Here is a 72,089-nt window from a genome sequence, read left to right as displayed (position 1 = left end):
TATTGAAATTATGACATGGGAAATTTTGTATTTGTGATTTTTGCGATTTTTTTTGAAAGTTGAACAAACATTTGATTTTTTTTAAAATTTTAAATGTAACTAATTTAAGTCCCAAGATATACTTCCACTTCAAAATGAATTGTATTTATTGCATGTTTAGCTCTAATTTTCATGAAGTATTCTCACAATTATAATCAAATACATGTACAATAAATAGTGTTGCATCTTAATGAAACATAGGTTGTGAAGTAGTATGTCTACCACATGGCAACAATTGAAAATAATGTACTGCATCTCCTTTACTATCCCAAATAAACTCTTTGGAAACCAACTTCAACTTTGTAATAATGGAGCTAATATGGGATCTAGTTTCAATTACTTTATTTCACCTTCACCTTAGTTGATTGTGAAGATGCTCAAATTGGGAATCCCACACAAAGAGGGGCAATTTGGAACAAAAAAGTGTAGAGGATGGCGGAGAGAATCCAAACTTGGAAGCTTTTGAAGGGGCATTTTAATTAGCCTAGAACTTCCTCAAACTTGTCAAGCCATTGAAGGCAAGATCTCCTTGACGCACGAGCAATCTTTAATGTGAAGTGATTGGAGATTACGAAGAGAATCCTCAAAGAATCTAAACCTTGAATGTGCTCCAAGGGCAATCCCTTAACATACAACCATCTCAAGTGGGTGAGGGTATTATCATGGACCTCCTTAAGGCTTGGGTAGTCTTCAAGGCAAAGTTCATGGAGACTTTGAAGAGTTACATTGAAACATCGAATTCTCTCTGGGGGCATTCTCATAATGTTCAAGCACCCCAAGTGGGTGAGGGCACTTGACAAGGTGTAAGGACACTGAAGTGAGGATCTTGTTGGAATATCCCATAGGGGCACTCTCTCAATCTTCAGCCATGCCAACTTAGTGGGTAAGGGCATCCGTTTGAGATTCGAGTAGTCTTCTAGGTGGAGTAGGCTAAGGGTTTGGAGGGAATCCAAACCTCGAACATGCTGGAGAGGCATTCCCTTAATATATAACCATCGCAATTGAGTGAGGGGAGTGAGGTCAGGGATGTGTTGGAGGTGGGGGCAATCTATGAGGTAAAGGATATTGAGGTTCCCAAGAGAAGCCAAATCCTGAATATGCTCTAGGGGAATGCTCTCAAGATACAACTCGATCAAGAGGGTCAAGGCACTAGGGATGTTTTCCTCGAGGCTAGCACATTTCTTAAGCTGGAGCAATCGTAAGTTGGTGAGGCCATCGAGACCTTCAATCTTTTGGAGAGAATGACACCAGCTGAGGCTCAATCTCTCTAAACCGCCCAAAATATTTAAATTCGGCAACTCCTTCAAGGCCCGGCAATCCTTGAGCTTGAGCGTCTGCAGATTCGTGAGAGCTTTCACACCCGAAATATGTTGCAAAGATCCGCAATGAAACAAATTCAGATGCTGCATCTGAGCGAATCTACTCAAACCTTGGATTTCCTCTACCTTGTGTACGTCCTCGAGTATGAGTGATTGGAGGTTGGAGAGATCATCGAGACCACGAAGCTCACACCGGCCTATACGCAATTCAACTAATTCGGATAAGCCGCTCAAATCGACCACCCTCCTTGCCAAAGAAGAAGCAATGCAATCGCCCAGCACACCTAGCATGCTGCCCATGGCCACATCACAGCTGCGAGACCACTCACGCCTCCACCCATCTTGCTCCACAACCACCAGCTTCTTCCACATTCGCGACACCTTTCCACACATTGTTGCACCTTTCCACCTTCAATGTCCTCAACTCCTTCCACATTGGAAAGTTCTCTTCCCAGGGCGCCTCTTCACATTTCACTCTTTCCAATCGCACTATGGCCAGCTTCTGTGCAGCGCTCCATCCCCTCAGCTTTCCAATCCTCACGTTACGCATCTCTAATACGCGCAACGAACTCATACTCTGCAGTTGTAGTCCTTCGGGCAACGCCTGATCTCGTATCGTCACCAGCTGAACCTTTGGACACTCCCGCAGCCCCAGCTCCTCCGCAATTAGTGCAGTTCCTTGCTCTGATCCTAGAACAACTCTCTCTACCTCTGCGTATTGGATAGGCCCCTCCTTTGTCACTCCTGCCACCAGAAAACGGGAGCTCGCAGCAACTTCACGCTCGGCCAAGGCCACCAACAATTCATGCACCGTAACTCTTTTTTGCACTCCTTCAAATTGCAGCAGACCGTCCAACGTGAGGAGCTGCAACTGCGATTGAAAAATTCACCATCAACAAAGAGCTACCACTCACTAGTCGCACTGCTCAAGTCTCTTGAGTTTTAGACCAACATGTTGTAAAACGCCAATATAATTACTTACATGCTCAGCAACATCGTCATTCGAAAGCTCCTCCTCGTACAAAATACTTAACAATTCGTGCACTTCCTCCACCAAATACATGCCAGCGTTCTAGCATGCCCTAATGCTCTTATGCTCTTCAACTTATGCTCTTCAACTTCAGACCAAGAGCCTTCAATGCTAGCGGATGATAGCAGTTGTTGAACAGACATAAGCTCAGCACAGCATCGACCCACTCTTTAGAAGGGAATGAGAGTTCTTGGTGGCCGTAATATTTCTTGAACATTTGCAATGCTTCTTGCTCATTCAAGCTAGGTATAGATCCCACGCACGTCTTATCACAACCTTTTAAAAGTTCCTTAAGGAGCTGCTCACTCCTCCTTGTCACCAGCACTTTACTTCTGGGCCCAAACCCAGCCTCAAGAATTTAACTTGCTTCTTCTAAAGAATGGTTCCAAACATTGTCAATGGCAATAAAGACATCATACACTTTCATCTGCTCTTTCATAAGCCGGATCACCTGCGCAAATATAATAAAAGCAAATGCGAAATATTCTTATATTTTAAAAGTTGAATCTTGTAAACAGGGATCAAAAAATTTGAGACAAAACTTAAAGCTCAATTCACTAGATAGTGCTACTTGCTTCCAATGGCTACACCGAGCTAAAAACACATTTTCATAAATAAAAGAAATAACTATACATTAAGACTTTCTCTGCTAACTCACATAGACAAGAGTTGTGCTTGAGAGAGAGTGTGTGTGTGTGTGTACCCACACGATGCACATCCACAAACATGTGCTCCTCCCCCCCCCCCCTCCCCAACCACAAGCCACAAAGGATTTGGAGGGGGGCGGGGGTAGGGGCAGGAGGGGGAGCCCTCAAATTAGCAAAAGGATAAACAAGAAGGTGAAACAGAGGCAAGGGGAGGAAGAATGGAGATGGGGAAGTGAGCAGAGTGGAAAGCGCATGAGTAATAGAGCTTTTCTAGTAGATTCTACTACTTAGTACCTATTAACTTCAATTCAATTCAGTTCAGTTTAGTTCAGTTCAATTCAATTCAGGTCACTCTAGACCTTATTAGAAGTTAGTTCAGTTAGAAATATCTTACTCTTTTTGGCCTGCCCTCAATGGGTAGGCCTTAGTAATTGTTTGGCCTCCAGAGAGAAAAATAAGTATTTAGATCTTTTTATGTTCACTTTTCTTTGGCATCCATTGATTGGAGGAGCATGTGAGAATCCCATGAAATTCTCCACCTTTTTCTCTCTCTCTCTTCTTAGTCCCTTCAATCCTCCACTTTTTTCTCCCACCCCCCCCCTCTCTCTCTCTCTCTCTCTCTCTCTCTCTCTTAGTATTCTTCGCCTTCTTTCTCTCCCCTATCTTCTTTTCCTTCTCTCTCTTCCCCTCTCACCTTCCAATTCATCCCCTTTTCTGCTCACCATTGGGTATGAAAGGACCTAACAAAAGAGAGTATATAAAAAAATCTACTCCACTATTACATATGGATAGGATGGAGTGCAAGAGCTGGCCACAACCATTCAAATACAAATATAAAAGTTAACAACATTGCATACTGAGAGCCTCAAATTGAATTAAAAGAGATTACATAAATGCCTTAGTCTCTTAGAGACCAAAACATTCCATCCAATGAGGCAAAAGATCACTGAGCACACCCAAAAGATTACATCCAGCCATTGCTGAGAGCCTCGTCTAAGCAAGAGGGAATTTGTACAACTTTATTTTTAGCCAGTCTAGCTTGTTGCATTAAAAATTTTTCGAGAGCCAAATGAGGATACGATGGAGAGGCCGAAGACCATGCACATTGCCAAGACTCGGTTAACCACCCCCCAGCAAGTCGAGAGTACTCTGCTCTAAAAATATTGAGGGCTTCATCGACATCTAGGGGGAACCCATACAACACAACCATAAAGAGGCCCTCTGTGAGCATGTTATCCAAGGTGATGACATTCAGACATGTGGGGAGTCGCCTGTGGGCACGAAGAGTCTCCACTAGTGTGAGCATTTCTATTCCATGTGAGTGCAACGCAATCACCTTATATGAGAAGGCAGATATTATTGGGATCACAGAGCATCGAGGGGGGGACCAACTAGGCATGCTGAAGATGAGTGGGTGCACAGAAGATGAGCAGGGGAGCAGAAGCAGTGATGAGAGTTAGAGGAGGGAGCATGGAGAAAAGTAGAGTAGCGATGGAAAAGAGATAGAGGATAGACGAGGGGTGTGGAGCAAAGTAGCAGAGCAAGGGTGGATCAGAGCAACGTAGTAAAATGCCAAATGCCACGAATCTTATATATATATAAAGTTCGAGCCACCATGGTGGCTGGAGCTCAGGGTTCCATCCATATTAATTGTAGGCCATCGCAATAAAATCCCCCAGACGTCAGGCTGGTAATCATGAAGAAGATGCCATGTGGTGCCACTCCGGTGGCTGGTAATTAACTTAGCCGTGACAGACATGGGTTGATGAGAGCCACAACCAACGGGCAGTAATTCTCATTACCATGTCGAATCACTCATTATCATGCACTCTAGTTCTCTACTAAGCATGCGATCCTGGTGACTAGTAATTTTTACTGCACTCATAGTGATTATGCATGCTAAAGCATGGTGGTGGGTGAGCGGTGGCATGGTGGAATGTAGCCATGGCAGACATGGCTAATGACAACCACCACCATTAGGCACTAATTCCCACAAAAGTAAAACATGAAGCGTAATCACCTCTAATCCCTCATTATCATAATTTATTGCACTCATAGTAATCATGCATGCAAGCCCAGTGGTGGTAACTAAAAGCTGAGTACTTGAGGGCCACTGTAGTGGTTGGTAATTAACTAACAGCCTGGTCACACTTTGCTGTGGTATTTTTATTTTTCCTTCTACCTCATATCCCATGCGCTTCTTTGATTTCTTTGCCCTTGAATGCCAAGACACTATGATTGTCTCCGTCAAAACTTGTGAGACCGCTTCATCATTTGGGACCCACTCCTTCATTATACAATTGATATACAATGTGTTGTTATCCATATTATCCTTCCTACCCTTTGGCTTATACCATACCGTTGTAAATGTTGTAGCTCTCCCTTAATCGTCTCTTTGCACATCAACTACTTTTGCAACCCAAAACTTCACATTCTCATATTCATCGTCCGCCGATGGCTGAACCACAACAAAACAATCGACCTCTATATCTACTTGTGGCATAAACTCTTTCTTCTTCGGTCCACAATATGGATGTGGGAGTAATGATACAAATTCATTTTCAAAGACTAGAGCTGGGCGCAAATCGTTATGAACATTTGGCCAAAACATATTGCATTCTTCCTTGACATCCTTTGAGCCTCACATTCTCTCAAGGTCCTTTATTAATTTTCGTGTCTTGTTAATTACAGTGGTAGTGTGTTCTCTCCAAGTAGTCTTCAAATCAGGATATCTCCAGAGCATTTCCTCTGTATGTAATAAATGCTTTTAATCCTTCTATTTCACAGTTAGACCTCTCATTGAATTCTTGTATAGGAGCCCATGTTGGATACCTTTCCTTACTGGGAATTGAAGTTAAGAGACTGTAAGGTTCTTGTGTGTTATTCAAACAAGTACTTATCAGATGGGGGCTCCACTTTGTATGCAAGTTAGATATGCTTTGCATGGTCGATCATGCATTATACACCGTTTTCCCCCTAATGATATGCACATCTGTAAAAAAACACGCCCTTACGTGTGTTATCTAACCAAGTACTTATCAGATGGGTGTGCCTCTTTTAAAACAAGTCAATACCACTGAGGTTGAGGTGTAGGAAAAGTATTGTGCCCATCAAATATGCTTTGTGTGGTCGATCTACCATTAAATACCATTTTTGCATGTGTCATGCTCATCCGTAAAAAAACACTCTGCTAGTTATGTTATCTGATCAAGTACTTATGGGATGGGCATGCCACTTTGGATGTAAGTTAATTCCACCTACTTTAAGGTGTTTGCAAAGTATTTTACCCATCGGATATGGTTTGCATTGTCGATCAAGCATAAAACACCGTTTTTGCCTTAGTATCATGCACAACCGTAAAAAACACGGTCCTAGGTGTGTTATTAAAACAAGTACTTCTCAGATGGGGGCTCCACTTTGCATGCGAGTCTGTTTCAACTAGGTTGAGGTGTGTGCAAAGTATTGGGACCATCGGATATGCTTTGCATGGTCGATCGTGGATTATACACCGTTTTTCCCCTAGTGATATGCACATCCATAAAAAAACACACCCTTAGGTGTGTTATCCAACCAAGTACTTATCTGATGGGTGTGCCTCTTTGAGAACATGTCAATACCACCTAGGTTGAGGCATAGGAAAAGTATTGTGCCCATCGGATATCCTTTGCATTGTCAATCGAGCATTAAATACCATTTTTGCTCTAGTGTCACGCACATCCGTAAAAAAACACGCTGCTAGGTATGTTATCCGATCAAGTACTTATGGGATGGGCGTGCCACTTTGCATGTAAGTGAACTCCACCTATTTGAAGGTGTGTGCAAAGTATTATGCCCATCAGATATGCTTTGCATTGTCAATCAAAAACACCGTTTTTGCCTTAGTGTCATGCACATTCGTAAAAAAACACGCTGCTAGGTATGTTATTCCATCAAGTACTTATGGGATGGGTGCTCCACTTTGCACACAAGTCTGTTTCAACTAGGTTGAGGTGCGTGCAAAGTATTGTGACCATCATATATGCTTTGCATGGTCAATCATGCATTATCCACCATTTTTCCCGTAGTGATATGCACATCCGTAAAACAACACGCCCTTAGGTATGTTATCTGACCAAGTACTTATCGGATGGGTGTGCCTCTTTGAGAACATTTCAATACCACCTAGGTTGAGGTGTAGGAAAAGTATTGTGCCCATTGGATATCCTTTGCATGGTCGATCGAGCATTAAATACTATTTTTGCTCGTGTCATGCACATCCGTAAAAAAACACGCTGCTAGGTATGTTACCCGATCAAGTACTTATGGGATGGGCGCTCCACTTTGCATGTAAGTCAATTCCACCTAATTGAAGGTGTGTGCAAAGTATTGTGCCCATCGGATATGGTTTGCATTGTCGATCAAGCATAAAACACCGTTTTTGCCTTAGTGTCATGCACAACCATAAAAAATATGTCCTAGGTGTGTTATTTAAACAAGTACTTCTCAGATAGGGCCTACACTTTGCATGCGAGTCGGTTTCAACTAAGTTGAGGTTCGTGCAAAGTATTGTGACCATCCGATATGCTTTGCATGGCCGATCATGCATTATACACCATTTTTTCCCTAGTGATATGCAAGGTGTGTTATTTAAACAAGTACTTCTCAGATAGGGCCTACACTTTGCATGCGAGTCGGTTTCAACTAAGTTGAGGTTCGTGCAAAGTATTTTGACCATCCGATATGCTTTGCATGGCCGATCATGCATTATACACCATTTTTCCCCTAGTGATATGCACATCCGCAAAAAAACATGCACTTAGGTGTGTTATCTGACCAAGTACTTATCGGATGGGTGTGCTTGTTTGAAAACATGTCAATGCTACCTAGGTTGAGGTGTAGGAATAGTATTGTGTCCATCGGATATGCTTTGCATGGTCGATCGAGTATTAAATACCATTTTTGCCTTGGTGTCATGCACATCCGTAAAAAAACACGCTACTAGGCATGTTATCTGATCAAGTACTTATGGGATGGGCATGCCACTTTGCAAGTAAGTCAATTCCACCTAGCTTAAGGTATGTGCAAAGTATTGTACCCATCGGATATGCTTTGCATTGTCGATCAAGCATAAAACCCCATTTTTGCCTTAGTGTTATGCACAACCATAAAAAAACACGGTCCTAGGTGTGTTATTCAATTAATTACTTCTTAGATGGGCGCTCCACTTTGCATGCAAGTCCATTTCAACTAGGTTGAGGTGCGTGAAAAGTATTGTGACCATCGGATATGCTTTACATGGTCGATCATGCATTATACACCGTTTTTCCCCTAGTGATATGCACATCCCTAAAAAAACAGGCCTTTAGGTGTGTTATCCAACCAAGTACTTATCTGATGGGTGTGCCTCTTTGAGAAAATGTCAATACCACCTAGGTTGAGGCATGGGAAAAGTATTGTGCCCATCGGATATCCTTTGCATTAACGATCGAGCATTAAATACCATTTTTGCTCTAGTGTCATGCACATCCGTAAAAAAACACGCTGCTAGGTATGTTATCCGATCAAGTACTTATGGGATGGGTGCGCCACTTTGCATGTAATTCAATTTCACCTATTTGAAGGTGTGTGCAAAGTATTATGACCATCGGATATGCTTTGCATTGTCGATCAAGCATAAAACACTGTTTTTACCTTAGTGTAATGCACAACCATAACAAAACACGGTCCTAGGTGTGTTATTCAAACAAGTACTTATCGGATGGGGCTCCACTTTGCACACAAGTATCTTTCAACTAGGTTGAGGTGTGTGCGAAGTATTATGACCATTGGATATGCTTTGCATGGTCGATCATGCATTATACAGCGTTTTTCCCCTAGTGATATGCACATCCGCAAAAAAACACGCCCTTAGGTGTGTTATCTGACCAAGTACTTATCGGATGGGTGTGACTGTTTGAGAACACGTCAATACCACCTAGGTTGAGTGGTAGAAAATGTATTGTGCCCATCAGATATGCTTTGCATGGTCGATCAAGCATTAAATATCATTTTTTCCTTGGTGTCATGCACATCCGTAAAAAAACACGCTGCTAGATATGTTATCCGATCAAGTACTTATGGGATGGGCATGTCACTTTGCATGTAAGTTAATTCTACCTAGTTTAAGGTGTGTGCAAAGTATTATGCCCATCGGATATGCTTTGCATTGTGGATGAAGCATAAAACACCATTTTTGCTCTAGTGTAATGCACAACCATAAAAAAACATGAGCGTCGGTGTGTTATTCAAACAAGTAATTATCGGATGGGGGCTCCACTTTGCACGCAAGTATATTTTAACTACATTGAGGTGCGTGCAAAGTATTGTTACCATTGGATATGCTTTGCATGGTCGATCACGCATTATACATCGTTTTTCCCCTAGTGATATGCACATCCATAAAAAAACACGCCCTTAGGTGTGTTATCTAACCATGTACTTATCGGATGGGTGAGCCTATTTGAAAACATGTCAATACCACCTAGGTTGAGGGGTAGGAAAAGTATTGTGCCCATCGGATATGCTTTGCATGGTCGATCAAACATTAATACCATTTTTGCCTTGGTGTCATGCATGTCCAAAAAAAACACGTTGCTAGGTATGTTATCCGATCAAGTACTTATGGAATGGGCATGCCACTTTGCATATAAGTCCATTCCACCTAGTTTAAGGTGCGTTCAAAGTATTGTAGTCATCGGATATGCTTTGCATTGTCCATCAAGCATAAAACACCGTTTTTGCCTGTGTCATGCACAACCATAAAAAAACACGGTCCTCGGTGTGTTATTCAAACAAGTACTTCTCAGATGGGACATCCACTTTTCATGCAAGTCCCTTTAAACTATTTTGAGGTGCGTTCAAAGTATTGTGACCATCGGATATGCTTTGCATGGTCGATCATGCATTATACACCATTTTTCCCCTAGTGATATGCATATCCATAAAAAACCACGCCCTTAGGAGTGTTATCCAACCAAGTACTTATCTGATCGGTGTGCCTCTTTAAGAACATGTAAACACCACCTAGGTTGAGGCATAGGAAAAGTATTGTGCCCATCGGATATCCTTTGCATTGTCGATCGAGCATTAAATACCATTTTTGCTCTAGTGTCATGCACATCCGTAAAAAAACACGCTGCTAGGTATGTTATCCAATCAAGTACTTATGGGATGGGCGTACCACTTTGCATGTAAGTTAATTTCACCTAGTTGAAGGTGTGTACAAATTATTGTGCCCATCGGATATGATTTTCATTGTCGATCAAGCAAAAAACACCGTTTTTGCCTTAGTGTCATGCACAACCATAAAAAAACACGGTCCTAGGTGTGTTATTCAAACAAGTACTTCTCAGATGGGGGCTCCACTTTGCACACAAGTCTCTTTCAACTAGGTTGAGTGCGTGCAAAGTATTGTGACCATCAGATATGCTTTGCATGGTCGATCACGCATTATCATCCGTTTTTGCCGTAGTGATATGCACATCCACAAAAAAGCACGCCCTTAGGTATGTTATTTGACCAAGTACTTATCGGATGGGTGTGCCTCTTTGAGAAAATTTTAATACCACCTAGTTTGAGGCATAGGAAGAGTGTTGTGCCCATCGGATATCCTTTGCATGGTCGATCGAGCATTAAATACTATTTCTGCTCTAGTGTCATGCACATCCATAAAATAACGCGCTGCTAGGTATGTTGTCCGATCAAGTACTTATGGGATGGACGCGCCACTTTGCATGTAAGTCAATTTAACCTATTTGAAGGTGTATGCAAAGTATTTTGCCCATCAGATATGCTTTGCATTGTCGATCAAGCATAAAATACCGTTTTTGCCTTAGTGTCATGCACAACCATAAAAAAACACAGTCCTAGGCGTGTTATTCAAACAAGTACTTATCCGATGGGGGCTCCACTTTGCACGCAAGTCTGTTTCAACTAGGTTGAGGTGCGTGCAAAGTATTGTCACCATCAGATATGCTTTACATGGTCAATCACGCATTATACAACGTTTTTCCGGTAGTGATATGCACATCCGCAAAAAAACATGCCCTTAGGTATGTTATCTGACCAAGTACTTATCGGATGGGTGTGCCTCTTTGAGAACATTTCAATACCACCTAGGTTAAGGTGTAGGAAAAGTATTGTTCCCATCGGATATGCTTTGCATGGTCGATCGAGCATTAAATACCATTTTTGCCTTAGTGTCATGCACATCCATAAAAAAACACGCTGCTAGGTGTGTTATCCAATCAAGTACTTATGCGATGGGAAGGCCACTTTGCATGTAAGTCAATTCCACCTAGTTGAAGGTATGTGCAAAGTATTGTGCCCATCGGATATGCTTTGCATTGTCGATCAAGCATAAAACACCATTTTTGCCTTAGTGTCATGCACAATCATAAAAAAACACGGTCCTAGGTGTGTTATTCAAACAAGTACTTATCGGATGGGGGCTTCACTTTGCACGCAAGTCTCTTTCAACTAGGTTCAGGTGCGTGAAAAGTATTGTCACCATCACATATGCTTTGCATGGTCGATCACACATTATACAACGTTTTTCCTATAGTAATACGCACATCCCCAAAAAAACACGCCCTTAGGTATGTTATCTGACAAGGTACTTATCGGATGGGTGTGCCTCTTTGAGAACATTTCAATACCACCTAGGGTAAGGTGTAGGAAAATTAATGTTCCCATCGTATATGCTTTGCATGGTCGATCGAGCATTAAATACCATTTTTGCTTGAGTGTCATGCACATCCGTAAATGCCGCTAGGTGTGTTATCCGATCAAGTACTTATGCAATGGGAATGCCACTTTGCATGTAAGTCAATTCCACCTATTTGAAGGTGTGTGCAAAGTATTGTGCCCATCGGATATGCTTTGCATTGTCGATCAAGCATAAAACACCGTTTTTGCCTTAGTGTCATGCACAACCATAAAAAAACACGGTCCTAGGTATGTTATTCAAACAAGTACTTATCGGATGGGGGCTCCACTTTGCACGCAAGTCTATTTCAACTAGATTGAGGTGCGTGCAATGTATTTTCACCATGGGATATGCTTTGCATGGTCGATCATGCCATATACAATGTTTTTCCTGTATTAATATGCACATCCGTAAAAAAACACGCCCTTAGGTATGTTATCTGACCAAGTACTTATCGGATGGGTGTGCCTCTTTGAGAACATTTCAATACCACCTAGATTAAGGTGTAGGAAAAGTATTGTGCCCATCGGATATGCTTTGCGTGGTCGATCAAGCATTAAATACCATTTTTGCCTTAGTGTCATGCACATCCGTAAAAAAACACATTGCTAGGTGTGTTATCCAATCAAGTACTTATGCGATGGGAATGACACTTTGCATGTAAGTCAATTCCACCTAGTTCAAGGTGTGTGCAAAGTGTTATGCCCATCAGAGATGCTTTGCATTGTTGATCAAGCATAAAACACCGTTTTTGCCTTAGTGTCATGCACAACCATAAAAAAACACGGTCCTAGGTGTGTTATTCAAATAAGTACTTCTCAGATGGGGGCTCCACTTTGCACCCAAGTCTGTTTCAAATAGGTTGAAGTTCGTGCAAAGTATTGTGACCATCGAATATGCTTTGCATGGTCGATCACGCATTATCCGCCGTTTTTCCCGTACTGATATGCACATCCGCAAAAAAACATGGCCCTTAGGTATGTTATCTGACCAAGTACTTATCGGATGGGTGTGCCTCTTTGAGAACATTTCAATACCACCTAGATTGAGGCATAGGAAAAGTATTGTGCCCATCAGATATCCTTTGCATGGTGGATCAAGCATTAAATACTATTTTTGCTCTAGTGTCATGCACATCCGTAAAAAAACATGCTGCTAGGTATGTTATCCTATCAAGTACTTATGGGATGGGCACTCCACTTTGCATGTAAGTCAATTTCACCTTGTATAAGGTGTGTGAAAAGTATTATGCCCATTGGATATGCTTTGCATTGTCGATCAAGCATAAAACACCGTTTTTACCTTAGTGTCATGCACATCCATTAAAAAACACGCTGCTAGGTATGTTATTCGATCAAGTACTTATGGGATGGGTTCTCCACTTTGCACACAAGTCCGTTTCAACTAGGTTGAGGTGCATGAAAAGTATTGTGACCATGGGATATGCTTTGTATGGTCGATCACGCATTATCCACTGTTTTTGCCGTAGTGATATGCACATCCACAAAAAAACACACCCTTAGGTATGTTATCTAACCAAGTGCTTATCGGATGGGTATGCCTCTTTGAGAACATTTCAATACCACCTAGGTTGAGGTGTAGGAAAAGTATTGTGCCCATCGGATATCCTTTGCATGGTTGATTGAGCATTAAATGCCTTTTTTGCTCTAGTGTCATGCACATCCGTAAAAAAACACACTGCTAGGTATGTTATTCGATCAAGTACTTATGGGATGGGCGCTCCACTTTGCATGTAAGTCAATTTCACCTAGTTTAAGGTGTGTGCAAAGTATTTTGCCCATCAGATATGCTTTGCATTGTCGATCAAGCATAAAACACTATTTTTGCCTTAGTGTAATGCACAACCATAAAAAAACACGGTCCTAGGTGTGTTATTTAAACAAGTACTTATTAGATGGGGGCTCCACTTTGCACCCAAGTAAAGTTAAACTAGGTTGAGGTGCATGGAAAGTATTGTGACCATTGGATATGCTTTACATGGTCGATCATGCATTATACACCGTTTTTCCCCTAGTGATATGCACATCCGTAAAAAAACATGCCCTTAGGTGTGTTATCCAAGCAAGTACTTATCTGATGGGTGTGCCTTTTTTAAAACAAGTCAATACCACCTAGTTTGACATTCAAGTAAAGTATTGTGCCAATCGGATATGCATTGCATGGTTGATTGAGCACATTTGTAAAAAAACACGGTCCTAGGTGTGTTATCGGATCAAGTACTCATCTAACTGACATGCCACTTTTCATGCAACTCAATAACATATAGGTTGAGGTGGGTGCAAAGTATTGTTCCCATCAGATGTACTTTGCATGGTATATCACGTATTAAACTCTGTTTGTGCCTCAATGTCATGCACAACCATAAAAAAACACGCTTTTAGGTGTGTTATCCGACCAACTGCTTATCAGATGGGTGTACCACTTTGCATGCAATGCAATACCATAATTCTTGAGGCTCATGCAAAGTATTGTGCCCATTGAATATGCTTTGCATTGTCGATCAAGCATTAAACACCATTTTGGCCTTAGTGTCATGCACAACCGTCAAAAAACGCAGTCCTAGATGTGTTATTCGACTAAGTACTTATGGGATGGGCACGCCACTTTGCATGTAAGTCAATAATACCTAGGTTGAGATGTGTGCAAAGTATTGTGACGATAGGATATGCGTTGCATTGTCGATCAAGCATAAAACAACGTTTTTGCCTTAGTGTCATGGACAACCAATAAAAAACATGGTCCTAGGTGTGATATTCAAAAAAATACTTGTCGGATGGGGGAGACACTTTGCAAGAAATTCAATTTCAACTAGGTTGATGTGCGTGCACAGTATTGTCTCTATCAGTTATGCTTTGCATGGGGGATCACACATTATACACCGTTTTCCCCCTAGTGTTATGCACATCTGTCAAAGAACATGCTCTTAGGTGTATTATCATACCAAGTACTTATTGAATGGGCATTCCACTTTGCATGGAACACCATACCACCACTTTTAAGGCATGTGCAAAGTATTGTGCCCATCAGATATGCTTTGCTTGTCCATCACTATTACTCTTTTGGCATGGATAGCACATAAGTTCGCGTCTTCAAAAAGACCTACTGTCATCTGCTCCTCTCACCACCCCCTCTTCCACCCCAACCCCCCTCTTCACTCCCCCTTTCTTCCCCCCTCTACCCCCTCTTTCTCTCTCTACTAAAGGGATCAAGCAAGAGAAGGGTGTGGACTTTGATGAGATATTCTCTCCGGTTGTGAAGATGACCACACTTAGATGCATGCTTGGACTAGTGGCATCAGAGGATATGGAGCTTATGCAGATGGATGTCAAGATAGCTTTCTTGCATGGGGATTTGCATGAGGAAATTTACATGGTGCAACCGGAAGGCTTTGAAGAAAAGGGCAAAGAGCACCCCCCTCTCTCTCTTTCTCTCATTTCTCTCTCCCTCTATTTCTCTCACCTCCACCTCTCTCTCCCTCAGCTCTCTCATCACCTCACCCAACCTCTCACCCTCCATCCCAACCCCCTCACACCTTCCTACCTAAAGCCGCCTACCTATCTCACAGCAGTGCCTACCTAGGACGGATAGCGATGGCACCTGCCCTGCCCTCCCGCCTATCTTGCAATAGCTCTACCGCATGTGCCCCTCTCCGTCGGTGCCCTATCGATTCAATGCCTCTAGCACCCACCCTCCACTACTCCTAGCCCGCACCGACTCTACTCCACCTACAATGCCACTTGCTCGACAAGTCCCTCGCCCGCTAACTCTGCCTCCAATGTTGATGCCGACTCCATCAATTGTCGCCTCCAACTACCACCTAGCTTCGCCTTCGCCTCCCTATCCAACTCCTCTGACCCCCTCACACTGCTCCCCATAGCCCTCCCCCCCCCACTTGGCTAACCGTCTCGACGATGACATCTCCACAAACAAACAAAAAACAAATCCCACCACTAACCCTAAAAAGTAACCCTAATGAGGTTAGGTTATGTTAGTTCAATGAGGTTAGGTTAGGCTAAGTTAAACTGAGAATTAGTTAGTAATGCTAATTGTTAGTTAGGTTAGGCTAACTTCATTAGTATTAGGTTAGATTAACTGGTAAATTGTAGTTAGGTTACATTAACCGAAGTTAAGGTTAGGTTAATCGTAGTTAGGTTAGTTGCAATAACTATTCAATTAGATTAACTAGATAGTTAGGCTAGTTAGGTTAATTGGATAGTTAGACTAACTACTTAGTTAGACTAATTGAATCTAATTTAGTTTTTAAGAGTCTAAGGCCATTTGCAACCAAACGTATAGACCAAAGGACCCCTAATTTCACCATAACTTTAATAGACCATAACTCGCCCATTTTTTGACCCAAATTGAACCCAAAATTCACATACAGAAACACCAAGCTATGGGTATTTTCTAGCCCATTATACACCATTTCAACGTCCCTAGAACTCATTACCCCTAATTTCACCATAACTTTAATAGACCATAACTCGCCCATTTTTGGACCCAAATTGAACCTAGTTTGAACCCCAAATTCACATATAGAAACATCATGCTATGGGGTATTTTTCTAGCCCATTATAAACCATTTCAATGTCCCTAGAACTCGTTAATTTGTGCTCCTGTGTGGGCTAAATTTTGCACTAGTTTGCTCATAACTTTCAATCGTGACCTCCGATTGACGATCCGTTTGTACCGGCACACTCCCATTCTCAAGGAGAACAATCCTAGGCATATTTTATAGCATGACATTCCCCAAATTACTAACACACCTCTAACCCCCATAACACACACAACTCAACTTTCAGACCAAAGGAGGATGCACTCACTCAAACACATGGCAAGTGTGCATGCAATTACAATCTATCTGGTGTCTATGACAACTCTCCTCACTGACTCCACCTCTTCCAATTAATCAAAACTCTCATCCTCATCCCATCCACAACATGGCAGATCATCGTCGTGAGTGGTGATGATGACCTTGAATTGGATGACGATGGCAACTTCTTCTTCAACCCCCCCAACTTAAACAACAATGGAAGAAGACCCCCGGAAAATCTTGAACTTCCAAAGTACAATGGCTAGGTGATACAGAGAGGTTCCTTCAACTCTTTGATGTGGCTTGTAGACCCGTAGGTGATCAATCTAACGAGACCAAAACCACTTGGTTCCCTATGACATTGGTCAACGAAGCCTCCAAATCTTACTTAGATCTTTTGGTCGAGGAACATGCCACATGGGCCCTCCTTCAAGCCAATTCAAGCGACAGTTCCAAATGGACCCTTCAAGATAACCCACCTCTCCAACTAGGCAAGATCAAACATGGGCATCGAGAAGAACTCCGCACATATCTCGACCGAATGAAGTGCTTGATTTCCAAATATGAAGCATGCCCAAATGACAAGTACCTAACAGCCTAGTTCATTGTAGGCCTAAAAAGAAGATTCACAAAGAAACGAAAAAATAAACAGTACGAGAAGTTAGGTGTCGATCATGCGGCAGCAGTGGACATTGAAGATGGCATGATGGATTTTGACTCTGATAGTGATGACAGCAAGGACAGACGCTCCAAAAAAGGCAAATCTAAATCAACTACAAAAACATCTGATGAAATACGCTTGTCAGCCATGACCATGAAGCTAAAAGATGAAATGATGTAAGCAGTGGAGCAAAAGCTTCACATATCTCAATTGCAACCTCCAACATATCCAAGGCACAAAAATGTATGGTGTTTGCATTGCATGGCAATCCATACAGCAAAGGAATGCCACACCTTCGAGGCTGTGGTATTATATTTTTGTAGTCGATGGGCATGATGAGAGCAATTGCCTATTCAACATGCACAAAAACCCACCTCGACCTCAACAATATCAACTGGCACCCATTCCAAGATATAGGAAACCCACATTTGCCCAAGCACTGCTAGCTCCAAGATTGAATTCTATCTGGTTGCAAACCCAAGCTCCACAAGCTACTCAAAAGTCCATAACAATATGCAAGAGCACCAAATCCCCCTCCTTCAGTAGTTCCATTACAACAACTTCAAACCGAGGATGTAGATTCACAATTTGAATATGAGGCTGAATACCCAGCATACTATGTGGAAGGAGTAGAAGGGTTGATATTAGTCTATGCAAATCAAGTTTGACCAAACACATTTTGACCACCAATCAAGTGCTATAGTTGTGGAGAGAATCACAAAGTGTCCCCATCATGGTAGCCCCGCTACTTTCCAGCCACTTTGCACAGATTGTAGAATCAGCCATGCTTGCATGGATTGTCCCCTTAGGTCCAAACCCCTAAAACAAAATGAGGCTAGGCATGATGTTCCAATAGGCATCATTGGGGTTGATCAACATAGTGTAGGGGCCAAGGGCACTTTGTCACCACCATTAAATGTCATCACATGGCAACAAAAAGAGGTAGCCAGAAACACTACGCCAAAAGAAAGCACAAGCACCAATTCCTTCACCAAGCAAAGAAGCACCAAGTACTTCAACCTCTAATTTCGATCCAATTGTCAAAAATGACAGATCAATTTCAAGCACTCTTACAATGGATAGAGAAGGAACAAACCCAATTTTAAGCTGATAAGCAAGCACAACATCCAATCCCTCACTTGGATTTACCACGTCTCGACACCATAATCAAGCCTTTGTTCCATCAACCAGGGCCATAGCACAATGCTCTGCAATGCGAACTAGAAGGTGTAGCCCTCTTGAGCAGCCTAAATTGCCCCGGCTCCATCCCCATTCGAATCCTCTTATAGAATTGTCCCAGCCTATCAGCAAAATTCAAGGGAGGGGTTGATTCAGCAAATCTTCCTCCCCCTAAGGAAGAAATAGAAGACATCCCAGTCCGATTGGGTGGGAGAGATGATGTAAGCAATATCATCATGCCTTTGATCCATAAAGCACATGATGAGGTCCAAGCCATTGTGGATGGTGGCGTAGGGGTGAATGTTTTATCAAAGGATCTTTATGATGTATGGGGTCTCCCACCGATGAAGAAAGCTCATTTTAACATCTGCCTTGGAGATAATTCATGCACAAAACCCTTGGGCATAGTGAATTGGGTACCTGCAAAGATAGCAAGGCTACGATTTTATTTCTTGATAATAGACTTGGATCTCCCCAAGACTTCCTATCAAGTTTTACTTGGATTCCCTTGGCTATGAGAAGCATCAATGCTCTGGATTGACTAACGATACAAAATTGTGATAGGGTGATGAGGATCAATGTGGGGATAGAAGCGATCAAACCCATAGTGCCGAGACCATTGGATGATACCTCCTCTACCATAGCATCTAGCAAATCAGCCCTCCCACAACAAAATGCCTTGGCAGATGACACACAAAGTAATATCAACAATTGGATCCAAGCACTTGCAAAGACAATCAACAATTGCGATGCACTAGATCTAGTCCTCCCAAAAATTGATGCAAAAGTCATGCAAGTAGGATCTCCACCCATGCCTAAAAGTTCAATTGGCCCTAAAATTCCAATATTTATGGCCAACCTTGAATGGGATAATGATCTAGAAAAGACTAACATTGATAGTGATGGCTTTGATGAACCATGGGACATTAACACAGAGACTGAAAATGCTCAATTGGAAGACCATGTATTTGATAATGATTTAGCCATTATGTATGCCCTCATGGTTGTTGAGCTCAAACGTTCAAAATCAAATAATAGCAAGAGATCTCGAAAGAAAGCTGAAGGTGGGAATCGAAGCAAAGCCAAGGTTGAGTATTACAATGAGTTTGAAAGAGTGCAACAAAGGATTGTGGAGTTGTACCTCACCAAGCCAGTACCACCAACAATAAAGTCTCTTAAGCTTGAATGGGACCCAAAAGGTCTTGAAGGAGCAAGCACAACAGATGAACCATTACTTGGGAATACTTTGCCAATGGAAAAGTTACCTCACAATTCCCAACATAAAAAGTTTTGGAAATTCAAACCCCGTGTCAGAATGAAGATTGATCCTAACATTACAGCAAAAGAAATGCGCCAAGGTACTAAAAATATTGATGGTGATAGAAAGGCCCCCCAATAATGATACCACATATTCAACCAGTTCAAAACAATCAAAAGTGAATATCTGTGAGGTACTAGATTACTTCAAGAACTATACAAGAGGTAGTGCCCCCATAGCAATACCAAGACTACTAAGGGATTCTAAAGTACAAGAATTTGATAGCATTGGTGAGACTTCAGTTTATGAGGGCCCGCAAGTCAATCAACCTCGCCCTTGCAAGGGAGGAAGAAGAATTAGTGTTCATTGGGAAACAACTCACCCAAGAACAAGAAACAAAACTCAAGGCCCTTCTAATGGAATACGGAGACTACCTAGCATGGTCATACAAAGAGATGAAAGGAATTTCACCGAAAGTGGCTATACATGCCATAACTATTGGGGAAGGTGCCCGCCCTAAGGTATGTGGACCATATCGAATAAATCCCAAATATGGCACCATGGTGTATGAAGAACTATAGAAGCTCGTAGATGCAGGATTCATTTATGAGATAGAGCATACCAATTGGGTTTCCCTCATCATGATTATTCCTAAACATAACAAGAAGCTATGGGTATGTGTGAGCTTAAAGAATGTGAATGCTACCATCATCAAGTATGATCACTATCCCTTGCCCCTAATAGAAACAATATTGGAAAAGGTGGTGGGCTCAAACATATACAGCTTCTTGGATGGATTTAGTAGCTACAACCAAGTGCAAATAGATCCTAAAGATCAATTTAAAATAGCATTTACTAATAGCATGGGAAAATCCTACATGGTCATGCCATTCAGATTATGCAATGCCCCTGCCACATTTCAAAGAGTCATGTTCACTACTTTCAAATCTTTGCTTAACAAGTCTCTAAGGGTGTTCTTGGATGACTTGTACATCCATTCCAACAAGCAAGCCCACCTACAATGCCTTGGAGTAGTTCTCATCAAATGCAGGGAGTATGGCATCTTCCTAAATCCAACAAAATGCCATTTCATAGTCACCCATAGAGTTGTTTTAGGACACATCATCTCTCAACATGGAATTTTCACTGGCAGGACAAAATCAAAGATTTGGGAGTCCCAAATCCCCCCTAGTTAGAACTAGATTACTCCACTTGCATGCAGTGGCATTTGCACGTTTTTGCACTCAGTAGCATATGCACGTTTTTGCATGCACTCACATGATTTTGAATAGGCACATAGTAAATTGCATCAATAAAAACTTTGTTAACACACTTTCATTTCACACTCTCAATGCATGTAATGAATTCATAAGGAGGACAAGAAATTATGCCAAATCTCAAGAAGATTCGATGGAAGAGTTCACAACCTTAGCAAGCAACGACCCCCCTACCAAACATCACAGTCGTCTTCTTATGCACAAATATCATACTTGCATACAAACTGATCTACATGTCCAATGATCCGGGTATAACCCCATCCAAAATGACTACAAAATGGAAAGAAATGCCAAAGCTCAATAAGATTTGATGAAAAAATCCACAACCTCAACAATGAGACCCTAGCCATACCTCTTCTCAAGAAGATTTGACAAAATAACCCACTATCTCATCAACAACGAGACCCTCATCAAATGGGCACCAAACCTCTTCTCAAGAAGATTTGATGAAAGAGTCTGCAGCCTCAGCAAAAAGACCCCCCTAGATTACACAATCGTCTACCTCTTCTCAAGTGGATACAAGCTTCCTAGTAATAGAGATGGTACAAAGACATAACAACATGATCAAGTGGTGCACCACAAGTTTCACAACCACTGGGTTACATGCATGGCATCCCAATCCTATGATCACAATAGGCCATAACCCTAGGATGGGTAATAAAATGGATCCGAGGGTATGTTAACTCCATGTCAACATGGACTCAAGTAGCAGAGAATCTGTGTGTGGGGAGTAGCAGCAAAGCTCCACTTCTACTTGCATAATGCTAGGAATAATCTCTCTTAGGAATCCAACATGCAAGTCCTGCATGCAACTCCTATGTGCATGTTCTACATACAATTCCTATATGACATGTGTTCTACATGCAGTTCCTAGATGCAACTCCTACATGAAAGCTCTACATAAGATTCCTACATGTAGTTTTTCTACATGTAGTTCTTATATGGAGCTCCTACATGCATGTTCTACATGAAAGTTCTACATGCAGCTCCTATCTTCAACTCCTACATGCAAGTTAGTCTTACCATTCTTACATGTGGAGGAGAAGCTCTCCAACTTGTATAATATCCCACAATGGAATTAGTGCACACTCTTTGGGGCATTGTGTTGAGTTCTATTTTGGTGTTCTATGCAATTGTCTCCAAGAGTCGTCCTTTGCACTCCACATCCAAAAGCATGTCCTAACCTTGCCTCCTTCTCCCCTCTCCTTCAACCTTGTAACTCCTCCCCTCCCTCCCCTCCTCCCTTCTCCTCTCTCTCCCCCACCCCCATGCCCATGCACCTTCCTTCTCTCCCACTCCTATGCTTCCCCTAAACCTTACCCTTTTAGATTAGTTCCTCAACCCTTTACATCCATGATCTATGAGGAAGACAATTTCTCCACCATGTACCCTATTTTGAACCCCGGATCCCCCTTCTAACCTTGAACTCCCTTCTAAACCCTGGAACCTCCTCTTGAACCTTGGAACCTCCTTCTAACCTTGAAGCCCCTTTTGAACCCTAGATCCTCCTTCTAAATCCTGAAACTATTTCTAAACCTTAAAACCCCCAATGGAGGCACAAGCCTTCTTTACCTTGACCATGGTGATAAATATTTCTTTCACACAAGCATGCGTGATGTGATTGTCCCGAACCAGCATGGTTGAACAAACATTAGTTGTTGTCCAGCCCAGTGGCATGGTTTAGCAGAAATTAACAGCAATATATTTTGCAATATATTGTTATTTTACTAAACCAGCCTGGTGGTTGGAACATCATGCAACCGTGGCTGCTTTAGCTTAATCACCAGTTATGTGATTGTCCTAAACCAATGTGGTTGAATATACGTTAGTTATTGACTAGCTCGATGGTTGAAATTATTGGGTTTCTTAGTACTTAAATTCGTTAAATTTAATTTACTGCTATTCGGGTCATATACCACTGTTAAATTGTGGAATTCAGAAATGAAAAGAAATATACTTGTTATTTTCTAATATGTGAACTTGAGATCTCTGTCAGGCTAAACCATCCTCGTGGTTGAAATTGTGACAGTGTCCTTAACCATCCTAGTGGTTGAAATTGTGACTGTCCTAAACGTGTCCTAAACCAGCCCGGTGATTGAAATTGTGACTCTCTTAAACCAACGCAATGGTTGAAAATCGTTTTGCTTCATTATATACTTTAATTATACTATGTTTTGTATTCTTTTAGTAGTAGCAAAAAGGGGGCTCATTGTTCTGTTGTTCCCACATGTTGGGTCAGACATTAGTTATTGACCAATCAGTGGTTGAAATTATTGTGTTTCTTAGTACTTAAATTCATTAAATTTAATTTCCTACTATTCGGGTCATATACCACTGTTAAATTGTGGAATTCAGAAATGAAAAGCAATATATTGTTATTTTCTAATGGCAAAATTCAGAAATGAAAAGAAATATACTTGTTATTGTCTAGTATGTGAAGTTGAGACTGTCAGGCTAAACCATCCCAATGGTTGAAACTGTGACAATGTCCTAAACCATCCTAGTGGTTGAAATTGTGACTGTCCTAAACGTGTCCTAAACCATCTCGATGATTGGAATTGTGACTATCCTAAACCAACACGGTGGTTGAAAATTGTTTTGATTCATTATGTACTTTAATTGGATTGTGTTTTGTATTCTTTTAGTAGTACGAAAAGGGGGCTCATTAATCTATTGTTCCAGGAAACTCAAAGACAGAAATGTTTGTTGTTGCAAAACACACATAGACTTTGACCTGGCTCGGCAAGCTATGAATGACATGAGATTTGGTCGTGTTGGAGCATTGCTCCATGGGGATCGCCTCCCCAATGAATGCGCAGTCTGTAGGCCACCTGGATCCTCATCATGTGTTGCAAGGGAGGGCAGGTTTTGTAGCCTGAGGTCTCTCTTGGAGCGTGTGGTTTGTCCAAAGGGAGACCGTGAGTGGCACAGGATTGAATGCATTCACAGCACATGCAAGCATTGCAGTTTGAAGCTGAAGAAGAAGACATTCAATGTTTGTCCAAATGAAATGAGAGAAGACAACCACGTTCCTCTAAAATGGAGGAGATTTGAAAATGTCAATGTTGAAGGATCCGATAAAAAGAGATGGCTACTATCATATAAGAGCACTTGACAAAATATGAAGAGGGGAGAGGAGAAGTGTGGAGATGAGGAGAGAGGGCACAGCTAGAGAACACACCACAAATGACTAACTGTACACTAGATTTAGTTGAAAAGATAGAATATATACAAACCCATTTAGGGTTAGGGTTAGGGGATCTAACCCTTTCCTTTATAGCACTCTATAAGGTTAGTGCTATGCACATATGATCACGTGATGGTGCTATGCACACATGATCACATGATGTTGAGCATGAACTCTCAACACCTTCCCTCAAGATCAACATCATGAAGTAGGCCTTCCCTCAAGATGATGATTCTAGGGAATCGAAGAAGGACTGAGCATTACATTCCATCACACCCCTTTAATGGGAATGTCCTTCCTCTATGTCAAACCAAAACTATTGCACTTTTGTACATAGATGATCTGATTGTTACAAGAAGCAAGGAGAGCTTCATCAGAAAAATTAAACAAGACTTATCTGCAGAGTTCGACATGAAAAATCTTGGACTTATGCACTATTGTCTTGGAATTGAGTTCTGGAGAGATTCAGATAGCACATTCATGAGTCAGCTCAAGTATGTTGACAGTCTCCTGAAGAAGTTTCATATGGCAAATTGCAAGATTGCAGCCACTCCCATGGAACAGAGTTTGAAACTTACTAAAGATTCAAAAAAGCCTACACTCAATGATAGATACTACAGGTAGCTCATCGGATCTCTTATATATCTGAAAATCACACGGCCAGATATTTGTTATGTAGTAAGCTCACTAGCACAGTTTATGGCAAATCCAAAAGAGTCTCACTAGAATGCAGCCAAAAGAGTCTTGAGATACATAAGAGGTACAAGACAATTTGGGATAGAATACAGAGGAAGTCATCCACGGTTACATGGGATACTGTGACGGTGACTATGCCGGAGATCATGTGACTAGGAGATGGACACAGGGATATGCATTTTTCCTTGGTCAAGGTGCTATATCATGGTTGTCAAACAAACAGCCAATTGTTTCTTTGTGTTCGACCGAAGCAGAATATAGAGCACTCACTACAGGTGCATGTGAGGCTATATGGCTCAGAAGACTATTGTCAAAAATAGATTACTTTGATGAGTCAAAGCCAACAACAATATACTGTGATAATAAATCAGCTCAAGCATTGGCGAAAAATCTAGTATATCACTCCAGGAAAAAACACATTGATGTCAGAGAGCACTTCATCAGAGAAAGAGTGTTACTTGGTGACATCACACTACAGCATTGTGATAGCAAAGAGAATGTTGCATACATCTTTACCAAACCACTCGGTAAAGAGCTTTTCAAGAAACACCGCTTAGCTCTTGGTTTGATGCAGAGGAAGGACATTCCCATTAAAGGTAGGTGATGGAATGTAATGCTCAGTCCTTCTTCGATTTCTCAATCTCTCAATCACTCTCACAAGAATCGCAATGCCTCAGCGAAAGGCAAGGGAGCTCTGATACCATGACAAAATATGAAGAGGGGAGAGGAGAAGAGTGGAGATGAGGAGAGAGGGCACAACTAGAGAGCACACCACAAATGACAAACTGTACACTAGATTTAGTTGAAAAAATAGAATATATACAAACCCATTTAGGGTTAGGGTTAGGGGATCTAACCCTTTCCTTTATAGCACTCTATAAGGTTAGTGCTATACACATATGATCACGTGATGGTGCTATGCACACATGATCACTTGATGTTGAGCGTGAACTCTCAACAGCACCCAGCCAAGGGAGCTTGTAGGTCACATGGTTCAATCCATTTCAAAATATGTGCTTCACGATTTCACGGCCAGCTGGTAGGATAAGCAGTTCAAGACATGCCTTGCCAATGTTCCCCGTGACACTATTGTATCTGTCATAGATTTTGTAGAAAATTATTCTTTTCAAGAACAAGATGAGATCCAAAGTGCTTACTAGTACAACAAGCAGATAACAATTCTTGTGCATATCATGTATAGTCATTTGCTTGATTCTTCCACACCTGATGCCCATCTACTTGATGACTCATAGGAATCTAGGTTAGTGCAACACACTTACCATTTCTACATTTCAGATGATAGCATGCTTTTCTACTGCATTGGGAATGGCTGAAAAAGAAAAATCCCCAAGAAAAAAATATAAAACAACATTGGGTGTGGTCAGATGGTGCTACCTCTCAAGTTAAATCAGCACGTGGATTCTACTTTGTCTTAAGGTTCAAATCCTTGACCGGTCTAGACATGATGTGGAATTTCTTTGGGTCTAGCCATGGGAAGGGTGAACATGATGGATGTGGTGGTGTTATTAAGCAAGCTCTGTTTAAACACCAATTAGCATGCCCTCAAGGAAACTCAATGATGCCTATGATGCTATAACATGGATTAGAGCCAACCTCTCCATAGGAGCGCATTCAACATATAGTAAACAAAGCCTTAAGAATACTATAGTATGCAGAGTGTTCCATGAAGCAAAAATGGATCAAGTGCAAAGGAGAAGCTAGCATGATTGCAAGAAAATTAAAGGAGTTCATGGTCTGCACAGCATATGGGTATTTTCAAACAACCAACTGATTAAAACGAGAAAACTTTCTTGTTTCTACAGAGCGTGCATCATAGGGGATCATGATGATTGTGAGAACATTGCAACTACGAAGACATGGGATCGAGTTCAAGTTTTTCCTCTACGTTCAGATGGAGTCACAAACAATGGAGAGACAAATGACTCGCCACAGTTTGGGGAGAGTTTCGATGACCTCATTGACTGTCTGGAAGAGGGGGATAACTTTGCAGTTGTCATGGATTCTTGGGAGAACGAGGAAGATAACCCATACTTTCTTTTGCAGTGTGCAAAACCTAAGGACAAGGTTGAGGAAACATTTAAGAATAATTGGGGAACAACCTATGAGAAGTGGGATGTAGTAGTTGGAGCTTTTTGGTACAAAAAAGCATCCAAGAGAGGTTGCAATTATGAACTGCTATATAAGAGTCCACAAACATGTGTATACTCTCATCTAGTAAGAGCTATTAAGTTCCAAATGCAACCTATGCCACAATGAAAGAAGGGAAAAAGTGTCTTCAAATTGGATTTAGACATGCATGAGCACATCTTGGGGTGTCTTGGAGCAGTGGATGAGGACGACTGAGATAGTACTAAGAAAATATATGTAGTCTCATTGTAGGGAAACAATATGTCCACTTGTCCTACAAAATGGAATTTGTATTGAGACTGCTTCTTATATCCCAAACAACCACCGTGCTAGTTTTATTAAATTGTTTTTGTAAATTCAAACGTTAAAACCCATGCTTGTTTTTAGTATATTCCAACAACCACCGTGCTGGTCTCCCATAATGAACCCACACATGCTTCAAATGCATTCATCTTGTAATAATAAAAGCAAACCATCGCACTGGTGGCTGTTCATATCCTAGCGCAAACCAGCCACCTCGTTGGCGATAAATTATCCTACACTACTACCGTGCTATCCCTACACTACTACCGTGCTATCCTAAAATTTGTTGCATAGTGCTATACTAAAAGAGTGCCCTTTAGACTATTTATTGTTTTGTTAACCGTCAGATTTCATCCCATGCTTGCTTTTAGTATATCCCAACAACCACCATGCTATTTTCCCATAACGAATCCATTCATCTTGTAATAATAGAAGCAAACCACCACGCTGGTGGCTATTCATGTTCTAGTACAAACAACCACCACGCTAGCGATAACTTATCCTCCACTAATCCTACATTACTACCGTGCTATCCCTACACTACTACCGTGCTCTCCTAAAATTTATTGTACAGTGCTAGTGCCCTTTAGACTGGTTATCCTTAACCATCAGATTTCAACCATCGGGCTACTTAAAACATTTAAGTATTAGCATGGAAGCAGATCGATACAAAATCAAGTATTACGAGCACCATGAGAATATCCACAAGTTCAAGAAATGTCTGCAAGATTTTTATTATTTCAAGGAAATTCTAGACTCCCAACTATCTTATCAACCTCTCTATAGCAAGCATCTCCCAGCTCTGGAGGCCAGTCTGTTGCACTATGGCAGACATCTTTACACACTCGAATCACACACTCCTTGCTTGACTCTCCCGACTTATACGCCCATAGTAACTCCTTTTGTTGGGGGTCCCCTTCATCTTGCTCTTTGTGCTCTATACATCTTCGAGCCTCTTTCATGTCCTGCCAAATGAAACCTACATCATGAGCTTGACATGTACCTTAAAGGAGTAAAAAAAACAATCGCTAGGGAAATAAAAAATCACCATCTATGCTGACTCCAAGTAATACACCCAACACCGAAGCATTTCCTCCTTGCAACTATTTTCCTCCTTCTCTGGGTCTGTTTTTACTAGGATGCCATCCAACATCGTTTTCAAATAGAACAAAAGCATTCCAAAGCCTTTTGGAATGCTTTTGTTCAAATAGAACAAAAGCCTTTTGGGTATGCCATAGATTTGCAATAGGTGGATCGGTGTACAGATTTTGGATCAGTGTACAGAGTTTTGGGGCTAGATTTCATAATGGGCTCTTAGTCGTGTATGTACTGCACTTAAATAGGGAGAGAGTTCATTGAGCCCGACCTTCTCATTCTTCGGTCTCACGTTAGTTGTCTTATCTAAATCTTTCATCTCACATTAGTTGTCTAATTGAAATCTTTTGTGGTATAATAGTTCACTAATCAAAATCATTCCATCTCACATTAGTGGTTTCGTCTCACATTACGTGTCAAGTCAAAATATTTTGTCTCATTATTATCACCACACTGGCGTGGATCAAAGGACACTATCTAGTCACTTAGCTGAGAAAACATGTTCCAAGTAAACTCTGCACAAGATTAACAATTCAATAGATTACACACACATTACATAGATTATAATCTCAAAGACTCCTTCCCCTCATGCCACTCCCTCTTTCCTTGATTTGAGCTTCCTGGTTGTAGGCTCGGCCCTTTTTTTGCCTTTCTAAAAGGTGGCTGGTTCCTCCCTTGGGGCTCCTTTTCCTCGCAGTTAGTTTCAATCTTGGCCTTCTTCAATTTGAGCTCCTTGTCTTCAAGATCTTTTGCCCAAATGGCAAATTAAGCTGTAGCATCTACTTTCTCATCATAGATAGCTATAACAAGCAGGCACATTTGATCTTCTATCCATGACCTAGGCAATGGCAAATGGCATTCTCTACATAGCGATTTTGTATGCACCCACACTCCAAAGCAAAAAACGTGCATAGGGTGGTATTTTGGACCCTGTTGCATAGCAAGATAGGCATTCGATTTAACTATTACAGCCATCAATACCACAGTCTTGCTCTGTACATGACGAAGTTGCTTCTTGATTGCTTCCTCCCTCATCCTAAGGCTGCGGATGTTCTCCTTCATCTCCTCCACTTTTTGTTCACTTTGTGCAACAACTGCATCAGAATCCCTCAGCATGTCTTGAACTTTCATAAATTCTTGAAAAACTTCTTCATGGGCGGTTTCCAAGACTTCCACTCTAGTTTGGAATCTCACAAGGCGACGGACTGCTTTTCATAACTATTGAAAGCCATGGCAAGCTTGTGCAAACATCTATCGTGATCTTCTTGCAAGGTATTGTAGGTTGCTCTTTGAACTTCCAACAATGTTTCATAAAAACAACCCTCACTATGGCTGCTGCAAATTGCTCCACCTTGGTGGCTAGTGGCTGCTCTCTACATCCTTCTTGGCCTAGGGAGCTGCCTCGTTGTCTTCTCCACCCTAACTACTCTCTGCCCCATCCTTCCTGGCCTCGACGCTCTCTCGCAATTCCTGCATCACCTTTCTGGTTTTTGCATTCTCCCTTTTCAACTCCTCCATCATCTGGTCTTTTTCAATGTTCAATGAGTTCTGTATGTTGTAGAGCCATTTGTAAAGACCCTCCTTTTTAGCTCTCTGATCTTCAAGGTCTTTCGGCATCCATTCTAGCTCCTTGTCTGCCATGTCCCCATCATTTCTCACTTCTTTGAGCCTATCTCAGAGCTCCTTCATGCACTTCTCTACTTCTTCTCTTCTATGCCTTTCCATGTCAACCAATTTTGTGGCGGCCTCAGCTTGTTCTTGTGCCTGCAAGGCCCTTGCTTGTGCCTCCTCTACCTTGCCTTCTTCTACACCTTCCCTGAGACTTTTCTCAAGTTGTGCTGCCTTTGCTGCTTCCATGGCTTTCTCTTGTAGAAAAGTCACCTTCTGAGACATATGCATCTTGTATTGCTCAAAAATCCCTTTGAGGGTGGATGCCATCAAGTGCATTGCAACTCCAGCAAACTAAGATGACAATTGGAATTTGCCATCCATGCAATTCTTCAGGTTGGTTAACACGCTCTTGGAGATCTCCCTTGAGAAAGATACATCATGTCCTTTCAGTTGCTCTACTACTGCTTGGACCTGCTAGAACTTGCAAGTTCCTCTCGTATCAAGAAAAAAGTGAATTGTCTTCTTCAGCACATCTTGGAGGTCTGTTGGCAAGCTCGAAATCTTGACTCCACCATCTTTACTAATTTGAGCATTGGGGTATACGTCTAGAATATCCTCTCTTCCACTACTACTCGAAAAAGTGTGCTTGCATACTACCTCTAGAAATTCCTAGAGCCTTTTTAATCACGCTTTCATTGATGGCAATCTTGTGACCTTGATAGACTAGTTGCCCCTCCTTCACGTTCACCTCCTGCACCATCCTAGTGAAGTTTTGGAGAGCATCCAAATTGGGCTTTTGCATAGCGAGAGAGGAGCTCCCATATGTCATGATTTCAAGATGAGGGGAGGAGGGGCTCTGGCACTGTGCTGTAGAGGGGGAGGAAAGACTGTGTGAGGAGCTCCCAGACTGTGCAGGGTCCATTATGAGAGGGGATAGAAGTTGCAAGAAGAGTGAAAAGAAGAAATAAATGGTCAAGAGGGATAGAAGATGAAGCAGTGAAGGAAATGGAATAGTGGAGGCTTGAGATTGCAAGGGAGAACAAAATGGTCGAGAGGCATATAAGAGGAAACGGTTAAGGGAATGGAATAGCCGACTACACTGTCAAGGTGAGAGCCACCGCAGTGGTTGGCCCAATTTTTGAATAATTCAAGGTGGCAGTACTGACTTGCATGGTAATGAATGATTAGAGGTGGTGGCATCTAAGATTCCCAGCCATGTCTATGGTGGCAGCTAAGATCCATCGGGCTGTCAGTTAATTACCAGCCACTGCAGTGGCCCGCAATTACTCAACTTCCAATTACCACCACTGAGCTTGCATGCATGATTACTATGAGTGCAATAAATTATGGTAATGAGGGATAAGTGGTCCGCAATTACTCAGCTTCTAGTTACCACCACCGGGCTTGCATGCATGATTACTACGAGGCCAGTAAATTAAGGTAATGAGGGATTGGAGGTGATTAGGCTTCATGATTTACTTTTGTGGGAATTACTACCCGATGGTGGTGGCTGTGATCAGCCACGTCTGTCATGGCTACGATTCCACATGCCACCGCTCACCCACCACCGCGCTTTAGCATTCATAATCACTACGAGTGCATTAAAAATTACCAGTCACTGGGATCACATGCTTAGTAGAGAACTAGAGTGCATGATAATGAGTGATTCGACATGGTAATGAGAATTACTGCCCGGTGGTGGTGGCTCTCATCAGCCATGTCTGTCATGAGCCACCAGAGTGGCACTACATGGCATCTTCTTCATGATTACCAACCCGTCTGGGGGATTCCACGCGGTGGCCTGTAATTAATATGGATGGAACCCTGGGCTCCAACCACCACGATGGCTTGAACTTTATATATATATAAGATCCATGGCATTTCGCATTTTTCTATGTTGCTTTGATCCGCCCATGCTCTGCTACTTTGCTTCACACCCCTCCTCTATCCTCTATCTCGTTTTTGCCGCTACTCTACTTTGCTCCACGCTCCCTCCTCTAACTCTCGTCACTGCATCTGCTCCCCTGCTCATCTTCTGTGCACCCACTCATCTTCAGCATGCCTAGTTGGACCCCCCTCGATGCTACGTGATCCGAATAAAATTTGCCTTCTCATATAAGGTGATTGCGTTGCACTCACGTGGAATAGAAATGCTTGGACTAGTGGAGACTCTTCATGCCCACAGGTGACTCCCCACACATATGAATGTCATCACCTTGGATAACATGCTCACAAAGGGCCTCTTTATGGCTGTGTTGTATGGGTTCCCCCTAGATGTCGATGAAGCTTTTCAGAGCAGAGTACTCTCGACTTGCTGGGGGATGATTAACCGAGTCCTGGCAATGTGCATGGTCTTCGGCCTCTCCATCGTATCCTCCTTTGGCTCCCAAAAATTTTTTAATGCAACAAGCTAGATTGACTGAAAACTGAGTTGTACAAATTCCCTCTTGCTTAGACGAGGCTCTCAGCAATGGTTGGATGCAATATTTTGGGTGTGCTCAACGATCTTTTGGCTCACTGGATGTAATGTTTTGGTCTCTAAGAGACTAAGGCATTTATGTTATCTCTTTTTGTTCAATTTGAGGCTCTCAGTATGCACTGTTGTTAACTTTTATATTTGTATTTGAATGGTTATGGCCGGGTCTCAATATGCACTGTTGTTAACTTTTATATTTGTATTTGAATGGTTATGGCCTCGACCTCTAATCTTTTGTTTAAGGCTCTCAACAATTGCTAAGCTTTTATAAATGTAAGATCCTTTGTTCAATTTTTGCTCGGTATAAGTTGATAATTTTTATATAACCTATTATTGGATGTAAATGTACATTTTAATCTATTTTGCTTAATTTTCACTCAATAAATTGTGCTTTTGCCACATTTATATTTACTGCAACAAGGACTAAAATACCAGGAAAGAAGGACTATAATTTCCTTGGTTTATGACCAAAATAGTGCTAAAATAACTCCAACAACCCCACTGTTGTGGTTGCATGGAGATACATCTAGAAAAATACAATGAAACTTTCAAAAACTGCAATTGACGATATGGCCCATGAGGGGTCCCCTTTAGGGGCAAGGGCCATATCGACATGCCATTTCTGTCCAATGGTATCTTCGATATTGTATAATGCACATAGATATGGCCCTTGCTCCTAAAGGGGAACCCTCAAGGGCCATGTCGTCAATTGCATTTTGCTTGGTTGCACAACGGAATACATTTTCCTTGGTACACAAATATATAACTCAAAGAACCAGTGTGGTGGCTTTTGATCTCCTCCCGTAATACGTAAAAATAGATAATGGAGCTATAACTCCAAGAACTAGCACGGCGGTCTCTCCAAGACAACCTTGAATTATGGGCGATGATAGGTGGTCATGCCAGAGACTGCACTAAGCGATGCTCATAATGACATATTGCACCTCATTATTACGCCAAAAACTAGTGCAATGGTTTCTCTAAGCCAACCTATGATTTGCATGGGCTACAGGCAAAGAAGCGGCAAAAGGCTACATGATGATAGGTGGTCAGTCTACAGACTGCGCTGCGGCACTGGTCAGAATGATAGATTGCATCTAATTATTACGGTGGCAAGAACTAGCGTGGTGGTCTCTCCCAGCCAACCTTTAATTTTAATGATCTGCATGGGTGCGTGCCCAATGATAGATGGCAAAGTTACAGCCAAAGGCTACGCAATAATAAGTGATGAAGCGGCATAGGCCAGCGACTAGGTGGCAAAGTTGCAGCAAAAGGCTGCATGCGATAATAAGTGATCAAGCAGCATAGGCCAGCGACTACGCTACGCGAAGTAGTGTGAAGATGCCATGTGTTGAGCTATGCGGTGTTCCGAACAAATAGATTGTGTCTCATTATTACGCCAATGTGCCTTCATGACATTGGGAAATTTTTCAACGAGCGCGCGGGTCCGTGCAAAATTCAAATATTCACCCAAAAGTGCATCGCGTCGTGGCCCCGAAAATAGTTTCGCGATTGGCTACACCCAAGCTAACGTTGACCCATGAGTGCCTCTTTTCCACCATGGGGATGCTACTCTGTTTCCCTATTTAAAAAAATCTAAATTCATTAATGAGTATTGGGGATGTGTAAAGGTGAGGGGTGTAAAGACTAGTAGCTTTTTAAATGTTTTAATGCTTTTGAGCTTTTCTTTTCAGATTTATTATTTTATTCATGATTCTTTCTCCATGCTCTATATTTCCTCAAAAACTCTTGTGTAGAATGCACTTTCTAAGAGGCCCTAGATAGTGCTCCCGACTTTTACGGTCTAGGATAATAGTTTATTTGACTTCCATCAACTATGGTTGCTTCTTCGCAACTTTGCAATCTATATTTAAATGTGTGTCCTTTTAAGATTCTTATAAGACTCTAATAAATGTTATTTTTTCACTCAAACACCTTGGAATATGTAATTCTATGACTTGCATCAACTATTGTTGCTTCTTCGCAACTTCATAATCTATATATTACAATGTGTATCCTTCTAAGATCCTTCCATGACTCCAACAAATGTTAATTTTTTGCTCAAACGCGTTGGAATATGTAATTCTCTACCTTGTCGCATTTGTGCATTTGGACATTCGATAAGGATAATAATTTTAAAAACATGCATAAAAAGAATCGCTCAATAGTTATTTATTCCATGTTCTCTTGATTTCAGTCCTATGCAATGCTATCGATTTGTAAGTTTCGAGGACGAGTGATTTAAGTTTTGGATTCTATCTCTTTCAAAATGTATCACCCTGCATGGGGGGGATGATTCTGCATCTTATAGATCTAGGGGCTTCGGCTTTGTCCTATCTGAAGCATTCAAGAGACTAGGACCCACCCCGCCGGTAGCCGAAAAAGCTAAATGAACCAAAGTACAAAAGACTATGGCCGTTGCGGGATTGAACCCATGACTTCTTTATGGACAACCATGAGCTCTACCACCATGACACGCATATGCTTATGCACAAAAGAGACGTATTCTTAAACATATGTTTATAAGCACTTATTCTGATGTGTCCAACACCGAAAAAGATCTCTGGCAATGTTAAGGCCCGCCACATCTGCTGAGCGGAGACCCCTAAATCTATCATCATTCTCTTTGGAGGTGTAACCGAGCTAAGGATTTTGTAAGTTTTGGAGGATGAGTCCACTAGAGTGATTTAAGTTTTGGATTCTACTAATGTATATCGAAAGTGCCACGTAGGGCGTATGATTCTACCTTTTGAAGATATAGTGAGTTCACAAATTTTGGAATTTAGAATCCAACCCCCAACTTGTCAGCTTGCCACATATTTAATTGGTACATGTACCTTACGTAAGGTACATGGACATCATTTAAAGAAGCTATTAACGAGAAGAAGCGCGTTTCCCACTTTACAATTCCAGAGCTTCTGTAGATGCCAGGTCCTCTCAGCAATTCATCGTCAGAGAGTAAGTTTTGCTACTGATCTTTGTTTTTGCTACAAATGTTCAATGCTCCATTGCAGATCGCCCTTAGTGAACTCTCATGCTTCTGGCAGGCACAATCAATATACCCCAATTTTCTTGAGCCATTCAGGATCTCAGAATTTCTTCACAGAGCGGCTCAACGATGCTCTTCTTTGTGTCAATCATCATCCTTAGTTTGCGGATGTGGATGTTCCCCACGGCACTTCCTTCCCTCAACGCATCGTAGACGCTGCACGCGAGTGCAAGCTTGGGGTAGTAGTCTTGTCGCATGAATACATGACGACTAAATGGCCGATGAAGGAATTGGAAATTTTTGCAAGCTCCTCTGCTTGCAATATCCTGCCTCTGTTTTATATGCTCTCGCCTAATGACCTTGATTCTTCCACGAATATGTCTAAGTGGACGGCAAAATGGAAGGAGATCGAAGCTCATGCTGAGACGATCGATGCAAGCAAATGGCCTGACATGGTGAGGTCGCTCTCCAAACGCAAAGGAGAAGTCTATGCATCAACATTGTGCGAAACTGAGTACATCAAAAAGATTGTCAAGGCTATTTGCAAGGAGATTCCTACTCCACTCCCTTACGATGAGTCCTACGTGATAGGACGACCATGCTTGACGCAGGTAATGCCTTCTTTTAATGGGTCTCCACATGTTTTCTCCAATCCTTTCATACATTTTCAATCCCAAATCTTGAGTTTGCTTTAACTGAGATTCCACTTATGATTGGTTCTCTAGGAGGTGGAAATGCGATTCCAGAATTCACGGCGGGCTTGCATACTCCATGGAGTGGGGGGCTCTCGAAAAACAACGATGTGTAGAATTCTTGCCAATCATTACACTCAAGAATTCGTGGGAAAATCGGTGGTCATAGACTTTCCTAGTAAGGAGGAGGACAAGGCTATCGTCGTAGATAAGTGTCAGGAACTTTTGCGATGCTTCGCCAACCAAAATGTGAACACTTTTGACCAGGTATGTGATTATTTTTCAAACTGAATTAAGTAAAGCATTCTACTATTTGCTGTGGCTTTTTTTAGCATAAAGAGAGATGCACATTCCATCATTTTATTCGTATGTGCACTCCATCCTATCCATATGTAATAGTGGAGTAGCTTTTTTTATATACTCTCTTTTGTCGGGGCCTTTCATACCCATATGTAATATTGGAATGGGAATATTCAAAAGCATACTGAAAACAAGGTGAATTTCATTCATGTGGCCTGCCCTAGATGGTGAGCTGAAAAGGGGATGAATTGGAAGCTGAGAGGGGAAGAGAGAGAAGGAAAAGAAGACGGGGGAGAGAGAGAAGGAGAAGAATACGAAGAGAGAGAGAGAGAGAGAGAGGGGGGGGGAGAAAAAAGTGGAGGATTGAAGGGACTAAGAAGAGAGAGAGAGAAAAAGGTGGAGAATTTCATGGGATTCTCACATGCTCCTCCAATCAATGGATGCCAAAAAATTTTGAACATAAAAAGAACTAAATACTTATTTTTCTCTTTGGAGGTCAAACGATTACTAAGGCCTACCCATTGAGGGCAGGCCAAAAAGAGTAAGATATTTCTAATTGAACTAACTTCTAATAAGGTCTAGAGTGAACTGAATTGAACTGAACTGAACTGAACTAAATGGAACAAAATTGAATTGAAGTTAACAGGTACTAGGTAGTAGAAACTACTAGAAAAGCTCTATTACTCGTGCGCTTTCCACTCTGCTCGCTTCCCCATCTCTATTCTTCCTCCCCTTGCCTCTGTTTCACCTTCTCGTTTATCCTTTTGTTAATTTGAGGGCTCCCCCTCTTGCCTCTGCCCCCCTCCAAATCCTTTGTGGCTTGTGGGTGGGGAGGTGTCACGAGGGCAAAGTTCTCACCTCAAAATTCACTTTTTCCTTTGCTTCCCGGGTGGGTCCCCTACCGGGATCCCAAAGCACCGCTTGACTTATGGTTTTGGCAACTACCTTGGTGAGTGGAAATTTCACCTGACTGAAGTCCTTCACCTTCACAAAGGTTTCCAGACCTTCAGATGCTCTAAGGAACGGAGATAAGCTCCTTTCGTGGACTGCTTTCTAAGAAGTAGCCTTTCTTCTCATAAAGCTTGTCGGATCACCTTACACCAAAAGAAATGCCTTCCTACCTCCTCAAGAGCCTTAAAACACGTGGGGGAACACGCTCATGAAATCAGATTTCAAAACCCCCAAAACTGGCTAGTTGGGACTAAATTGGCTAGCTGGAGCCAAACTGTCAGAACTGCCAAAAGAAGGTAGCTTGCCTCCAAAAATAGCAAACTGTGTAGACCTCCAAAATGGAAGGTGCTGATGTGGATGCGTCCTGTTTTGTTTCCCTACAGGTCGGACTCAAACCGAGATCCCGGGGCCTGCGCACGGGCGCATATCGAGCTACCTCACCACTAGGGTCAAGGCCATTGCTCTTGACCTTAGTGTGGAGCCACAACCTTATAATGTGTCCCCAACCGAACGTGGGCGCTCCAAAAGAATACTGTGCATAATCGCGCCAAGGGTCAAACCCACGACCTCTCCATTTGAACGTGCAGCACTAACCGTCGGGCTAGCCACGGGCTCTAGTCTTGGTTGATGTAACCAAGACGAGCTAGTAGGCTATATGCTTTACTTTGTTTGTAGAAGCAAAAGGGGGTCAGCCCCCTCGTTTCACGCTCAGGCATCGAACCCCTAACCTCTCTGTTGTGACCCGAAGTACCTCACGGCTCGGCTAACCACCGGGGCTGTGGCCTTGCTTGTGACTCCATCCTACCCATAAGCTTATAAGGTAGACTATGGGCCGCAGAGCTTCGACGGCCTCTCCTCCACCATGCACACATTAGTTGGCCGATCTACTGCATCGCACTCCTTCTGCGTGTCGAGTGGAGTGCAGAGAAACACAGGTGTAGACGATGGGCTGCTCAATCGACCAAACCAAGCGATGGGAGCTCCACTGCGGATTTCCATGTGCTTCCGTTGTCGAGTTTCCGTTGTCCGTCTAGAGCTCCGTTGGTGCTAGGTGTCTTCTCGGCTGCATTGCTATTATCACAAGCCCGAGCCCATGATCGTAATGGTGGGGCGATCCTCTACTCCAAAGGGCTCGAGGCGTAGAGCCTTAGAGCTCCGCCACGAAGCCTTGCCATCCAAGGCTAGATGGAACTGCAGGTTCCATTGAGGAACGTCCATTCGCGCGGGTACTCAGTCGGCTAGATCTACCTCGTCTGGTCGAAGCGGGTCCTAAGACTTTGCACAAGAGATGCTTAAGAGGGTCTTTAGGCCTCCTCGAGAGCCTGAGTCGAATGGCTTAGTGGTTGGAGCGCACGGCTTTTTGCATCGATGAAAATACCCCCTGAGCAAAAATCTCTACGAGCATTGCACCTTCCTTGAAGAACCGATCAAGCTGCCATTTGAGAGGTTCCCTCCTTGATCCAAGAGGGTACTCTAGATCCAAGGGGAGCTCTCCAAAATTCCTGCACACCAAGAATGAATCGAACTCACTCAATTTGATACCAAACACATTGTTTCACACTAGGAGTTGCTACCCACCCTAGTCCAGGCACTCACTTGGGAGTATGTTTATCATCCACCACATAGATTGTGATTCAAAATTTGCTCTTGGATATGTTCCTCTCTTAGTCTTTTGGCATCACCAAGAGTTTGAACATGTGCTGGCCGTTGCCTATTTCTATTGGCACCTCTCTCACATTATATGAAAATTTAAATAATGCACATGATGTAAATATCTTTTGTCTTGAGTCTCTCATATTTCCCTTAAAGTGACCCCACTAGCCGTAATGTATCTCTCACATAAGGACTTTTAAAATTCCTCTAGGGAAAAAATATATATACATTATGGGATTTATAAATTTTATAAAATTTTACAAAGGGGGTATACTATAAGGAAATGCAAAAAATAGGTTACATAGGGATTTATATTTGGATAGAGGGAGAGAGAAAGTCATTGACTCATTAGAGAGTCATTGAAGTAGTCATTATGCACACACACACACAGGGAGAGAGAGAGAGAGAGAGAGATGGGAAGGAGGTCTCACTACTACTGATGCAAATAGGTTGTGGAAGGTTGAGAAAGAGAGCAAGGGTGATGTCACTAGGAAGAGTGGAGGTCATGTGCTCCCTGGTCCGATGCTACTATACCCCAAGAAGAAGGGTGTCAAAAGCCCTCCATCATAAACCAAGAAGGTGAACTACCCACAACTCAATGCACTACCTTTCCCATATCCCATGTTTTTCAAGTAGCCACAATGTTATGGGAGAAAATTTGTTCCAATTCTCCTTCTTAAGAGACCAAACTTTCCTCAACATTGTTGTTGTTATGGAGGAATTGCCTTCACAATCACAGCTTGCTTCCAATAGCTTCTTATTTTGCTACAACTTCCCATTCTAGTAGCATTGACCTCCAAAGAAATTTTGTTTGTTATATTTCTCTTTATGTTGATCAACATCTATTGCTTCGACTAGGAACAGGTTTGAAATACTAGGGGTTCACCTTGAAAAAAATTAGTGTACCACGTGCATGCAAAAGGAGGGGTATTTTAATTCAACTTTTTGAAAAAAATTAATAGGTTTACAATAACAGGAGGGGTTTTTTAATTCAATTTTAGGAAAAAATCACTTAGTTCATAAGGAACTAGGGTGCGGTAGGCCACCTAAGCGAAATGAATGAAGAGAGTAATCTATAATATGTTGATTATAAATTAACGATGAAGAAAGGATGACAGGGCGGTGTTTGAAAAATACCTAACTATAAACTAAGCTGAGAATAGCAACCAAATGGCATATGTGTTTAAGCATTCCCTTCTTGCGAAGACCTCGGCACACAAATAGAAAAAGAAGAATTTAGAATATTCAAAAGTAAAAGAAAACACAGAGCTTGAAATGGAAAACATATATATATATATATATATATATAACCACACATAGTGTGGGCGGGGAGGCGGTGTGCTTCCTTCCCCAAATAGTTATAATCCGAGGGACGGGTCCTTTCCTCGCGCACTGAGGTTATAGTCACTGAGAATATTAGCGCCGAGATTGAGTCTCACGAATATGTAAGAGAGTGATATATTACCTAAATCTCAATGAGTGTATCTGTATTCCAACTCGAGCATCGACCAAATTCTTGTCATGATTTCTTCCATCATTTGTTGTGGAAATCATGTCTCTACCTCCGAAGCGGTTTCTCGATGTGAGCGATGTTGGAGAGAGAGGCGACAGAGGCAACATCAGCTAGACGATCCAAAGAGATTTAGAGGCCTTCAAAAGTGCTCATGCCTTCCATCAAGAACTTTTCATCCAAAAGCATACTTTTCATCAAGTGTTGTAGGCCTTCAGATCAAAATTAAATCCAAGGCTTATATTAGGACAAGTGGCTCAAGGAGAAGCCAAGAAACCCAAAATTCCCCATAGGTTGCCTACCATAAAGAGGGGTGTTTTTATTGGGGGGGAAATTTTAGTTGAGGCGTTTTTTAAATACCCCTTGAATGCACATGATATATAGGGTTTCTTACTAGTGCACCCCCCCCCCTACCCCCGAGACTAGGCCTTGAAACCATTCATTATACTCCAAAATGAAGTTTAAATTGAGATATAATGTTGCTTTTGTATGGAGCAATCAAGATATAAAAGAATCTTGATTTTTGTCACTCTAATTTTGAGCTATCACAAACCCAATAGGTTGGTATTTTTAGAGGGGGAGGAGTGAGATGAGGAGGATACAGTGGGGAGAAATTTGAGTTGAGGGGGGGAAGGGTGAGGTGTTGAAGAGCGCATGACCTTAGAAAGAAGCAAATATCACATGAATGCCATGGGGAGAAGGCTCACCTTGGCCAATGAAGGCTTCCACCAAGATGGCAGGCAAGAACAAGGCCAATGGAGGGAGGCATCACTCCTCTACTTGAAAAGATGGGGCGAGGTGTGTATTTGCCTCCCCTGATCTACTCTCTCTTGCTCACAAACATATGGGCTGGTCACACCAAGCATGGAAAAAAACGAGGCCTAAGAAAGAAGTGATTTTTCATCTCTTCATGTCCCACTCAAGAGTAAGACTCTAAGTTTGGATGATGTAATTGGATATTGGTCTATTAGGAGATGCTCTAAAATGCTAAAGAAAGATTGGGTTGCAATTAAAGCATAGATGTTGTGAATTTATGGGTTTTACATAAAGGTCCCAGTTTGCTACTGTTGCTTATTATGAGGTTTATACGTGGCATGGACTAGTGGCAAAAGAAATGGAGATGGCCCAAGCAAAACTTATAAAGTTGATCAAGAGGAGCTAGGAGTAAGCATTGTACCTAGCTTGCACCAACCAATGGTGATACAACTTGGTGCAAGCTACTATTACACTTTGTTGTGAGCTCTCCTTCTATCACTTACGCAATGTCTATTTGTTCTTTATAATGTGTTCATGGTCAACTAATACTTGTTTTGAAGCAACTTGACATATGTTTGAGCCGAGCATGCTTACAATGTGTTCCTTTTCAAGCAAATGTGTGAGCCAAGTATGCTTAGGATGTATTATAAGTGATTCAAGATAAATATTTTACTCTTAATAAAACAAAGGAAGGTAGAAGAATATAGAGAGAGAGAGAGAGAGAGAGAGAGACGATCAAAATACATACATGTGTGTGTGTGTGTGTGTGTGTGTTATAAAGAGAGAGAGAGAGAGAGAGGCAATCAAAATACATACATGTGTGTGTGTGTGTGTGTTATAAAGAGAGAGAGAGAGAGAGAAAAGCAATCAAAATACATAGATGTGTGTGTGTGTGTGTTATAAAGAGAGAGAGAAACGATCAAAATACGCTATTTTTTTGCGGTTCAAAAGAGAAAGTATATTAACAAAAAGAGATTAGAAGGTAAAATAAAGGAAAAAGCCTACCTTCTATCCGAGGATAACCCGCTATACCCAAATTTGGCCCGGGGTTCTAAAAACTTATTTTTTTTAAACCAAAAAACCTAATGGTTCTCTTAGCCTTCTCTATAGCTATTCTCATGTTGCACTCCCAAGTGAAGTTCTTTGAAACACAACATTGTTCTTGCACTTCTAGAGATTTGTCCTCTTATCGTTTGCCGCCAAACCACATACAAGGTGTCATTCAGCTTACTCCGATCACCGAGGAATGCACTCCTCCAGCTCAACTTAATTTTGATTTGGACTTTATCTAGACTATCTCTAACTTGCTGGAGTCCTTCACATTTTTAAATTATCTAAGGGGGCATGAAACGTCCAACAGTCTTTTGCAACTCCAGCACCGTGATATCATTCAAAGTAACTTTGGGGAACAATTAGAGCAACTCAGTTACCCTTCTTTCCGCCTGGAGCAATTTCGCCCACAGAAAGCCACCTAGACTAACAGACCTTTCAGAGCAATTTTTCTAACAAGTCGAGGATATACCTGCAAAAACGCTGGTCCAGTGACGAGGGCCCAATCAGACAGCCACAAAGACCTCCCCAACAAGGCATCTCCATACAAAGATCTCTTCCCACCCCCCTTTGATTTCTCTTTCCACACTTGCACTAGTCTTGCCAAAAGTTCCGACTGTGGAATCTTAAGGCTGAACTCTGAAAGAAAATCAAAATACGCTATTGCAAATCCCTTTACATTGGCACCACAAAACTCCTGTTACAAATTAGCTGTGGGTGTGAAGGAGGTTAACTTATTGAATAGAAGGAGCTAGAAGTATATACAACAAGGCTCCATCTGCACGGGCAAAAGGAAAATTAACAGGAGCTTAGGTAGCAGCGGTTGAGAGTGGTTGCGAAGGAAGTTCATGCCGGATATGGAGACATGGAAAAGGTTTAGTCTCGAGCTCTTCCAGGAAAGGATAGTCTGTGTAACCCACGACAGGGTCCTGCGTGTAGAACGTATTTCTATCGTATTTGTTAAGAGGAGCGTTCAACTTAAAGCGACAAGGTAGATCAGGATTAGCTAAGAACCAACGGCCGTAAACGACCAAGTCCGCTTTGCCGGAAGCTATGGCTTCATTGCCCGTCTCCTGATTGTAGCCACCAGCAGCCAGAAAGTTTCCTCTAAATGCCTTCCTCATCGGCTCCAGACTGTGATTCTCAGCTGGCTCCCCGTTCCTCACCATCCTCGGCTCTACAAAATGCACATACAGAATGTTGAGCTTGTTGAGTTCCGTTGCCATGTACAATCCTAGGGCCTGTGGATCTGAATCCACCGCATCCGCATAGTCTGCAAACGGCGATAGGCGCACGCCCACTCTCTCTGGCCCGATCTCCTCCGCTACGGCCTTCACTACCTCCAACGTGAACCTGCACCGGTTCTCTAGTGACCCACCATAGCGATCCGTCCGATCGTTCACTCCGTCCTTCATGAACTGCTCCACCAGGTACCCGTGCGCGCCGTGAATCTCCACCCCGTCGAAACCTGCAGCCGATGTCGAGGTATCAGTCGGGGTTAACTATTTGCAAGTAAGGCAATTTCCACAAGTTACTGCCTTCCTCAATTGAGATCTAGACGGCTGCATTGACTACGTGCGACACATCTAGTAGTGTGCAAGTTTAGAAATTCAGACTTCGTTTTGCCTTTACAAATAAGAAATTTAGACTCCATAAAGCCAGAAATGGCGTTCCTAGCTGCACTCCTAGCGCTAATTATGTTGCGGGTACTCTCGTTGAATAGAAATCAAGACCTGCGGAAATGGCATTTCTAGCTGCCATTCTGAACTGTTGAACGATTGGTGGAATCTCCTCCGTTTCCAGAGCCCGCGGTGCGGAGTAATCGCCCATCTCTTTGCCCGACGGCATGATCAACTGACCAGCTACCTTCTTATTCGAGGAGGAAATCGGGGCCTGACCGTTCGGCTGATAAGCTGTATTTTAGATATTTTAGTACAGAATTTTCACGATAGCCCCTTACCAGCTCTCTATTGTGGCATACCTGACGATTGATAGATAATTTCAAGCACTAGAGAATTGCCGCATTTCATAACTCGGAAGACTAGCAGATTAAGCAGTTAACAATACTCTCACAATTTTGTTATTTGAGAGCTCAGTTATAAGTTCCCGTGAACATCGTCGATGTCCAATGTACCTGTATTAGAGACTCTGCCAACATGCCAAATCTGACAGAAAAAGATGCCTCCTTTGCCATGGACTGCCTTCACAACGGGTTTCCAAGCTTCGACTTGTTCGTCTGTCCAAATACCAGGTGTATGTGGATACCTGCATGGACAGCCAAGCACACTCACAAATGAGAGGACGGCTGTCTGTGAACGTCCCCCTCTGCGACGTGAACTTCAACAGCGTTGCAAGAGTGGACAGCTCAGGACTAAATCATGTTGGAAATTCGTCATTGCCTAGAAAGCCTTACCCATTTGCCGTTTCGGAGACAGCAGTTGCTTCAGTAATCAACAGACCACCAGGTGTAGTGCGCTGAGTGTAGTAGACGGCTAAATGAGGCTGAGGGATGGTATTGTAGGCTCTACATCTAGTAAGCGGTGCAAGCACCACTCTGCACAGTTACGACTCAAGATGTCGATCAGAACAACGACCTTCGAACGACATATTCGTCGTAGTAGCGGACTGACTGAAAGCATCTCTAATCGCGTTTCGTTTACACGTTTGGCAAGCGCAAACGTAAGAAAATGCGCCGCAAACAGTCAAGCGGAGAGCTCAAATAGCAGCCGACAGGCTGGATTAATTCAGCCAACAGAACCTAAGACCTGAGAGCTGGAAATTACCGATGAGAGAGCTGGAATTGGCCTAAGCGATAGGGGGTCAAGAGGGGGACGCGCTCGCCGCAAGGGGTGCTGTGGGGATCGGCGCAGAGACCATCTTTCAAGGTTGGACCGCCCATGATATTGGCAATGCGAGCTGGCCCGTGGAAGGAAGAAGAAGCGAGCTAGGAAAGGGAGATCGATGGGAGACGAAGGTGAAGGTGAAGGGGGGAAGGGAGAGCTTTAAAAAGAGAAGTGACGACTTGATTATTGCGCTGTTGCGTGATTGATTGATTAAACAGAGAAGTGATTGTATATGTGTGCGCGCGCGTCATGCGTGTGTATTTCCAACCCCCAAAAAAAAAAAAGTGTGTGCGTGTGTGTGTCCACCTGTGCAAGTGTGCATGTGTGTGTCCACCCGTGCACGTGTGTGTGTTTGTGTGCGTGTGAGAGAGAGAGAGAGAGATGCGCATGCGCACGTGCACGCATGCGTGTGTGTGTGAGAGAGGGAGAGAGAGAGAGAGAGAGACGTGTGTGTGTGTGAGAGAGAGAGAGATAGAGAGAGGTGTGCGCAAGTGTACTTACACATCTACACATCCAGCCCAGTGTGCTCTTACACTCGAATGCGACGAGCATGATATGACAGTCACAAAGCCCGGTATCGGCACTAACAAAAGAACTAACCATAATCTGGCCTAGAGGCAAATCTGCCAAACAACCAAAGTGCCTGCCAAAGGATAGCCCCAAAAACTATGAATGTATATTTTTTATAATGAATGGTGCTTTTTACCCAAAAAAAGAACTATGTACACATATACATATGAATATGCATATGTGTGTCTCTGTGTGTGTGTGTGTGTGTGTGTGCATCTGTGGTGATATCACATGGCCCATCTTATGTGGGGAAGTTAAGGGGTTTCTAACTCCCGATCCTTTGCCAAATGTGCTTATTGCATGCGTTGTTTATTTTTACTTTTTTTTTTTGTTTTCGCCATAGTGCTAGTTGGACAATGTCCCCTCGTTTCTTAATTAACTCTCACTTACTTGAAGTGTCTTTACATAAAGATTATGATTTAAATCTCTCTCTCTCTCTCTCTCTCTCTCTCTCTCTCTCTCTCTCTTTCATTTTGTCTAAAAAAGCCCTTCTTGCCTTTATAAAGAAAGTAACCTCTAGGGTCAAGCTTGAACCAGGCAGTTACTATACTATAGTACTGGTCTGTATACTCTCCCTATTCACTCTCACCTCTCATTTCTAATAATTCGCCCTCCCCCTCCCTATTCACCTATTTACCTTCTTCCATGGAATTAACCTTGTTCACCATCGAAGTAAAGCTTCTTCCGTCGAATTCATTCTCCCTTTCTTCGCCTGCATCCTACCCTCAGCCTCCACCCCGTCCCTCTCCCTTTCCCTCTCCCTCCCTCCCTCCCTTTCCCTCATTAATCTATATGTTTTGAGAGAATTGGGGCATGTAATGCAATCATGTAATTGATTAAATAAGGCTCACATTGAGGAGAAATGGGATATTACTTAGAATAGTATAAATTCTATGAAGTTAAGAGATACTACTATTCCTAGCTTATTGGGGAATTATTCCAAGGTATTTATTAGAAATTATTATTTTCTAGGGCTTGTACACAACACACACACACATAGAGAGAGAGAGAGAGACAGAGAGAGTGAGAGAGAGAGATTTTACAAGGACATGTAAATGTTGTTACAAGGATGAGTCCCAAAAATGGAGTTTTATTAGGTAGATGTTTTGCTTTCTTTGTATATTGTTTTTTATGCATCAATATTAATATCCTTAATAAAAGTGAAGGATCCCAAGGGAGAAGGAGAATTATAAAACATAGTTTGTATCTCAGACATAGGTTTAATGATGATGAGTTCATGTAGTGTTTTAGAGTATTATAAAACATACTTTAAACGGTATAAATAAGAAAATCCCTTCTTGCATACGAGTCTTAGATTCCTCTGCCATATGAACCGCTTAAGTCTATTATATGATTATTTTAAATCCCCCTTGCATATGTGGATGTCCGAGTTTATACAAATTTATTCCCTTTAGGCTTTAATTGTATGCAAGTAACTTATGTTTGTTATGATATGCTAGATTCTTGTTTTCTAGTATTATTACTGCTAGTATGAAGGATTTATAGATTCTATTTTTCTAGTATTATTAATGTTAGCATGAAGGATTGCTAGTTGAAGCATAATGCTTTGTTTCTTATTTGCCTCGTAGACCTTAGCTCCTAACAAGAGGTTTAATGATGATGAATTGACAGAGTGTGTATCATGCGCATTTCTTTTCTTCTTATTAAGATGAGTGCAAAAGGAAACATCAATAAGTGGGGTACCCTTGGAGCTTGGATAGATAAAAAATATTATTAGTACTTTGGAATTTGCATCAATAAAGTACCTTACCCATAAAATAACCATTGAATATTATAGAGTCATGTCTTTGCCAAGTTGAAAATAATGACATTACAACGTGATGTGGAATTTTCTTTAAATATTAATAAAATAGCAAAAAGTCTCTAAATCCAAAAGTTTAATAATAGCAAAAAAGAAACAATGATACCAAAAGGACCCACCTTGACTTTAAGTGCACAAGAGTGCATCTTGTCCATAGATAATATGAAGACTTTCATACAGGTGAAAGGAATGGGTCCTCCCAATTGAAAAGAACTCCAAAATGCCCAAAGTAGGAGGGGATGGGGTGGAAAGTCAAGCATATGTCCCTCTAAGAGGGGCTCCCGGCCCTATTATTTATTGAGGGTGAAAACTTATAACCCTTATAACTTATAAACTTATTGAGGGGCTCCTCTCCTGTTATTTATTGAGGGTGAAACCTTATAACCCCTATACTCTACTTCTTTAGAGTATCTTCTTATAGCATCTAAGCCAAAAGAGGAGACAATGTGGTGGGAAGTGGATCTTCATGACCTCTGTGTTCACATGCTATAAACTTGCTCTCAAGTGTTTATGTTTTGCTATTTGGCATAGGCCTAGAGCCACTGGCTCATTGTTGGCCACCTTTTGTATTGTGTCTTTGTGGGTCTGAACCCCCCTATCTAATAAAATCTAACTTGTTATATTTATTTATTTATTTTTATTGCAACTTGCTTTTCTTTTCTTCAACTCTAAATTTCCAATTGTTAACTGTTGGATAAATTAATGTTTAGGGGACACACTTATGGACATGGCCATGTGGTGTGTGTGTGTGTGTGCCAGTGTGCTAGTGCTTGTGTAGGACATGGTGTAAGTGCTAGTGAGTACCATGGTAGGTGTGTCAGGTGACTCATTAGTTAGGTGTCACCCATCTAGGTGTGATTGAGATAAGTTAGGGACTTGGTGGCCAATTTGATGGACGACTTGGGGGTGTTACTGATGGAGACAATCAGGGAGATAATCATGGATCTAGAGCCACGTACTTAGGGGCATTCCACTATATGTAACTCTACTCATGAATGAAATCACTACTTGTCATTGCTCTCATTTGCTCACTTGCTCTTGCTCATGCTCCATTTCTAACATGGTATCAGAGCATGGTTGACTAAGGCTTGACTTCGCCACCACGTGGTCATCCCGACCAAGCTTCCTTAATTCATCCATGGAGTTTCCCCCTTTGCTCACGACTTTGCAACCTCGAATTCTCAGCATCCAACCGATGGATTGAAACATCCTCCTAGCTGAAGCTTCCTCATGTCTGGGCGACCTCACTGACTGAAGGGCTCTCCCCAAACCGTTGCAGATTTTGCATGTCGCGCCTTCTTCTTCACACAAACTTTTTGCAATGCTTGCTGCTGTGGATAACTATTTCCAAAAGTATTTAAGGAGGTGTTAGGGGATGGTATGAGCTTTATGCTGATGAAGTTTGGTCCCATTTGGTCCAGTAATATGCCCGAAATCGACCAAAACACAGTCGATCTTCCTCATACAATGCCGTGCGATTCTTGACAAATTGGCACAATTCCTTTTCATGGCTTCTTGCCTGGGTATGAGCTTCAATTCAATACCAAATGCCCTCTTTGATTTGCTCCTAATCAACTGAATTTTGGCCTACAAGTTCACTGTTTCATGGTTGACTAATTTCGGGATGTTTGACTGTGTTTGACTGAGCTGACCAAGTCAGACTGTGAAATTTGTTGAGGGCTTTTGTTCCCAACATGCTCTTTGCCTTGGAGAGCATTGGTTTGACTTGCATGATGGTTTCCAATGGATATGATTGGAACAAAGGTTTCAACTACAACCATTATGTTGCTTATTTTGAAGATGCCATAGTTATGGTTTCAACATCTTTCATGATGTATGAAATGAACTTGTATTTGATTGACTATACTTTGCCATACAATCATGACCTCGTCTTGTACAAGAGTAGACACTGCCCTTGCATGACAAGTGGTAAGACCCTCTTTAGTCCATATGATTCGCAAAATGTTTTTAAGGCTTGGACACTCCAAGAAGGTAAAGGACTACAAGGATCTTGTATTGCAAAATATGGACAAGATGCATTAAAGAGTGTGGAGAAGGACAAAGAGCAAAAGAGTTACGCAAGGAGCTACATCAATATTGATATGCTTGTCCTCTCGGAAACTATGAAGAAAAGGATGACTTCACCAACATTGAAGAAATACAAAGGTACTGCAAAGACCTCTATCACGGAGGATTTCATCTAGGGGGGGCATTAACCCTACCTTCTAGTTTTATGTTGTGTGTTTGAGTCAATAAGGTGCTCTACCATGGATAGTCCATCCTAAAATGATATGCTATTTCCATTTTAGTTAGTCATGTTTTCTTGCTTTGAGTCATATGTCCTATGGTGATACCCAAAGACACATATTCCAGGTGGACTCTCTTGTTGTAAACTAAGGTAACCATATTTGGAGTGAGGCCATGGTGGAGCTAGCGCGTCCACATGTGCCTACTACCAATGCAACTAGAGTGAGACATGAAGGGCTACTACCAGGGTAGAAGCTCATCAATTTAAGGGGGGGTGTTGGATAAATTGATGTTTAGGGGACACACTTATGGACATGGTCATGTGGGGTGTGTGTGTGTGTGTGTGTGCGCGCGCACTAGTGCTTGTGTAGGACATGGTGTGAGTGCTAGTGAGCACCATGGTACGTGTGTCAGGTGACTCATCAATTAGGTGTCACCCATCTAAGGGTGATTGAGATAAGTTAGGGACTTGGTGGCCAGTTTGATGGAGGACTTGGGGGTGTTACTGATGGAGACAATCAGGGAGATAATCATGGATCTAGAGCCACCTATTCAAGGGCATTCCACTATATGTAACTCTACTCATAAATAAAATCACTACTTGTCATTGCTCTCATTTTCTCATTTGCTCTTGCTCATGCTCCATTTCTAACATTAACTCTGTGTCAACATGGACTCACGTAGCACAGAATGTGTGTGTGGAATAGCGGCAAAGCTCCGCTTGTACTTGCATCTTGTACTTGCACGAGGCTAGGAATAAAATCTCTCTTAGGAATTCAACATGCGTGTTCTACATGCAAGTCCTACATCCAATTCCTACATGCAAGTTCTACATACAATTCCTACATGCATGTTCTACATGCAATCCCTATATGCAACTCCTACATTCATGTTCTACATGCAAGTTCTACATAAGATTCCTACATGCACTTCCTATATGGAACTCTTATTTGTATGCTCTACATGCAAGTTTCACATACGCTTCCTACATGTAGTTCCTATATGCAAGTCCTATATGCAACTTCTATATGTGAATCCTAGATGCAAGTTCTACATGTAGAGAGACAAAGTCTTACAATTCCTACATGTAGAGAGAGAAGCTCTCCAACTTGTATAAATATCCCATAATGGAATGAAACCCACACTCTTTCGGGAATTGTGTTGAGTTCTATTTTGGTGCTCTATGCAATTGTCTCCAAGTGTCCATGCTCCCTTGCACTCCACATCCAAAAGCATGTCCTAACATTGCCTCCTTCTCCTCTCTCCTCCAACCTTACAACTCCTCCCTTCCCTCTCCTCCTCCCTTCTCCTCTCTCTTACCACCCCATGCTCTTACACCTTCCTGCTATACTTATACTACAAACGATGATACCGATATATCTATACTAGGTGATAAAAAGCCTCAGAATCCTGCACACCTTGCTCATCCTATGGAAGCCATGGTATAGAGCCAACATTTGCTACCATTGCCAAGGAGAAGTAAAAAGTAGACATGCGCAAGTATGTGTGAAACAAACCACCACGTACTATCACGAACATATCCGTCAAGGGCTAGGAGAGTACAAATTTTTCCAACTGTAGCCAAAAATAAGTATTCCAAGCAGAAAGCTTGGGTTACTAGCTTAAGAATTTTATTTTTATTTTTTAAACAGCCACTTAAAGAACAAATCAAGCCATCTAACTGGCATCAATGTGTAGAGCTTACATTTCTCATTTTTATAGGAAAGCGATCTAAGATAACCATGGAAAGTTATAGGCATGGGAAGGTTGTAGGGTTTAACCCTAACCCTAAATCCCTCCCACCTCCATTGATTCCCTCTCCACCACCTGATTCTTCTTCTTTCACATCTAGCCTCCCTCCTCTTCTAAATTCCAAGCCTTCTACAAGACCCTCATCCCTCTCCATCGAACACCATCCTACTCCCATCCTCATCATCGAGTTTGGTTCAAGCACTTCTCTCACTACAATAACCTAGCCATCCACCCACCATCCATTATAGCCCTCAACAATCCATTACATTAACAAAGATTTGGGAGAGCGTTGTAGGTGATCATCTTCCCCTCCCTTTCAAAGTCAGCCAAGTTTTTCATCACCACCTCTCTCTCCACCGCCCCACCCCCTCCCTCCCCCCCCGCCTTTTTCCCCCTTCCTCCCCCCCCACCCCCCCTCACATCCCTTTCCATCCCCTGCCCGCCTCCAAACCCCCCCCTCTTCCAACTTCCCCTCGCATTCTCCCCCCCCGTTTTTCCACCTCACCCCCCTCCGTGCCCTCCACCACTCTCACCACCCCCTCTTCCACCCCAACCCCCCTCTTCACTCCCCCTTTCTTCCCCCCTCTACCCCCTCTTTCTCTATCCAATCCCCCCCCTCTCTCTTTCTCTCATCTCTCTCTCCCTCTGTTTCTCTCACCTCCACCTCTCTCTCCCTCAGCTCTCTCATCACCTCACCCAGCCTCTCACCCTCCATCCCAACCCCCTTACACCTTCCTACCTAGGGCCACCTACCTATCTTGTAGTAGTGCCTACCTAGGACGGACAGCGATGGCTCCACCATGGCCTATCTCGCAACGGCTCTACTGCATGTGCCCCTCTCCGTCGATGCCCTACCGATTCAATGCCTCTAGCACCCACCCTCCGCCACTCCTAGCCCACACCGCCTCTGCTCCACTTGCGACGCCACCTGCCTGACAAGTCCCTCACCCACCAACTCTGCCTCCAACGTCGATGCCGACTCCATCCATCATCGCCTCCAACTACCACCCAGCTCCGCCTTCGCCTCCCTATCCAACTCCTCCCTCACACTGCTCCCCACAGCCCTCCCCTCCCCACCTGGCTAACTGTCTCGGCGATGACATCTCCACAAACAAACAAAAAACAAATCCAACCACTAACCCTAAAAAGTAACCCTAATGAGGTTAGGTTATGTTAGTTCAATTAGGTTAGGTTAGGCTAAGTTAAACTGACAATTAGTTAGTAAGGCTAATTGTTAGTTAGGTTAGGCTAACTTCATTAGTATTAGGTTAGATTAACTAGTAAATTGTAGTCAGGTTACATTAACCGAAGTTAAGGTTAGGTTAGTTGCAATAACTATTCAATTAGATTAACTAGATAGTTAGGCTAGTTAGGTTAATCGGATAGTTAGACTAATTGAATCTAATTTAGTTTTTAAATTTCTAAGGCCATTTGCAACCAAACGTATAGACCAAAGGACCCCTAATTTCACCATAACTTTAATAGACCATAACTCGCCCATTTTTTGACCCAAATTGAACCCAGTTTGAACCCAAAATTCACATACAAAAACACCATGCTATGGGGTATTTTTCTAGCCCATTATACACCATTTCAACGTCCCTAGAACTCGTTACCCCTAATTTCACCATAACTTTAATAGACCATAACTCGTTTTTGGACCCAAATTGAACCCAGTTTGAACAAAAAATTCACATACAAAAACACCATGCTATGGGGTATTTTTCTAGCCCATTATACACCATTTCAATGTCCCTAGAACTCGTTAATTTGTGCTCCTGTGTGGGCTAATTTTTGCACTAGTTTGCCATAACTTTCAATCGCGACCTCCGATTGACGATCCATTTGTACCGGCACACTACCATTCTCAAGGAGAACAATCCTAGGCATATTTTATAGCATGACATTCCCCAAATTACTAACACAACTCTAACCCCCATAACACACACAACTCAACTTTCGAACCAAAGGAGGACGCACTCAGTCAAACACATGGCAAGTGTGCATGCAATTACAATCTATCTAGCGTCTATGACAACTCTCCTCACTGACTCCACCTCCTCCAATTAATCAAAACCCTCAACCTCATCCCATCCACAACATGGCAGATCATCGTCGTGACTGATGATGATGACCTTGAATTGGACGACGATGGCAACAACTTCTTCAACCCCCCCAACTTCAACAACAATGGAAGAAGACCCCTAGGAAATCTTGAACTTCCAAAGTACAATGGCTAGGGTGATACAGAGAGGTTCCTTCAACTCTTTGATGCGGCTTGTAGACCCGTAGGTGATCAATCTAACGAGACCAAAACCACTTGGTTCCCTATGGCATTGGTCAATGAAGCCTACAAATGTTACTTAGATCTTTTGGTCAAGGAACATGCCACATGGGCCCTCCTTCAAGCCAATTCAAGCGACAGTTCCAAATGGATCCTTCAAGATAACCCGCCTTTCCAACTAGGCAAGATCGAACATGGGCATCAAGAAGAACTCCGCACATATCTCGACCGAATGAAGTGCTTGATTTCCAAATATGAAGCATGCCCAAATGACAAGTACCTGATGGCCTGGTTCATTGCAGGCCTAAAAAGAAGATTCACAAAGAAACAAAAAAGATAAATAGTACGAGATGTTAAGTGTTGCTCATGCGGCAGGGGTGGACATTGAAGATGGCATGATGGATTTTGACTCTGATAGTGATGACAGCAAGCACATACACTCCAAAAAAGGCAAATCTAAATCAACTACAAAAACATCTGATGAAATACGCTTCTCGGCCATGACCATGAAGCTAAAAGATGAAATGATGTAAGCAGTGGAGCAAAATCTTCACGTATCAATTGCAACCTCCAACATATCCAAGGCACAAAAATGTATGGCATTTGCATTGCATGGCAAACCATACAGCAAAAGAATGCCACACCTTCGAGGCTATGGTATTATATTTTTGCAGTCGATGGGCATGATGAGAGCAATTGCCTATTCAACATGCACAAAAACCCACCTCAACCTCAACAATATCAAGTGGCACCCATTCCAACATATAGGAAACCCACATTTGCCCAAGCACTGCCAGCTCCAAGACTGAATCCTATCCAGTTCCAAACCCAAGCTCCGCAAGCTACTCAAAAATCCATAGTAATACGCAAGAGCACCAAATCCCCCTCCTCTAGTAGTTCCATTACAACAACTTCAAACCGAGGATGTAGATCCACAATTTGAATATGAGGCTGAGTACCCAGCATACTATGTGGAAGGAGTAGAAGGGTTGATACTAGTCTATGCGGTGGTGACAAAGTGCCCTTGGCCCCTACACTATGTTGATCAACCCCAATGATGCCTATTGGAACATCAGGCTTAGCCTCATTTTATTTTGGGGGTTGAACCTAAGGGGACAATCCATGCAAGCATGGCTGATTCTACAGTCTGTGCAAAGTGGTTGGAAAGTAGCGGGGCTACCACGATGGGGACACTCTGTGATTCTCTCCACAACTATAGCACTTGATTGGTGCTCAAAATGTGTTTGGTCGAAGTTGATATCAACCTAGACATCGAGCCAAGAGAAAAAGCCATAGCCATTGATGCTCACGAGAGAGGATTGAGAGTCAACTCGTCCTCTCAGTGTAACCAGACATCTTTCTCCTATAATCGCAATATTGTAGCATAGACACCACACTTTGTTGAGAGATATGGTGCCATGAGCACATAATTAGAGGAAAAGGTATGAGCTACATTATGGCATTGTGTGAATTAAAGTAGCCACCCAAGATGTGGACTACTGACAACGAGATGTCTGAATCCAAACAGTCACACACAACTTATATAATGAGCACCTCTACAAGTAGTAGCCCAAAAAGTAGAATCAATTCTCATCTCTGTCAGTCTTGGTGCAACATCCTTGGCTATTTTTGCCAAGCACTTGCTAGAAGTATGTGTAGGACTTTTAGCTATTGTTTTTAGCTTTCATGGATGAATATTGAGCTACTTTTTAGGCTCTACTTGTTTCTATATCTTCTGCACAAATCTTCCTCCCGTGTCAACTTCTTATGGGTATTTTAAAACAACTATGCACCTTGGACATCTTTGAAGAGCTTGGCTACTCCAAGTATGCGACAAATCTTTTTTCTCGTCTTGTAATCTGGATGTTGTCTGATGAAGCTACTCCCATTAAGGATTCTATCATTGTAACTACTCCCTTAAGCATGCTGAGGAGACCGTGTGCATAAAATTAAGAAAATATTTTTTGCATCATCCATTATGCATGAGCAAGGCTCCCTCCTTCTTCCTCCTACTAGTCGATTTCTCCTTTACAATCCCTCTTTAAATGAGCTCGTTGTCACCACCGTCAAACGTCTATGTGTGTGCATTTTCAAAGCTCTCTGTCTTTTCAAAGGTTCCCATTGATTTACTAGAAGTGACCATGGTTCAAGATGGTTAGCTTTGGTTAAATTCATCTAGTTGATGGTCCCTATTATGCACCCCAACCGTTGAAATTTTCATTGGCAAAGCGTTCCACACCTGGTCAACGTAGATGAGGTATCTAGTGATGTACCACAAGATTTGGAAGATTGTAAAAGAAGACATACCCACTGCACAAAATGGAACCTAGAAAGGAAAAGATGAAGCAACACTATCACTCATTGGCTTGCACTTGATTCCGAATATAATTTATCACATAGACTTTAAGGATCATGCCAAAGATGCATGAGATTAGTTGAACACAATGTTTTGAGCAAAAGCAAAGAGCAAAGAAATTCATCTTAAGATTGAATTCTATGGTTTGCACATGATCTTCCATGAATCCATGGCACAATTTGTGAGCAAGATCAAAAGCATTTTGACCCAGTTAGAAGGCCTAAATGCAAAACTAGGAGAAAAGAATGCACTTGCAATCCTCCTTAAAAGCATACCTGAAGAGTATAATGCATTAACAACAACCTTGAAGAATCTTGCAAATCCAAGATTTGAGTCCAATGTGTGTCATCTCTTCTTGAGAGAGTTGACAGAGAGTTGAAGGCATCAACATTAACATATACATCAACATGCGGCAACAACCATGAAGAACAAGATGATTGTTTAGCAAAGTGACAAAGAAGTGCTACCATAACGGAAGAATAGGTCACTATTAAAGTGATTACAAATTGAAGAACAAGCCAAAGTGTAACCATTGCAAGAAGCTGGGACACAAAGAAGAAGACTATAGATTGAAGCATCAGCAAGTCAAATACGCATAGTCATTATCAAGCAATGAGTAGAATGGCAACAAAAACAAAGTGTACTAAGAATCAAACCTTGCCACCTTTAGCCCATGTTTTGTAAATGTCACCAAATGAGTAGACCTTGGTTTCAGATATCAAACTTGACCATATGAGAGTAGCTATGTAGGCACCTAGGGGAGGTATTGATCTTGTAATACCACACTTGATCACCTTAAGTAGCAAGTATGCACTAAGGGGAGGTGATGGACTTTTACTCACATATGACCACCTTGCAGTGGCCAATGCATCACCTAGCACCAATGGGAGGTGTTGAGAGATATGGTTCCATGAGCACATAATTAGAGGAAAAGGTATGAGCTAAGGTATGGTGATTTTTGAATTAAAATAGCCACCATGGATGTGGACTACATGAGAAGATGATGTGGAGCATGGGCTACTACTAGGAGAGATGTGGATCATAGGATCCCACATGGGTTGACTATTCTAAAGGATCTCTTTGTATAAGAAGCCTACCTTGTATTGTTCAACACACATTGCAATAGATTGAGTGTTTCACTCTCTCATGGTTCTTTGAACCTCCTTGATCACCTTGCTCTTCATGTATTGAGACTAGACCTTGTTTTTCAAACACTTGGCATCGTTTGAATAAATTGCAATAAATGGTAAGCAATATCTCACCTTGCTAGATGTTTTGAAGACTACTGTCCTACAAGAAGATGAGGGCCTCTACCAGATGAGACATAATGTATGAGATCCTCGAATTTGGAATTAAAGACATTGATCCAAAGGAAAATGGCATTACCAATGACATTGGCCTCATTAACATATAGGTAATCTTGGCTACTCAATAAGCTATTGAAGATACCATTGTAGAGTATCAATTGCCTAAAGAGGTATTTCAAGCATTATAGTCTTCCTTATTTTGACAGATGTCTCCTACTAGAAACTTGAAGATCATGAAGTTGATGGCATTAAGCTAACTATTGAAGATGGTGATAATAAAGCCAAATATTGATTGGGTTGTGTTGGTGAAGTAGAGCCTTGTCTTATTAACTATTGTAGAGCTCACTAGTGTTTAAAACCTAGTGCTTATTAACGGCGGGAAGATTATTGGCCCTCAGATTCACAGGCTAGCAAAGGAACATAGAGGACCTACTTGCAACAATTCTAGGCTAGAGTATGTAATAATTCTATTGAATTGCTTCAACAAGTTGTACAATGGACTTATGAATAAATAATCTATATATTTGAAATATTTGTGTATTCATTTTTATGACCTTCCTATGTTGAGTCTAATTTTATATGAGATGGATGCCTTTGTAGCAAGTTCATGCAAGCACACATGGACGCATGCATGCACACATGCACACAATTTGTAATACAAGTATATATATATATGCACACCCGCATGCACAAATTGTGTAATCCAAGTGTACACACACACACATAGAGTTAACCCTCAGATTTTAGCCCAACAGACCAACACAGGAGTGAGTATGGGTGGTGGCTAGGTAAGCATATTAGCAAGCAGTGCCACCAAGAAGCGGTGATCTTGCATTATTTGAAGTAGAGGCATCCATAAACTAAGGGTGGAAGACCCATGGCAAGTAGAAATCTAGCAAGTCGAGTGTGGCAACTACAGAAGGTGGTTCTTTTGGAGACTTAGACAAAGCATTCTAACATCAAGTAGAGAGAGTGACATTGTGTACTTCATGCTCTCCCTCTCACGTGATTTGCTAGGTTAGGAGTTTTCTTCTCAGTGTGCACTGCAAGATGAGACATCTTGGTTGTAATAGGTCCCTTCAATATACTAGTGTGGTTTTCCTTCCAATTGTCTATAAAGTGTATGCTTACTGTGGTCCTATACTTGCTAAGTGTTTAAGAACTCGATCCCCCATCATTACACGATTTTCTCTTCAATAGCAACCTTGACCTCTGAGTTATCTTGTTTCATTGGTTTTGTCACCTTCGAGCACACATGATCATATAAGGATTGCAAGAGCAAGTATCTTCACCCAATCATTGCACAAGGTTGGGATCTATTCATGAGCATCGAGCACCTGTGAGTTAACCCATCAGGAGAGAAAAAAAGTGCCAACATTTGTGTACTAGGGAAGGTGATAGTTGAAGCAGTATTGTGAGCTATTACAAGAAACTTCTCCTAGTAAGTACAGATGAGTGGTGTAGTCTAGTGTTGTGTTTGAAGACTAGAGTGTGGAATATAGAAAGCATTTATGCAGCTAATTAGCTACTACTCTCTAACATAGCCAATGGTTGATACACGCTTGGAAATAAGATGAAGATATGCATCCAGGCAGCGTAAAGAGTTCCTAAGCCAAAGGAATTGGCTACATCATACCATGAGAACTGGTGTCCCCGTAGATTAAGGATACATGGATTATTTCCCATGTAATTTAATTAAAAATTCATAGAGATGGTTCAACCAATTTCCAATTGGGTATTTTCCTAATTGGTATGCTATGTTAGAAGCATTTCCAGTTAGAAGTATTGGTATTTTTCTGATTGGTATGCTATGTTAGAAGCATTCCAGTGATGGTTCAAACAAGAAATCAATCAAGAATCTATTTGTACAAAGCTCAGTGAAATAAAACAAAACAAGAAAAAGTCCGTCCAAGACTTTGTATTTCGGATGTGAGCTCTTATTAATTAATTGAATACTATACTAGATGACAAGCCTAATAGAAGAGCCTAGATGATTATGAGATGCATACAGGTGGACTTGCATAATCCAGAGGTAGTTAATCTAACTAAGACATATGAAGAGTTTCTTGATTGAGCTATAGCTCTTGAAAAGAGTGAAGGCCTGAAAGGCAAGACAAAGAAGAAAGATACAGATAGTGATACAAAAGAAACACCAGCAAAGAGAGATAAGCTCAAGACCGATTTGAAAAAGGCACTGGAGGAATTGGGCATTTGAAAGAAACCAGGTAGCAATGAAAAGCAGTGTAATAGGCATTCTAGGAATGTCACACTGAGTACAAATACAAAGCCAAATATTGCAACATTTGCACCAAGTTTGTACATGATGCATCTAACTATTGGTTCAATGGCAAGAATCACCAAGTGTCTGCTAACCAAGTGACAATTGACACCTGGCCTACCAGTGTCAATGCATTGACAACAACCCTAAACAATCTTTCAGACCCATAATTTGAGGAATGTTTGACAGACATCTCTTCTTGAGAAAGACCCAAGTCACAATGCAAATGCCTAGTGGGTCTAAATCCTCCCATCCCAACCTCGTGCCATCAAATCCCTGGAACCCTTCATGAGTAACACCAATGTACGGGACAGAGCCCACCGTTCCACACCTCCTCTTGTATCACAAATGGTCCTTATAGACGAAGCTATGAGAATCCTAGTGCAAGTGCTAGGAAGGGGGGCTGTAACGCCACCTCCATCTTTTTTAGGAAGGGTCGACACCAACCCATCAAGGAGCAAGCCTATCATAATCTCCAAGCCAATCACCAAGTTTGTAGGAGAAAGAGACCCAGTCTCCCATGTTGAGAGGTTTGAACAAATCTATGAGACCTTTGGTCATATTGGGGATCTAGACAAGGTCAATGCTTTTGGCTTGAGTCTTGATGGCAAGGCTGGATAATGGTACAGAGCCTTAAACCGTGGGGAGAAAATAAATTGGGACACACTGCATAAATCTTTCATTGTGGGATTTGCCCCTAGTGGTCCCAAGTGGAGACTGATTAACTAGCTTTATGGACTGAATCCTTAAGAGACTATATTGCCAAGATTAAACATTTGAACTTGTGATGTGAAGCCCATGAGAGGATGAGTGATGTGAAGCTTCTGCCACACTTCCTCATAGGACTAGGGGATGCTAAGCTACTTGATCATTTGCTCGCTATGAATCCCACATCGTTTGAGCTATGCAGTGGTGGCGATATGCCTAGGGGATAACATGAGGGAGAAGCCCCAAAAGGATAAATCCTTAGCTTCCTCTAATATGTCCCAAACAACAAAGCCTTCAACCTTATAAGTAGCTAGGGATGCAAGCATGACACCCAAGGTACTAAACATGGAAGAGTTGGCCACTGTTCTATTGAACAATTTGGGCTAGCAATGGAAGGAAAAAACATTGAAAGATGCTCCTAGCAACCCCCATCTATTTCCATAGAGAGATAACGTATGTTGTGGGATATGCAAATGGAAATCATCCCACTAAGGAGTGCCCTCATCTTAGAGCCAGGCCAACACTCTATTGTGCCGATTGTATTCATTGGGGAAATCATGATACATCCCAATGTCATTATCCGAAGGTGATTCCTCAATCCATCTATCAACAAAGGTCATAGTTAACATTGCCTTCGCAACCCACCAATCTGCCCAAGCAAGCACAATTGGCAATACAAGAAGCCACATTAGCCAATCAAGGGTAGTTTAGGCCTTAAAATATTCCATTACCCTTGCCAATACTAGGACCTCAACCATCACCAAATTACTCCTCTGAATCAAGTATTAGTGGAAGAGCTACGTAGTGATTGGGGCAACCCTGAACCTACCTTTAGTGGAAAACAACTATCCCCAACATGTTGACAATGTAGATCGGTCTAACATTATAAGTCACTACATTATACAAGATGGCCAATACATTCTGTTTTACCAAACAGCACTGATTTCTTAAACAATGGGAGATAGGAACAACTTGACCAAGACACAACCCATTAAATGCCGGGCCACACCTAGCCAATGAGTGTCCATATAAGAGGCAATCTAATTAGTCGATCACATGTGCACCAGTGTCTAATATACCACCACCATTGTGCACTATGGACCATCTTTTTAAGGATTGCCTGATGAGAAGGCCATCTAAGTCCACAAGCCTTAACTTGAGCATTGAGCGAGGCCAAGAGTCATCAGCATCCTTGAATATAATCACGAGGTTGCAAGCTAAAGCCCTTAATAAAGAGCTTCACAAACAAGCCAAAAGGGTTAAAGCAAGCTAGATACGTCAATTTTACAAGCAAAAACCTATGAGCAGGTTTATCCGAGCATGTTTTTTAGGAGATTTAAAAAATTGTATTTCTTTAGGAAACATGGTTTTTACACTTTTATTTTCACTAGAACTAGATCCCTTTATCATAAAAACATACGGAATTGTCACTCATTCAATTTTACATAACATAAGTTTTCTTCTTCATAGACATCCTTTGTACCCCTATTTTTACCTTTAAAAAGTACTGAAAAATAATTCCTTTAAGAAATATTCCTCATAATCACTCTCAATGTAATAATATTGTACATATATAATTACTTATTAAACATATTTATATCAATATGACAAGAGCTTTCTAGTATTTTAATAGCATAGATAACAATATATTTATGGATATGTTTCTAAAGAAGTTTAAATTACTATAAATAAGTATTAACTTGGGATTATATATCACTCTCATAAAATATACGTAATATATATATGCAAGATTTTCCAAAGTATAACCCCATAAATGTGCTCAAATGGGGTTTTCTGATCAATTTGAGTGGCTGAATTACTATATTTGGACATGGGATGTGAAAGTTATGCCACTTTTAAAAGTGATGTCCATGGTAGTTTTGCTAGCAAAACTACCTTGGAAGACCTACTTCAAACGAGTTTCACTGGTGAAACTACCTTGATAGCTTACTTCAATGAGGTTTCTTTGGATAAACACTTTCATAGGTTAGGTTGAGAGAGGGTTTTCAATGTCACCCCTATTAAGTAAAAGTTGTAAGAAGGATCATGAGGGAATTTTTATAGAGAAGTCTACTCTACATGTGGTTTATTCAAAAGCCATCCCATTATGTTACTCACCATTCCCAAAGATTCATGTAAAGATTTGTGTATAAAATAGGCATTGCTATAATACTTCACATATTTCTAAGTGAAACTATGTTTTGTTCCGATCTATTTTTACCATATTTTTACATAGTTGGAAGCTTTTTTTTTCCTTCGCTCGGGGGATCAAAAGATTTCGCTCATAAAATGCTCGTCCCCAAGCTAGCACATCATAGCCTAAGGAGCTAGCTAAATCCACACAAGTAAGCACCAAGGGTACAACAAAGATTGGGAAGGGACACAATAAGGTCATCATCCAAGATGGGTTGGATGAAGACACGGCCTCCCTATAGCAACATCCTCCTCCTCTGGTGTTACTTTATCAAACATAGCAACAAGCACCTACATGAGGCAAATGAGGGAATGATAAGGGACTCAGAAGCCACAACACCTAAGGGTCATGGTGAATATTATGACATGAAGTTGGGGGTAATAAACTTCACGCACCTCTTCACTTCCTACTGCTTTTGAACTAAGTGACAAAGATATTTATCCTTTAGAAAGAGACATTAAAAATAAGCTTTTATTCTAAAATACCACACCATACATTCCTCCCTTAGATGAGAATGAAGATGGTAATATCCCAAGTGATGTTGTACTCAAGCATAGGGAGAAGAAAAGGATCAGCAGAGGCCTATAACTTTCAGTAGAGACATGATACCAAAGATCCAAACATATATAGAGATGCGCCTTGAGATGGGCTTCGCACTGATATACATTTCGTAAGAAACAAAGAAGCGGCCAGAAAGTTATGGGCGGTTTACTACACAGGGGTAAAAACTATCATAAAAATAGACTGTCAAACACAGAGACTCATAACTTTTTGCTATAGTATATGATTCAAGGTCTAATAACACAAAGACATGCATCTTGGAGAGAGCTTCGCGCTAATATAAGTTTCATTAAAATTTGACTAATGAGCGGAAAGTTATGAGCAAAAAACTAACAGGGGGTCAAACTGTCATGAAAACTGCCCTCCACCCATGCTTATTTCACCTGAGCAGGATGCTCCCTCAAGACTCCACCTTCATCAACGATCCACCACTCATATATTTTGCCTAGAAGAGAGTAAGTAACTCCCTTGGTGGCTTGAGTAATGGATGGACCATGTACGTGCAATGAGCGGCTGAATAGAAAGAACTTTTAAGGCTTTGAAAGAAAGAAAAGGGAAGAGAGACTCAAGAGAGGGAATACGAAGTGATCTTCATTGTCTCAATAGAGTGAGGCTCCACTCCAATGTAACTTAAAATACTACAAACACAAGGGAGAAGAAGAGGTTTCATATGTACAAGAGGGAGCGAAAGCTCCAAGACTACTCATAGAGAGAGATGGACTCAAGAGTCTACATAAGAGAATATCTACAAGAGGGAGAGAAGGCTCATGGAAGAGGCTTGAGGAGACTAAAGCTACAGCAACATGAGGCCTAATGGTGGAAGAGATGATGAACAAGGGAGAGGAGGGCTCCTTTTATAGAGATTTTGTCACCCTCCTTCACCCATTTATAATTGCTGCCTGTAGATTCTTTTCCCCATCAATCACATAAGCTCGTTTGTCACCATCCATGTCCTTTTTGGCTACTCTTGTGTCTGCCCCAAAAAGACTACTTTTGTTTGAGCCAAATGACACTTGCTAGGATTTAGACACCCTTTTGCTTCATCAATCCTAGCTAAGGCCATCTTTAACTTTTCCATGTGATCTATGCACTGAGAATAAGTGCAAAAATCATCCAAAAACTTCCTTATGAACTTTCCCAAGTAAGGCTTGAGCACTTGACTCATGAACCTTTGAAATGTAGCTGGTGCATTGGTCAACCCAAAAGGCATCACTCTGTAAGCAAAAACTCCCCAAGGTGTGACAAATCATGTTTTCTTTTGATCTTCCTCTCGAATACGAATTTGAAAGTACCCAAAATACCCATCACATACAGAATACATCTCATGCCCTACCACTTGGTTTAGTATTTCATCTTGGAATGGCAAAGGAAAATGATCCCTCTTAGTGCATGCATTCAAAGGACGAAAGTCCACACAAACCCGCCACTTATTTCCTTTCTTTGGTGTGACAACTATAGGAGATATCCATTCTGAATCATCAACAAGAAAGATGAATCCTGCCTCAAGTAGTTGTGTTACCTCTTTCTTTAGTGCCTCAACTTGGATCACCCGCAATCGCCTTAAGCGTTGCACAACTGGCTTGCTTTTTGGCTTCAACTCAATCTTGTGCTTCACAAGAGAGACTGGTCGTACCTGTGAATAGCTTGTTGCAAAGAGACATGGAAAATCATCTAACATATCCCAGTACTGGAGCTTCTCACTATTTGATAGAGAATCACCAAGAAGCTCTTCATTGCATTGGCGTCATTTAGTGTGCTCCACATCCTCCACATGAAGTGTCTCTACATGATCTTCTTGTACCACCACCTTATTCCCTCCTGACTCATCCCAATCAGCACCAAGACAAAGACCAAAGCCACTCCTTCCACCTCACCCTCTGAGCTGGACTCCTCAGAGCTACACCCTGTCTCTTCTTCTTCATCGGTTAAGTCAGAGCTTGAACTCTCTGATGTTGAAGACTCCTCCTTGACAACTTCCTTTTTGTGACTTCTGATGTTGTAGTGCACCTTCTTATCATTTCCTTGCAAAATCAATTCTCCAGTATCCCACTTTTGAACAGCCTTCACCTTGTGTAGCCAAGGCCTTCCCAAAATCAATGGATAGGCACGTGCATCTGGCTTGGTAGGGATCACCCGAAAAGTAGTCGGCACAGAAATTCCACATACATCCACTTCTAGATTCTTCACAACTCCAAGGTCTTTACCCTAGTATTATCAGCCAATTTGATGCGATAAGGAGTGGTAGTACTAGAGTATTTTAAATCAGCATCTGTCATGGTCGTCTCACTCATGACATTAATCGATACACCTCCATTAATGTACACATTAGAAATCACTTGACCATCAATGATCACATCAACCACAGGTACATCATCTCACCAACATCTATATCTACCTTTTGAACAACAAGAATGGCACTTTTCTTCTTTTTCTTCTTTGACTCTCTTGTGCTTGCTAGCTTTCCCCATTCCTTCCGTAGTTTTGGAGACAAAGCAAGTAATTGACCAAAGGTGATATGAGCTTCCTTTTCTTTAAGGTCGGACAACAAGTCATAGCTTCCAATGCCTTGTCCTAAAGGAAAGTCTGACTGGCTAATTCTCCTTCTAGATGCTTTTTCTTACTACGGTGTTCCTCTTCCTGATGTTCCTCATCTACTTCTTCCTTGCTTTCTTCTTCTTCTTTTGCTTTACCACGCCCTCGTTTAGCCATCATTACCTCTCTTTCCTCATCCCCTGAAGAAGTTTCTAACAAGGATACTTGTTTTTCTTCTTTCTTTCTCAATCTAGGACACTCGGGGCGATAGTGACCTTTTTCATTACATTCATAGCAAGTGACCCCACTCTTATCTTGAGGCCTATCTTCACTCTTTGGTGCTTTAGGTTGTCGTGCATTAACCAAATGCAATTTCAAATCAGCAAACTCTGCCATCAATTGGGAGATATTATGATCTAACTCAGAGGGCTTTGGTACCTGAGGAGTGCCCATTACCTCCACCTTAGAAGTTGAAGCTGTTGAAGACACAAAAGAGGATTCGATCTTTAGAGAAGCTTCTTTCTTGGTCGCAATGCGAAGTGCCTCCATGTATGTTGCTGGATCTTTACTCACTACTTTTGAGCGAAGATGAGGCTCCAAAGCCATAACAAATTTGCTCATCTTTAAGTGCTCCATCCCTATGAGACTTTGAGGGGCCGATGATGCAAATACCACAACTCGCAAAGCTGTCCTTTCATACTTTGTCCATAAAGTTTCATATCGGATTGCCAACGCAGAGACCATCTCACCCTCTCCTTGATAGAACCGGTCCAACTGCAACATCAAAGCATTTGGCAACTCCACTACCCCAAATCTCTGCTTCATTGCAGCCACCACTTGGTCCCAGTCCTCCTTGGTATAGTCCTGCAAGTCCTCATGCCAACTCAATGCTACACCTTCAAGAAAATCGAGCAAAATCTCTGCCCGATTCTTCATGGACCATCCAGAAAGCTGGGATCCTCGAACAAAATCTCGAAGATAAGACTCCGAGTCTTCCCCTTGGGTCCCTTGAAACATTGGAATCTTCACCATGATGAAACACAAAAAGGAAACACCAAGATCCAAATAATATCCCAAACAAGATCCCACAGAGCTTAATATACTAAGACTAACTTATTATGCATAACCACTTGTTGAAAACCCTCCACAATGTGATCCTCAACAAAATCTTCAAAAATAAGTGACCAACCAGCACCATCAAAACATTGTGTATACATGCATTCAAGAATCACCCTTCTCACAATTGAAAGTGCACATAACAGCTTCAAGATATTGTACTTTTCATCATTTACATAGCAAAAGAAGTTGAAAGCATTGAGAATCACCACTCCACTATTTCAGTCAAAAACTACCCAAAGACAACTCTTCTTCACACCAAGCTGAGCATCACCTTCACAATCTTCTAGTTCTCTTAAACGGGCTACAATCTCTTCCAACGGAGTTCTTCCAGGCATCTTCTTTATCACATCAGAAAACACATGCCTATACTAGGCATTGCATGCAATCAAGTACACCCGAGACCGTTTAGTAAGGTGGGATGAATCCAATACCAAACGTACCCGGCATCTCCACCAAAAAGATGTGACATGAAGTTGGGGGTAATAAACTTCACACACCTCTTCACTTCCTACTGCTTTTGAACTGAGTGACAAAGATATTTATCATTGAGAAAGAGACATTAAAAATAAGCTTTTATCCCAAGATACCACATCATACTTTCATCCCTTAGATGAGAATGAAGATGGTAACATCCCAAGTGATGTTGTACTCAAGCATAGGGAGAAGGAAAGAATCAGCAGAGTCCTATAACTTTCAGTAAAGACATGATACCAAAGATTCAAACACATATAGAGATGCTCTTTGAGATGGCTTCGCGCTGATATACATTTCGTAAGAAACAAAGAAGCGGCCAGAAAGTTATGGGTGGTTTACTAGACGAGGTAAAAACTGTCATGAAAACAGACTATCAAACACAGAGACTCATAACTTTTTGTCGTAGTATCTGATTCAAGGTCTAAAAACATAGAGACATGCACCTTGAAGAGACTTCATGTTGATATAAGTTTCATCAAAATCGGACTAACGAGCGGAAAGTTATGAGCAAAACACTAACAGGGGGTCAAACTATCATGAAAACTGCCCTCCATCCATGCTAATTTCGCCTGAGCAGGATGCTCCCTCAAGACTCCACCTTCATCAACGATCCACCACTCATAGATTTTGCCTAGAAGAGAGTAACTCCCTTGGTGGCTCGAGAAATGGATGGACCATGTGTGTGCAATGAGCGGTCGAATAGAAAGAACTTTTAAGGCTTTGAAAGAAAGAAAAGGGAAGAGAGACTCAAGAGAGGGAATACGAAGTGATATTCATTGTCAATAGAGTGAGGCTCCACTCCAATGCAACTCAAAATACTACAAACACAAGGGAGAAGAAGAGGTTTCATATGTACAAGAGGGAGCGGAAGCTCCAAGACTACTCATAGAGGGAGAATGAATAGAGAGACATGGACTCAAGAGTCTACATAAGAGAATATCTACAAGAGGGAGAGAAGGCTCATGGAAGAGGCTTGAGGAGACTAGAGCTACAGCAACATGAGGCCTAATGGTGGAAGAGATGATGAACAAGGGAGAGGAGGGCTCCTTTTATAGAGATTTTGTCACCCTCCTTTACCCATTTATAATTGTTGCCTATAGATTCTTTTCCCCATCAATCACATAAGCTCGTATGTCACCATCCATGTCCTTTTTGGCTACTCTTGCCATGTGTCCCATCAAAAGATGCTCAAGACTCTTAAAATATTGAGAAAGTCAAGAGTTTCCCCACATGGAGCCCATAGGGACCCTCTCTTTTCCATATGTCCACATCCTCCTTATTCCACATGGGAATTCTAGAAGGATTCCTCTTGACTCCACACTCCTCCACATGGCTTCCACACGCTTGGCATGTGGCCTCTCTTATATTCTTGGAACACATGGACATGAGCCCAGCTCTTAATATGACTCACTCTTCTTATTTTCTAAAAACCCCATAATATCCCATACACAAATAACTCTCACCCCATACCAAGGTATTTATAATTCATACCTATGGTATTTACAATGATCCATTCCACTCATCCTCTCAATCCCATACAATATCTTAGAAAATAGAAATAAGTGAGAGCCACTAGGCTATCACTTGATACTCAAACTCTTATCAAACATAGAAGAAAACAATACCAATGCCAAATAAAAAATATCAATTTTTGGCGTCACAATATCCAAACCCATGGGTGGGGAAACAATGTCTTACCGAGGAGCAAAAATTGGCAACTGCCAAGAGGAATGTAAGCAAAGGCTCAAGGCAAGCAAGAGTGCTAATACAATTCCTCCAACACACATGAGATAATCACTCAAGCCTCAAAAGTCTTGCAAATACCTAAAAGGGTAGATAAAGAAGGTGTGTCATGCCCTTCAATAGAGGGATCCACCCTAATGCAACGGATGTTTGAAGAAAACCCCACCCTACAACACTTAAAAAAGGAAAATGATAGGTCCTTTTATGGTCTTATAAGGCTAGAATCAATTGTATTGGAGCCAAGAATGGGACCACGAGACATTGCTAGTTAAGTCTCTTTTTTATCCAGAGAGGTGAAGATGCCTATTGCGACATTGCTTCGAGGCAACCCAAACCTTTGTGATTGGATGAATGGGCAAATAGTGACACCTTGTCAACCAATCTTGAGAATGTTGAATCTCCCAATCAAGCTCAAGGCCTTCCAAGTGTGCCAGCCAACAAACTTGGCCAATACTTTGGTCTTGAAGACTCTTGGTGTGCTCCTTTACCCAAACTAGAAGACTCACTAAATGGGATGCATACATTGGCAGCAATTGATCTACCAATAGATTGAAGGTGAATCATATATTTGGGTTCCAGCAAAACCTTGACATCAAAAGTCACCCCGTCATGCAAACAACAAACTCCAACATCGAAGAACAAAACAACACCATCCAACAAGGTACAATATTATTGGGTTTCCACAATATTACTAGAGGCCCATGGATATGACCTTGGAAATACTTATATTTGGATATCCAAGGTACTTAGTAAAACAAGAGCACCTCCATCATCTTCCAACAACAATTACAATGTACTCAATCAAGGAATGGAGGCCCAAGATTTTTCATCTATCAAGGCAAAGATGAAGATGAGAACCACAAGAACCTACCTTGAAAAAGGTAGAACCATAAAAACTTGCTCACATGGACAAGGGAAAAGTACCACTACAAGAGGATCACACACAAAGATCATCCTCTACCTCCTATCGGGTAGTTACACAAGAACCTGTCTAAAAAAAAGAGAGAGTAATAACACAAGAACCTACTCGACCACCTATCTACCAAAATGCATTTGAATCCATTGCATCATCTTCAAGGAAAATGGTAGTTGCACAAGAACCTGTCTCCAAAAAACAGACAGTAACACAAGAACTTGCCATGAAAAGAAGGGAATCTACTTTGGGAGCTACACAAGAACCTTCCTTAGTATAAAAATTGGCATCAAGCTCTGTGACAGCTACACATGTCACACCAACCATGCTAGACACAATGGAAGTCACACAAGAACCTTCCAATGAGAATGGTGAATTATTTTCACTGGCAACTTTCTCTGAAGCAACTTGGGCTCAACAAAAAAAGAAGATCTCTGAGGCATTGCGATCCTACTCCCATTTGATACATAGAACATATATCACTGTATTCCGGTGAGTATCATAGAAGTGGTACATGAGGGATCTTGTCATGTTCAATGGTGCAACTCCAACAACAAGTACACGTTGGTAGTAGATCCAAAGAACCTGCAGCAGCTCCATAAGAACCTACTGCAATGAAAGATCTCAAAGAACTTCAAGCAATGTTGCTGCCAACAAGATGACAGCTACTTGCCAACAAATATCTCCATTGATGTCTTAGTGACTCTCCTTCGAAGTGATTATCAGACTTACATGAGGTCGCGAATAGTGATACAATTTATATTCCTCTGGTGGTCTACAAAATGATGTTCTTTCTAGGTCTGGGTCACAATTAGTCAATGTGTCACCGCACTCACCTTCTTATGCACTCACAGGTACTAAGGCCATTTAGGTGAATAGCAACTCAGTTCCAAGTGCTAGGTCTAGGTGTGTTCATAAAGAGCAATGAAGTTATAACATGTGGGAGTCCTACCTCTCTGCTCGCTTCAAGGCAAGTCCTAGGTGAAAATAGGTGGTCAATCCTCTTCAGGTCGTACACTCAGCAAAACACATCTACATTAGTCCAAAGGCTCCTTGGTTGAGCAGATAAGCTAGAAACACTATGGAAAGCCAGTACATCAATCAGTATCAACAAAAAATACCACCAGTAGAGCCAAAATAGAGCAGGGCACTGACTTATGCCTAAGTTAGTAGGGTCTTGAATTTGAGTTCACACATGGAATGACAATTGGTCCTCCATAAGCAGCTCTTGAGGATGCATTCAACTCTAGGGTGAAGGTGATTATACAAATATGGGTTCAGATGAGTTTCTTGTGACCCTCAAAGATTTCTTTTCACATTCCTTTACTAACACCACCATTAACTATCTAACTCTGAATCATTCTCTTCTCTTTATTTTTCCTTCCTCTTTTTCTTATTACGTTCAGCTTAGAAGCCTTTCCTAGATCCCAGATGCTACAAACCTCTTCAATCATAGTCCTCATTTTAGGAGTTTGTATAATGTATTATCAAATTCCTCTGGATGGATTTGATGACTCAAACAAAGAGTGCTCTAGATTGTGTCAAAAGCTTACTGGGCTTTAAAAAAACTTCAAAACAAAAGCCACAATGCTATGTAATCCATCAATTGGACTCAAAAGAAAAGCTCCTATGAAAATAGCAAGCAAAACATGGAATGTCACAACATAGTCCGATGAGAATTCTATATATGTCCCACTCAATTCAAATACTGGACTTGCAGAGGAGCGTGATAATACATTAATACTTACTCCACTAACACTAACCCCACTAGGATCTTACATCAACCCTACTAACAGCTTTTCCCTAATAACTTACCCCTTAGATTTTTCTCTTTCTTTTTCTTCTTCTTTCTTTGAATGGTCACAAGTACTCAAACCCTGAGGTGCTAGTTCTAAAAGAATCAATCATCCATACTTCTAGGAACAATTCCATCACAAGGATCCACTACATCCCTCTACTATATTGTAGCAAAAGAAAATTCAGCCCAGTGCACAAGAAAA

The 72,089-nt window shown here is 41.8% G+C and overlaps 1 protein-coding gene across 2 annotated transcripts; it reads right to left on the bottom strand.

The window, feature by feature from the left end:
- Positions 1-43,026: 43,026 nt before the first annotated feature.
- On the bottom strand, positions 43,027-45,385 carry LOC147901015 (putative 12-oxophytodienoate reductase 11). Of its 2 annotated transcripts, none has more exons than XM_087375401.1 (5): positions 45,170-45,385; positions 44,800-44,940; positions 44,521-44,651; positions 44,120-44,299; positions 43,027-43,854 (listed from the first exon to the last, which is right to left on the bottom strand). In XM_087375401.1, the coding sequence occupies exons 1-5, from the start codon at positions 45,283-45,285 to the stop codon at positions 43,196-43,198; spliced, it is 1,227 nt and encodes a 408-aa protein (XP_087231527.1). In that variant the 5' UTR covers positions 45,286-45,385; the 3' UTR covers positions 43,027-43,195. The 2 variants fall into 2 exon arrangements, with proteins under 2 accessions (XP_087231527.1, XP_087231528.1); XM_087375402.1 differs by having other exon boundaries at positions 44,800-44,941; positions 45,215-45,383.
- Positions 45,386-72,089: the final 26,704 nt, after the last annotated feature.

This window comes from Dipteris shenzhenensis, chromosome 6 (assembly GCF_047967505.1).
Source record: "Dipteris shenzhenensis isolate YYH24624 ecotype China chromosome 6, Dip_SZ_1.0, whole genome shotgun sequence".
NCBI classification, from domain to species: domain Eukaryota; kingdom Viridiplantae; phylum Streptophyta; class Polypodiopsida; order Gleicheniales; family Dipteridaceae; genus Dipteris; species Dipteris shenzhenensis.
The sequence above is the reverse complement of the archived record's forward strand: the minus strand, read 5'-3'. Positions and strand labels throughout refer to the sequence as shown.

Excerpts from the sequence above, each read along its gene's own strand:
- LOC147901015 (XM_087375401.1), bottom strand. The coding sequence starts at position 45,285 with ATGGGCGGTCCAACCTTGAAAGATGGTCTCTGCGCCGATCCCCACAGC. Across the intron at positions 44,941-45,169 it reads CAATTCCAGCTCTCTCATCG|AGTGGTGCTTGCACCGCTTA; the intron begins GTAATTTCCAGC and ends GTAACTGTGCAG. Across the intron at positions 43,855-44,119 it reads TAGAAATGCCATTTCCGCAG|GTTTCGACGGGGTGGAGATT; the intron begins GTCTTGATTTCT and ends CATCGGCTGCAG.